At 45.4% G+C, this 72,089-nt stretch overlaps 1 protein-coding gene across 1 annotated transcript; it reads right to left on the reverse strand.

Annotated features, from left to right (window-relative positions):
* Positions 1-16,403: 16,403 nt before the first annotated feature.
* On the reverse strand, positions 16,404-36,872 carry LOC122929332 (arylacetamide deacetylase-like 4). Its single transcript, XM_044282864.1, has 4 exons — positions 36,686-36,872; positions 21,591-21,813; positions 17,476-17,539; positions 16,404-17,250 (listed from the first exon to the last, which is right to left on the reverse strand). The coding sequence occupies exons 1-4, from the start codon at positions 36,857-36,859 to the stop codon at positions 16,494-16,496; spliced, it is 1,218 nt and encodes a 405-aa protein (XP_044138799.1). The 5' UTR covers positions 36,860-36,872; the 3' UTR covers positions 16,404-16,493.
* Positions 36,873-72,089: the final 35,217 nt, after the last annotated feature.

Raw genomic sequence — 72,089 nt, forward strand, 5'->3', positions numbered from 1 at the left:
ATAAGCAGAAAACAGTCCACACAATGCTATTTTCACACCGCAATTACTACAGTTCACTTTGGCCCAGCAATTTTCAATAAAACAATTGGGGCATGTCACTTTAAGACAATTTTCAGCACACAGTTTTTAAATCCGCTATGGCGCAGGAATATTCGGATCCTGTTTGTGACGCCAATTTATGCAACACGCCAGACCTGCAGGGTAGGACGAAGTGAGGTCACGGTTATGGGCTATCGAGGGTACTCACTGTATTTGAAGAACCCTGGGCAGGTGCGTGGCAGTGAAGGAGAGGTTGACACGGTTCCTCTGGGGCACACTCTGTATATAGGGACCAGGCCTGATGGTGGATGAGGTGCCCTGGATGTTGCAGGTATTTTGTGTGCCTGGGGCAAGGTCCCTGTGGTACTCGTGACGCCAGTGCCTTTGGGCGGTGGCACGCCGGTTGGTGGTTGGAATGATGAAGGTACACAAGTATACAGTGAACCAAACGTAAACTTTACTGGACAATCCAACTTTGTACAGCAGGTGTAGTACAGTCTTTATATTACAGTTCCACAAGGGGGCTTATTCACAATATGGCAGGCAATATTCATGCAAGATACGCAGAGGGTGAACTTCACAAGCACTCAGCAGCAGGTTGTACCTTTCCTCAGAATTAATGTACAGTGTCCTTTCTAGAACTCCTGCTCCGGCTTAATCTCCCAAGGCCCGGATGCCTAAAAGGGTGGCTTAAATCCTTGGTTACTTTCTTCCTCAGGTATTAGATTCTTGCTCTACTTTATAAGGTCCTCTGCCCATCAGGGTCACTTAGCTTACCCTGAATCGCCTTCTTCTGTAAGGTGGATAACTGTGGGTTTCTCCCAGGAGGTTGGATCCTGCAACTGGGGTGTCTCTACTGAGCTAATCCTAGCCTCAGGAGCTTCAGGTGGACGAAGTGACTCCTCTAGTCCCCTGGAATGAACTAACACTTCCCTGTCTGGGCCTTCCTATATGTAACTAGGGCTCTCCAGCTCCCTCTAACGTCTGGGAGGCTAAACTACACCCTGACAGGCCTGACACCCAGATAATACAGGGAAAACAAGTACATGACATTTAATGCAATGCAACACATTAACCTGTGCAGCGCCCACCTTTACCTAGTGGGACACTACACTTGCTGAAATGCCCATCTGTGCCACTGGTTAGGACGTAAGGGAATCATTAATTTCTAACAATAATTTGTTTTCCTTAGTCCTAACAGTGGCACACAAATATCCGCCCCTTACTTATTTGTTGTTATACATTATTGTTGCTTATTTATACTTGTATCTATACAAGGGGACTTGGGGTGATCCCCCTCTTTATTGGAGGTGGGAGGGTCTAGTCAATTATTTAAGTGTCAATAAAATTTCCACCTGTCCTACCAGTCCATGGGGGGGCAGAATGCCCCATCTGTGCCACTGTTAGGACTAAGGGAAAACAAATTATAGTTAGTTAGAAATTAACGATTCTTTCACCAGTCCTCTGCACGGGTCACATGATGATGACATCACCACAGGTCATTCAGACTTCTGCTCCTCTGCTATTCCATGGCTTCCTGCACTGGTCACATGGCTAATGACCTCACCAAAGGTCCTTCACTTCTTACATTCTCTTTTCACACAGGTGGCTATACAACTGTAATTAGTGGGTGGGGCCTATCCTCCACTGCGGCCCCCTTCCCTCAGGGGCCCCAAAGCAGCTGTGTGGTCTGCCTCTATTGGAGGTACGCCTCTATTGGAGGTCCAATTCCCACTTCCCAAAGCAAGGCGCTAGGTCATAATTACTAAGTTTTGTCAAAGTCATATAAAGCTGGGAAAGCACTTTGTAGTGCAGGTCTGGTTTCAAGAAAAGATCAAAGTTGGTCATCTCCGGGCACGAGAGGTGTTGAAAGAGATCCCTAATAAATTATTTAAGCTGAGCATACTCTAACCAATGTCGCCCCTGTCTCCTATCCAAAGGAATTAAAGTATCCATGGGAGCAAACGTAGTCCCGTTAAGGACATCTCGGACCCTAGGATAAGATCGGCTAGACCAGTGTAAGAATCTGGAGGCATAATGTCCAGGGGCGAAAGATGGATTACCCATTAGAGGAGTCATGGGGCCAGGGTATTGAGACAGCCCCTATCTGTCCCAAATAGAGAAAGCGTGACATGTTAAAAAAGGCCACTCCTCCAATGGCGGTCTATCCTCCTGCGGAACCCATGGGGCTACCAAATAGTCGATTGGAGCTAGATCCTGGTCCATCTGGACCCACAAATTAACGTTAGAGCCTTTGGAACAATTAAGGATCCGCATGAGAACAGCCACCGAATAGTATAGTTTAAAATCTGGCAAACCCATGCCACCCCTATTTTTGGGTTTAGACAGTATACAAGCATTCAATCTGGGTTTACCCTTGCCCCATACAAATCTAGTTATTGCTCTATTAATGGTTATAAAAAACTTCCCTGGAATGCAAATGGGGACCGTTTGGAACAAGTACAATTGTGGCAGGATATCCATTTTAATCACGTTTATCCTACCGAACCACGAAAGGGATTTCAGAGAGTAATTTCCCAGCTCTGAGATTATTTTAGCTTGGAGAGGCAAATAGTTAAGCGGGTATAGGAGGTGGAGCCGGGATTTGCAATCCCAACTATGTAATGCTCGCTGTCTGCCATTTAAAAGTGAAATTGGACTGAATAAGTGACATTTCAGCGGCCGGCAGTGAGATATTTAACATTTCACTTTTATTCATATTAACCTTAAAATTACTCAGAGACCCGAATCGATGAAATTATTTTCTTGCAAAATAGATGGCAGGGTAATATGAGGGTTCAAAACATACAAGAGTAAGTCGTCCGCATAAAGAGCTAACCTGTGATGATGGGTCTAGTTCCGTAATGTCGGGATTGCTACGTAATGCAATGGCAAGGTTCTCCATTACAAGAACGTAGAGAAGGGGCGAAAGAGGGCACCCCTGGCGCGTGCCATTTACGAATATTAAAGGTGGAGGTGAGAATGCTATTTAGCAGAAAAATATTGTAAACTGGGATTTAATAAAACGTAACCTTTACTAGGTCATTTAAAATAATGTATCACACTGGGTGAGAGACGACATTGACAACACTAACAACAATAAACTCCTCCACTGTATCAATTCATATATTATTAATAAAAATGAAATGAAAAAAAGGGTGGATCTCACCTCGTCTGGGCGGGGACCATGGAGGACGGTCCTGGCGGTGATGTTAACTTTGGCCGCTGTGACCGGATGCTGATGTGGTAATTGGCACGGTATTAACTCCTGGCACACCCTATTATGGCTTTCCTGCCTGTCTAGGGGTCAAGGGGCTGTTCTTATAGCCTGCCTACCACAATGGAGCACCCGCCCCGACAGGGGCGACCCCACACCGAACCTTTCCCTCAGTATGGGTCTAAAGTTCTATCAAGCCCTAACTACAACGCCCTACATGCCATGTTTCTGTCTTTTCCAGACATCATCAGGGGACTTCACATGTATATTCCAGGGCAACTACAAATAGAAATTATGAACAAACACTAAATATAGGTCACAGATATCTGAGCGCCGCATGTATAGTAGCTTATCAGCAGACTCAGTTTACTTACTGGAGATCAAGGTGATTTTAGCCTCGTATCCTTGGACAAGATGATAGGTAACTCTTGTCCTCACTGTTACAGGGGAAGTGTCCCATGTCAGTCCATGTCTCACCACAAATGACAGTGATTTGGGTGAGCATTGAATGGTTGTTAGCCGCCTCCTAATATACCTCTACTCCCAGTATGTGTACGCCCCCCATGATTATTGATCTCACCTGTCCGAATCTCTCAGGATGCTTGTTATTCCATGTGGAACGCACGCCGCTCGCGTGCGTTCCACCGGACCGGAAGTCAATGTCACGTGATGCGGGCTAAACCGGAAGTGAGGTCAGGGCCTGAGTCAGAGCATTGCCAGTTGCATAGCAACTTCTAGGCTCATGACACTCGGCCCTGTTTCAAGGCAAATGATAGCTTGCCTGCTTTTTGTATATATGCACAATCGCATTGCGGATTTCAATTGGCAGGACAGCCACACACAGACCATCTTACTCCAAATACCGGCCAGTAACTGGGCCAGGGAGCCTGATCTATGTCAGCTGGAGTACATACTTTGGAATATTACAATTCAAGATAAGTCCACCATCGGATCCAATGCGCTCATCGTTTGGATGAGACAACATCGGGTCCGAGGGAGACTAAGTCAGGTGACCGCATTACATTAGCAAATTACCCTTATGAGTTTTCCGACCATGTCTACCATCACATCCCATGCGCTCATGATATGGGCACATGTGATACAAGGGGGGACACGTTCAGATCACATCCATCCTAATTCGCCTTTTATTGCGACTCAGATCACAAGAAGCAGCAATAATTCTGTTGTTCATTTAAACCGGATGGATGGACCGTTTTAAGATAGAAGATCCATTTGGCTTCACATTGCAGGATCCTCTTATCAAAATCACCCCGTCTTATTCCTGGCTTGATTTTTTCAATTCCAGAGAAGGAAAGACAGTCCAATCTGCCTTCGTGTTCAGTGTTCACGTGTCGTGCCACCGATGTGTCTCTGTCATTCCTTATGTCGCTCAAATGCTCTCCTATTCTTCTCCTCAACTCCCTACCAGTCTTCCCGACATATTCCTTTCCACATTCACATGTGATTTTGTAAACCAAACCCATGCTTCTGCAGTTAATAAAGTCCGTAATTGTATAGACTTTATCTGTATTATTGCTCCTAAATGACTTTGCTTTGGCCATAAAGGGGCACGCCACGCATCTTCCACATTTATAGTTGCCACTAAGGCCTCTCTCCAGCCAAGTCTTTTGCTGGGGCCCTGGTGTATAGTGGCTATGCACCAACATATCACGAATGCTTCTGCCACGTCTATATGTGATGCTGGGGTGCCCCTTTATGGCCTTGCAGACGTCAGGATCCATTAAAAGCACATGCCAGTGTTTAGATATAATATCTCTGATTCCAGAGGAACAGCCATTGTATGTGCTGATAAAACGGATCTCCCTGTTCTCACTGGAGCTACTGTGCATGGGGGTCTACTCGCGGCGCCAATAGAGACACTCTATCCTTATTCAGGGCGGTCTGGTACGCTGGTGTAAGTACACCTGCTGGGTATCCACGGTCTAAAAAACGAGTTTTCAAGTCCCCCGCTTGTTTCACGAACTCCGAGCGCTTCGAACAATTCCTTCTTAATCGCAGATATTGACCTCTCGGTATTCCCTTCCTGAGGGGGTATGGATGGCTACTTTCCCACCTCAGGAGGGAATTTGTTGAGGTCGGCTTGCGATATATGGATGTTTCCAGACACCCCTGATGGTTTATATTCACTCTGATGTCAAGGAAAGGGAGTTTAGATGGATCACATTCTGATGTGAAATGGAGGCCTATCTCGTTTTGGTTTAGTTGTTGAACCCAAGCCGAGAAGGTCTCCATACTCCCCTTCCAGATGACGAAAACATCATCTATGAAGCGCGCCCACTTTTGGACGCTCTGCAACTCGATCGCGGACTCGTCCCTGAATACAATAGTGTTTTCCCACCAGCCCAGGAACAAATTAGCATACGATGGGGCACAAGGGCTCCCCATCGCGGTGCCCCTGAGCTGGTGGAAAACACGCCCATTGAAGAGAAAATAATTTCTCTTCAATGAGAATTCCAATAATTCTAATACAAAGGCGCTGTGTGCCTGAAAGTGTCTCCCCCTTGACGACAGAAAGTATGACACTGCATGAAGGCCCCATTTATGTGGAATGGATGAGTAGAGTGCTTCAACGTCTACACTTCCCAATATGCAGCCCTCATCCAGCTGTATACCCTCTAACTGTCTAAGGAGGTCCCCGGTATCTTTTACATGGGATGATAAGGAAAGGACAAATGGTGCCAGGATCTTATCTATGTACACTCCTAGATTTTGACTCAGGCTATCAATGCCCGATACAATCGAGCGCCCTTTTAGAGGCTTATAGCCTTTGTGCACTTTCGGGAGACTGTAGAAAGTGGCAATTTGAGGATGTGCCGGGTACATAAATTCGAATTCTTCTTGACTGATAAGTTTGGCATATTTTGCCCTATCTAGTATGTTTTTTAACTCTTTTTTATATACAGCGGTCGGATCACTCTGTAGGATTTCGTAGCAGTCCCGTGGGGCTAATAAATTCTCACACATTTCCTCATAATTCTTTGTACTCAGGATGACTGTGTTCCCACCTTTGTCCGATGGCTTGATGACAATGCCCTTATTCTTAGACAAGTCATCAAGTGCACACAGTTCATCCCGAGTACAATTCTGAGGTGCTGAATACAAATGCGTGGTCTCTAGGTCCTTACTGACCAATTTAAGAAAAACGTCCACGCAGTTCGTTTCGCCTATGGGGGGTGCCCTTTTACTCTTATTTTTAAAAGGTGTGAAGGGGCCCTCACCCAAAACTGGTTCATTGGCTGCCGTCAGACTTTCTAATAGTTTTACATCAGATATCATATCCCGAGGGACTCCCATTTCTGCGCTTTGTTTCTTCTCGATATTGCAATAATGCTTATACCAGCGCAATTTGCGCACGAAGAGATGCAGGTCTACAGTAGTTTTGAATGGGTTATATTTGGGTGTTGGGACAAAGGAGAGTCCTTTCTCCAAGACCTTGATTTCTGTACTTGATAAAGTATGATCAGACAAATTAATTATTTTTGGGCCAGCGCTGTTGTCGCTCCCTGGGGTTGTTGTGGTGCTCGATTGCGTAGGGGGTATGTCGAGCTCTGATCTAAAAAACCTTGTCCGGCCTTATTGTAGTAACCCCCCCGGTTATTTTTCTTGCCCCGCCCTCGGCCTTTAGCTAAATTTTTCCGATTTCCTATATATTGTTCTTTCTCTGAACCTGACAAATCGTCTCAGTTGATGAGATGTCAGTGTCTCTTTCAGTTACTCTCCTTCTTTCAGTTATTTGTACATATACTTTATTTTCTTTGAAATCCGCTAAGTCTCGGGTAAACTGTTTTTGTTTACGTTCCTTAAGATGATATTGGAACTTATCCAAAGAGGTCTGGAGTTGTTTCTCCTTTGTCCCAAAATCTGTTTCCTGTGAAAAAGACTGTGTGATGGCTATCTGTTCTAGTAATTTAATCTCAAGTCCTGTCAAAGTCTCTCGTTCCTGATCAATTAGAAGTCTCATGAACCTTAATGAGCTACTGGTAGCCTCAGACTCCCATTTGCTCATCAAGAGGCATTTCTGCAACGAAGTCACAGGAGTGAGGATTAATACGTAAACCGCGCGGAACAATGTTATGCTCTAGGTAGTGTTCAAGACTTTGAACTTCCCACCACGAGACTATCTGTTCCTTATATACCTTTTCATGTTCTTTAAACGCGGCACCATATGATGGAATATATTTTCTCTGGCAGAATGCTCTATCAGAGAAAACTTCCTTGGCCTCAGTTAGCCAGCTATCGGAGTCGAAGCCTGTGCTCAGAAATCCTGCCATATCCGATATATGTACCAAATGAAGTGAAAATTAATTAGATATACCACCTCTACAGGTTTGTGTTCGTGGTATGTAATTACACCCAAATATAGCAGAAAAATATTGTAAACTGGGATTTAATAAAACGTAACCTTTACTAGGTCATTTAAAATAATGTATCACACTGGGTGAGAGACGACATTGACAACACTAACAACAATAAACTCCTCCACTGTATCAATTCATATGCTATTTACTTTCACTCTGGCGGATGGGCATGAGTAAAGGGCACTAACTTTGTCAACCAGGTTCGGGTCAAGTCCTATCTGACGCAATGCAGCTATCATGAAGCTCCACCGAACCCGATCAAAAGCCTTCTCGGCATCTATTGAGAGAAGACAAAAGGGTTTCCCAAGGCGTTTTGCTGCCGCGATAAGGTTAATGGTTCTATTAGTATTATCCCTAGTTTCCCTGCCAGGTATAAACCCCACTTGGTCCCTATGAGTGACCGTCGGGAGCACCGAATTAAGGCGGGAGGCCAATAATTTGGAATACATCTTAATATCACCATTGATAAGGGATATGGGATGATAATTACTACAGCAGGAAACATCTTTGTTAGGTTTCGGAATTAAGAGTATATGCGCTTCCAGCGCCTGTTTTGGAAAAGGATTCGACTGGGAGATACTATTAAAAACTTTAAGAAGGAAAGGAACAAGGAAGGTCAGCAAATGTTTTTCACCCCTTTAGGTTTGAGGTGATAATTCTGAGTTCAGAATCCGTGAAATCATTCTCAATGTCGGCCACCGTTTCCACAGGAATAGTGGGGAGGGCCATGTCCGTGATATATTGATCAATGCGACTATCCAGATCATTTGTTGCACTGCTATCTAACTGATCATTAATGTTATATAAAGACTCAAAATATTGTTTGAAGGCTTCCGCAATCCCTATGGGGTTATGAATCATGGTACCAGATGCATCTTTTATGCAGGGAATATAATTCAACTGTTGGCGGGGATGAATGAAGCGAGCTAGAGCTGTACCCGGTTTGCTGGAGTGTTCAAAAAGAAAACTCCTGAATTTATGTTGTCTGCGAGAAGCTTATTTAAGTAAGCCCAATGATTGTTCTCTAAGAGTAGTGAGCTCATTAAGGGTATGGACGTTTAACGTTTGCTTGTGAGACCTTTCCAGCTCAGATACCTTGGACCACAGACTCTTAATTTTAGCTGCCTTTTCCTTTTTGAGTCTGAATCCATGCTGTATCAAAACACCTCTCAAAACACACTTCAGTGCCTCCCACTGAATGGGAAGAGGCGAGGCATCCTAAGCGTGTATATTTAGAAACTCCTGTATGCTGGACGTGATGGCTGCCCGACAGACGCTATCTTTGAGCAAAGTGTCATTCAGGCGCCAGACCCATTCTTTAGCCATAAGGCCAGTTCTAGAGAAAGGAACATCGGGGAGTGGTCAGACCACGTCAAATTGCCTATGTGAGAGGATGGATTAAACGTCAACTCATGATAGGAGATAAAAAACTATTCTAGTATACTAAAGGTAGGTGTGTCAGGGAAAAGAATGTATAGTCCCTATCCTTAGGGTGTAGGATGCACCACACATCTACTAATTGCCTTGAGAAGAAGGAATGATGCACCCTGGAAAGTGTCGATTTTGGAACCCGTAAAACTCCTGATGAGGAGTTTAATGATAGCTCAAAGACCATGCTAAAGTCTCCACCCAATAGTATAATCCCTTCTGCAAACCTGTCCAACTTCGATAACATTTTCCTCAAGGATTTTCCTTGGCCCACGTTGGGAAGATAAAGGTTTCCAATGGTGTACACTCTCTCACAAATCCTCAGCTTCAGGAAAAAGAATCTCCCCAAGGGGTCCGCTTGATGGTCTAAAAGGGAATAGGAGAGAGATTTATGTATGGCGATAGAAACACCCCTGGACTTCGAATCAGGGTTAGTACTATGAGCCCAGTATCCCAAATGTTTGGTAGATAAAAATGGAACACGGCCCGTTCTAAAATGTGTTTCCTGGAGTAAAAGGATCTGCACCCTCTCTCCTAGAGCGTTTCTCAGGAGTGTTTAAGCCTCTGACATTAAACGAGGCTAATTTGATGCAAGGTGGAAGAGCCATGACCACCTCTGGACACCCAAGAAACAATATCGGGCCACGGATCTATGGAACAACAGAAAACACTCGTCTGCAAGATAGGACAATGGGAAAGGGAGGACACACAAGGAAGGGATAAGATAAGAAAGAGCTAGGGATAAACACACACTAAACCGTCACAATAATATCTGAGCAACTCTTTAACAAATTAGAGCAAGGCTGAGTGTGTTACAGGAAAAATTAGACCTAACAAGGGTCACACATGGGCGAAGTCCCACCACAGCCAAATGCCAATTTACTATCAATGAAAAATCACTAAACCACCAAAGGTTCAGCTAAATGGAAAGGACACCATGTACTAACATATTATAAATGAAAAACAGGTAACAAAATAGTACTGAGGAATAAAACCATAATCCCCTGGAGTGGAGGGGGGTCTGAGCCCATGATCAGTGCCAACAACTGAAAGTTACTTATGGGCAAGGACCTCCAACCAGAACAGGTCTGGAGAGAAAAACTCAGGAAACGTCACAATAAAAAGTGACATTACATATTCAGGTGAGATGATTGTCGTCACAACGTCTCTGTGAGTCCAACCGGTTTCTTTTGAACGGAGGACCTGTTGGTAGTGGAGGAATACACTGCCAATCCGGCAAGCGAAGAGAAGGTCAAGCGCTTTGAGGAAGGGGTCCAAATCCACAGGATCTCACAGTTCAAAGCGTCGGTCATTTCTCCGGACAACAAGTTGAAAAGGGGATATCATGAGCTCGCAGAAGATCCAGAAATGGTTTGAGGGCCCTCCTCTAGGCCAGCGTGGCTCGAGAGAGATCTTGCAATAATAGTAGTGAAGCCCCATCAAAATAAATGGAGGTTAGGTTTTGAGCTTTCCTCATTATTTCTTCTTTCACTGAGTAATAGTGGAGGCGACAGATCACATCCCTCGGCCTAGAGGGGTCTTGACTAATTCGTGCCAGAGTCCTGTGAGCCCTATTAATTTCCAAACGGTCCGATACTGGGACTTCAAAGATGGAGCTGAATATGCCCTGTAGGGTTGGAATCAAGTCCTCTGTTTTAGTCGCCTCTTGAAGGCCTATAATTCTGATATTATCTCTTCAAATCCTATTTTTTAAATCATCATGCATTTTGTATAGTTGGCAAATATGACGATCTCTGATAGTCCCTTGTGCAACCAGTTCCTCCACTTTCCCAGCCATGCGGTCTTGCATGGATGCTACCTCCTCCACCCTTTCCTCAATAGCTTGTATATTTGCAGTAACTGCTGACAGTTCCTGTTTATAGGAGTTTTACAAGCGTTCCATAATTTTCTCCATTTCTTGTCTGGTAGGAAGAAGTTTTACGTGCTCTTTCCAGTCCCATTGTTCCTCACCAGGGGTAGTAGGATGAGCCCCCGTGCGGCTTGGGGACGCAGTAGCACCCAGCTGCGTGGCCGACTCTGGGCCATGCGGTGGCGATGAATGCGCGGTTTGGCAGTTAGGTTTAGGGCCCATTGTTGCAGAAGCTGGGGTCATAAAAGTGAGACAGGCGAGTCCCTTGGAATGTCCACAAAAGCTGAGGCCACAGAGCCTCCTTGTACTGGAGAAGAACTCGTAGGGTGGTGCGTGCCAGGAACATAAAGCTGTGCGTCAATATTGAGTTGTAAAGCGTCACTTTGTCGATCACGCACCATAAAGTAGCTACATAGGCCCCTGTGTGAACCGGGCTTTCCTTTAGCAGGCGTATTACTTTTAGAACTTTTCCTGGTGCCCACCATGTGGGCTATTTAAATGTAGGCTGTGGGCTAGGAATCGCCCCCTTGTGTGCCCCCACCTCTGATGCTTCAGCCCCTCATAACAGACAGCAGAGGCCTGGCTACCAGGAGTCGGCTGTCCTCAGGGCAGGCCTGTAATGTAAGCAGGGCCGGCTGCTGGGACCTGTAGTGCGCCGACAGTTGTGGCCTCAGGCCAAGAAACCCTGAGGCCTTGAGGTAAGCAGGGAGGAGGCCCTCCGTAACTCACCCATCTCCTCAATGCAGAAGACTGCTGACTACTCCAAAGACCCGTGCAGAGCGGGAGCTGCTAATGCGCACCAGCGCCGTCAGAAGGATTCCGCCTGTGAAGTAGGCCGCACTGGCCGATGCCGACCTGGCGCACGTACTGAGACCCGGGCAGGACTCCAAATGCTCCTCAGGACCCCCGGCAGCGGAGCAGAGCAGAATCGCCTATGTGGGCACGGCGGGTCGGGATGGAAAGTCCTTCAAAGGTCCGGCACAGACGAAGCAGAGCGGATCTGCGGCCTCACTCCTCGGCTTCCGGTCACGCCCCCCGTCTTATCACAAATTAGGCGCATTCTCCAGCAGTCCGTGTACTTTGATTGAAATCTACTTCAGGTTGTAGCTGGAGTAGGTTTCTATTGTCATTTACACCAGAAAACTGGCATAAATGATAGTGACTGTGCCCACATCATTCCCGTTCCCCTTTTTTATAAACTGGCAAGTGCAGTTACTTGCACCTAAATTGTAGGTCTGCACCTTCTTTCACTATTTTCTGGTGTAGGGGTCGTAGTAAATCTGCCCCACCCCCTTTATGTGTCGAGAACATAAGTCAGGAGAACATAAAGCATTGAGGATTATTGAGAAAATTATCACTGCAATACACTTGGATGGGACAGGGTTTAGAGTCACCATGGCATGGCGAGCATCTCCTCTCCTGGACAATACTTTGTGCCTCTTCTAAAATGTACGGGAGACATCCTGGAAGAACAGGCAAGCCTCATGGGCACCCACCTCCCCTTGCTACTACAGCCCCAGCATAATTGTTGTCTGTGGGCGGGGCAGACTGGGAACTTAAAGTGGCCCTGGAAAAAATACTAGAATTGGCCCCGTTTTGTATTTGCGTCCAAATTGATGGAATGCAGGGCCAGCAATACCTTATTGTGGCACATTATACCACCCTAACAGAGCCAAATACCACAGTCCATAACAAAATACTGCTGCCAGCAGCACAAAATACATACCCAAAAACTTCCACTGGCCAGCCGCAAGGAAGACACAGGCGACCCCTTGGGCATCAGCCCACTGGGAAATTTCCCTGTAAGGTCTATGGCCAATCCACCCCTGTCTGTGGGGATACTCAAGAGTGAAGAAGAACATATTGAGTGCGGAAAGCAAAGCCTTTAACTCACTTTAAAGCGGACCTTTCACCGCTCCTGACATGCCTGTTTTAATAGCTTCATGCATTCCCCATGTAGTAACAATTCAGGAACATCTATTCTTATGACTCTATATTGTGCTATTCCTTTATTATTTCTACTAGAAGTTATGACTGAATTGCTAGCAGAGAAAGGGTACAGATGGGTGGTAACCTGTTGAGGGTGTACCTGCACAGACTCACTCTATCCAATCAGTGCTACCATTGTCAGACTGTGCAAGTACACCCCCCCCCCTACCCCGCCCCAACTGGTAACACCTCCTTGTACTCTTACTGCAGACTGCTGGCAATTCATTCATAACTTCTAGTAGAAATAATAAAGGAATGGTACAACATAGAGTCATAAGAATAGATGCTCCAGAATTGTTATTAGATGGAAGTGCATGACGCTATTGAAATAGGCATGTCAGGACTCAGGAGTGGTGACAGGTTCTCTTTAAGTATATGGTCTGATGAACATTAACTCTATGAGGACATAGTCCTTTAGTCCATATTAATGGATAACCTGCAGTAATCAAATTCAAAAGTAAAAAAAAAGTATCAAATGAACTGGATTATCATGTAGTCAAAGAAAGCATATAAATCTAATGTGTAAGGTTAAAAAAGAAAGCACAACATAAAACGTCAACACAAAATCCACTGCAACACAAAATCCTAGAAATTTGGACTGTTCCAGGCCAAAAATGGGTAGGGCTTAAGTAAGCCTTGCCCATAAGTGGGTGGGACCTGTGGATTTGGTGGGCAGTCCCAGGTGGAGTTATATGGCGCAAATTTATCAGTTGGTAAGTGTGCTTTTGTCTAAGGGTTCATGCACACAAACGTATTTTCATTCCGTGTCCGTTCTGTTTTTTGTGGATCGTATGCGGAACCATTCATTTCAATGGGTCTGAAAAAAAAAAACTGAAGTTACTCTGTGTGCATTCTGTTTCCGTATGTCCCTATTTCCGTTCCGCAAAAAAAATAGAACATGTCCTATTATTGTCCGCATTATGGACAAGGATAGTACTGTTCTATTAGGGGCCAGCTGTTCTGTTTTCCGCAAAATATGGAATGCACACGGACATCATCTGTATTTTTTGCAGATACGTTTTTTGCGGACCACAAAATACAAATGGTCGTGTGCAAGAGCCCTAACAGAAAAACTGTCTTCCTCATAAAACCAAAGTGCAGCTTTCAGTCCTTATAATACTCCTGAAAAATAAAATCTGCACTGTGATGGGTCGCCACGAGGGCAACAAAGACATTTTTTTTCAGTTAATTTTCATGAATAACTCCTTTTATTTTTTAATCAAAGGAATTTCCTAACTGAGATAAACAGCAGATTATCAGATGCAAAGTTTGAGATTTTTGCAGCACTTTTTTCCCCTCAAGAAATCTGATTAATAATAGATGATGAGGCATAACTAGATGGAGTGCAGAAGTTGGAGATGCACACAGTCCCTGGAGCCTGAGGGGCCCAAAAGGATTATGAGAACAGCACTGAATATGTGACACCTGGGGCCCCTGGTTGACAGAATTTTGGTGCAAAATTTGGCATCTCAAGCCACACCCCTATTTACATAAAGCCATGCCCATATCCTGCAAAGTCATGGCTCCTTGCGTGAGGTGGTGGAGATTAAAGGGGTTATCCCATTATTAAAGTAAAAAATGAAAATCCTACTGTATACATTGTACATTGTATATTTTTTTGCCTTTGTGCTTTCAGCCATGGTAACGCGCACCTGCGCACTGGATGTGCTGACTGACCCACAATTTTTCTTTGCAGTTTGTATTGGAGTTGTGGCTGACTCTGTTGGTCGTGCACTCCTGATTAACTTGTCTGCCCTATAGGCTGATTTTATAGAAGTATAGCTATAAAGCTGTAGCCTACTCTCCCTGTATGTATTGGTAGCCATGTATTGGCACCAGGTAAGGTGGAATACAGAGTGGGCTCAGCATGCTAGTGTAACCTGCATTCCTTGAACAAAATGGAGGCCGGTACCAAAGAGGCATTATATAGTGTGGGTTTGGCATGCATGAGGAGCCTGCATCCCCTCAATATGATGGAGGCCATTTTGGCACCATAAGAGGCATAATATAATGTGGGCTCGGCGTGCACGTGGAACCTGCATTCCCTGAATGTAATGGAGGCCAGTATAGCACTAGTTAATGTGGTATTTAGTGTTAGGTTCCTGTCTTACTGAGATCGCTTTGACGTTTGGCAGACGGGCTCAAATAATTTTGTACAAAATGATTTGCCAAGCATCTCAAATTTATTAGCGTAGCATTTGCACCAGAATACTTTCTATTATTTTGCCATTATTGCACTTTATTTGGTTTGCAGAGTGCTGTTGTATTGTATATTTTTTTGCCTATGTGCTTTCAGCCATGGCAACGCGCACCTGCGCACTAGATGTGCTGACTGACCCCCAATTTTTCTTTGCAGATCATATACTGTAGTACAGGGAAACCTCTTTCTCACAAAGCTAGAATCTGCCCTGTACCTCACATGAATCCAGAGATCTCCCCATTCATTGCTCTTCTAAATATGTTTCAAGCTGGTAGATCAGGGGATGTGTCCGTTCCCAGGGGACATGTCCCATCTGCTGCAGTCAGTGGCAGTTGAAGGAAGGAACTGAACATGTGGGCTCACCTCACTGAGGTGGACAACGAAACTAGAAAAAGAGCAAACATCAGGTGGCGATATACTGACCGGTTTCATTGAATAAATCAGTGTCTATACTAATGGAGTCATTTATTAAGACTGGTATTTTAGATCTCGGTCTTAAATACCCCTTGTGCTGGCGCATGATGCACCCAAGTTATGTAAAGGCACCGGCTCCCTTGCTGGCAAACATTTAGATAATTTTCTACACCTAAAACAGGTGTAGAAAATGATACACGAGTCCCCCTTTTTTAGGCCTAGCGCGAGCGGGGAAAAATCCCCTTTGCGACCGAATCTGCGACAGATATATGCCCCAAAAATACATACAATTATAAAGTATTCAGGTCCAGATGCTGATTTAAAAACTATAGAATATTTTTCATGGGACAACACCTTTAATCATTTTGTAAATATGTATAAAACTAGATGGACCATATATGCAGCAAATTTTGGTGCAATGGTAATGAGGTCCACAGTGTTTAGCATAGAGGGCAGCTGCACGGTCTAACTGCTAAATGGTACTGTTACATTGCTATTGATAAACTACTCTTTGCTTCAGGAAACCCAGTGCCAGCCGCCATGTGATGAAAGCACGTCAGCCACTCAGTACATGGGTAGAAGGAGCTTCATTATATATCTGCCTAAGTATAGTTGCCAACTGTCCCTAATTTTCAGAGATAGTCCCAGCAAATTCAGGCTGTCCTGTGCCTGGAATGTGTGGGGCTAATTTAAGCCCTACCCATAAGTAAGAATTCCTGAGTGGGTCTGGGGCGTTCCTGGAGGTGGGACTTACATGCCCCAAATTTACCAACTACAACGTTGATAAGTATGTCCAAGTATTGAGACGTTGTGGCCAGCAATTCATTTCCCTGCAGTGGCTGCAATGTAGTAAATAGACTCATAACATAAAGCTGAAATTTGTCATTTAATACAGAAAACATAGGATCTTGTGTTAACAAAAAAAATTTTTTCACATTTTTCAACCCACACAAGGTTTCAAAGGTTTTTAATATAGTTAATTACATTATCCACAGCCAGCTTTCCACACACTACCTCAGGCTGATGAAAGAAGCTGACCACTCCGTGGAAGCCATCTTTAACATGATGCCATGTAACCGTGACTCCATTGTCCTCCAGCCGTTTCTTGTAGAGTATCCCATCATCACGGAGAATATCAAACTCACATGTTAGTATGTAGGCTTTTGGTAGTTGCCGGATAATGTCATCATCGGAGAACAATGGAGAACATGTAAGGTCAACAGCTTTCTTAACTTTCTCATAAACGTCTTTATTGAAGGGTGCCATGATATATGGTTTGTACCCTTTGACCTTAAACTCCTCAGAACTCAACCATTTGCTTATCTTTTGCCTTATTTCAGGAGGAACATGGCTGCCCTTTAAAATATCTTTTGATAAAGAGAGATCACCACCTATATACATCATTAAATTGTATAAAGAAAAATCTAGGAGCAACAAAGGCACCATTTTGTTTTGCTGGTAGGAGGGTAAATTGAAGTCAGCCCTTTGGACCACTGGGTATATCAGCACCTGGGCAAGAGGCCTTGGGATATCTGATCTACCCACAAGTGCTTGACAAACCCCAGCTGCGAGATTTCCCCCAGCACTGTCACCACATATTATAACAGAGGATGGATCTACTCCATGTTCTTGTGCTGTCTTCAGAAAGTGAACTGTAGCTAGGAGACAGTCCTCCAATGCGGCTGGGCATCTGTGTTCTGGTGCCAGGCGGTACCTGAAGGTAATAGAAGAAATTTGTCTTTGAATTTTTGGCAACCAGTCAAATTCCAACTTTCATTTTCATTAGTAATCAGATTAATTGCTATGGACAACTTCTTTTATCCACACTAGCTGTCAAATTGTCAAAGTACTGAAAAGTTAACTCATGAAAATTACACACAACATATGGTCACTATAATCAATTAAATAAGGAAATGTTAGCGGAATGATGCCACCTTACCCAACAGAGATGACTACTGCTCCAGAATTCTTTGTTAGATATGTGCAGAAAATGTCATAGCTGTCTAAAACCAAATATACAAGATATTAGTACCTGGGATCAATGTCCACCAGTGTCAAAAAGTCTTCCTATGTTAAGAAATGTAAAAAGCAAAGAGAAAGATTTTAAAAGTGCTCTCTCATCCATTAGATGCTTCTGATATTAATTGGAACATATGACCAATTATAGCTAGAGATGACATTTTGAAAAATTTGATTTGGACAATTTTCCAAACTTCGTCAAGAATTTGTTACAAATTAATTTGTCGCAAATTGTGATAAATCTGATTCGCCCAGGCCACCCTCTGCCTAATCATATTCATTCCACTTGGTCCAATCTCAGTGTGAAGGCTTGGAACTTGAACTGAAAGGAGATTGCAGGGAGAGTATAGGGGAAGTGTATCGCTGTGTGTGTTACGTTCTAGTGCACCCACATTCATACTTTATAATCCGTTCTGTAAGTATGCAACATGCCAGTCCGCAGGGGTAGAACACGCGAGATTCACGGTGGGCCGAAGTGTGCAAACAGTTCATCGATTGCTCACGGTTTAGCAGACGCCTCCCTGGGCCAGCAGTGGAGTTTAGGGGAGAACAGCACTGGATTCTCCGGGGCACACTCTATTACAGGGGACACCGGCTAGGTAGTGATCAAGGTGCCCTTGATGGTGAATTGATTTCTGAGTGCTTGTGCAGTTGGGCCCCTAACTTCGGTACTGTCGTGACGCCAGCACCTTGATGGTGCAAAGTGTTGAGAATGGTAGTGGTATGAAGTTAGAAGAACGAGGCAGGTTTAAATCCAATTGAGAACTTTACTATGACCAGGTTCTTGATAACAGTTTACATCCAGTAATAAAGCAGTCTCTGATACACATGCAAGTTGGATGTGATTAATCCCATTAACAGGCTGTGCTGGTAGTAATGTGTCAGGCTAGGGTAGTTAGTTATGTACTCACTGATATTCAGCTCTTTGCTTGGCTTCAGTCTCAGTTGAGGTAGTTCAAGTCCTATTCTTCTACACACAAGCAATGCAACAGAAATCATATCTGTCCTTAGAATAAGGCCTCATGCACACGACCGTTGTTGTGTTCCGTTCCGCAAAATGGGGTTCCGTTGTTCCGTGATCCGTTTCCGTTTTTGTTTCCGTGTGTCTTCCTTTATTTTTGGAGGATCACCAGACATAAAGGAAAGTAAAAAAAAATCTAAGACAGGTTTGTCATGCAAATGATAGGAAAAAAACGGACGTGGACGCGGATGACAATCTTGTGTGCCTCCGTGTTTTTTAGCAGTCCTATTGACTTGAATGGGTCCGCAAACCGTTTTCCGTGAAATTATAGGACAGGTTATATTTTTTATGACGGACTGGAACCACGGATCACGGACGCGGATGACAAACGGTGCATTAGCCAAGTTTTCAACGGACCCATTGAAAGTCAATGGGTCCGCAGAAAATCACGAAAAATGGAACAACGGACACGGAATAAAACAACGGTCGCGTGCATGAGGCCTAACGTTGAGGCTGCCGGAAGCTAATAAGTCCTTCACCTACACTGCTGCCCATAATTATTCATACCCCTGACAAATTTTGGCTTAAAATTACTTTTATTCAACCAGCAAGTAATTTTTTGACGGCAAATGACATAGGTGTCTCCCAAAAGATAATAAGACGATGTACAAGAGGCATTATTGTGTGGGAAAAAAAACATTTCTCAGCTTTTATTTATATTTGAGCAAAAAGTGTCCAGTCCAAAATTATTCATACCCTTCTCAATAATTAATAGAAAAGCCTTTATTGTCTATTACAGCAATCAAACGCTTCCTATAATTGCAGACCAGCTTTTTGCATGTTTCCACAGGTATTTTTGCCCATTCATCTTTAGCAATGAGCTCCGAATCTTTCAGTTTGGAGGGTCTTCTTGCCATCACCCTGATCTTTAGCTCCCTTCACAGATTGTCAATTGGATTCAAGTCTGGACTCTGGCTGGGCCACTCCAAAACGTTAATGTTGTTGTCTGCTAACCATTTCTTCACAACGTTTGCTGTGTGTTTTGGGTCATTGTCATGATGAAATGTCTACTGGTGCCCTAGGCCAAGTTTCTCTGCAGACTGCCTGATGTTGTCGTTGAGAATCCTCATGCATTGCTCTTTTTTCATGGTGCCGTTTACTGTGATTAGGTTCCCTGGTCCATTGGCTGAAAAACACCCCCAAAGCATTAGGTTCCCACCACCATGTTTGACATGGTGTTCTTTGGGTTTAAGGCTTCTCCTTTTTCAAACCAAATGAAGGAAACATCATTGTGACCAAACAATTCAATTTTTGTTTCATCTGACCATAACACAGAAGACCAGAAGTCTTCTTCTTTGTCCAGATGAGCTTTTGCAAAGGCCAAGCGAGCTTTTGTTTGCCTTATTACTTGCTGATTGAATAAAAGTAACTTTAAGTCAAAATTTGCCAGGGGTATGAATAATTATGGACAGCATTGTAGATACAAAGGCGCCTAGAGCCTAGAATAATGGCTTTGTCCTTCCTTTGTCTTTATCCACTGATAAATTTGACCAAGATTCATGCTACTCCTGAGGAGTGGATGGTAGAATAGAGACTTTTCGTCTGCCTGACTTCCTGGCTTGGTACTGAGATCCAACAATGGCTCCTCTGGGCCGTGAAGCCCAAGAGAGCTTGAGAGGAGAGGAGACCTCTCCTACCTCCTCCAAACTCCTGTACTCAACCACTAAATCTTCCCAACTCCCTAACTAGGCCTGCACTGTCCTATATATACTGTGGTGCTACCCACATCTAGTGGTGGAATGTATGTAATGCACCTGACAGCCTGGTAAAAAGGGATTTTACATAATAATACAATACAGCATGATATTACAGATAACAACAACAAGCTTTTGCAGTGCTCACGTAAGCTTAGTGGGACATTGCAAGTACCACATAATCCGCTCTGTAGGTACTGTGCCATCAGTATTACAAGCAGTTGTAATTTATCACTGGCTACATCACTGTGCAGGGCACCAAGATTCATAGCTAATCCCTTCTGTTAGCTGTCGAATTATTGTGCGCAAGTATTACAGGTCAATAAAAGCATCAGGTCTAATTTATCACCATGGACATAACTGTGCAGTGCACCAAGATTCAGGTTGTCAGCAGAAGTGGTAGTAACAGTGTGCACCAAGATTATTACAGCACTATTATTATGGGGGGCACTAATTTTTCTTCAGGATAGTATTTGGGGGTAGAGAAAAGTGAGGAAGCTAAGATGTCTGTGTTTCACACTCTGCAGAATCGAGGTGTGGCTGAGAGAAGTTATCAGGACCGAATGGAGAAGATGATGACAGAGAAGATCTACATGAGAGGAGACGTCACCTGGGAGGCACTGGATGTTAAAGGTACGTGCTGCTGTATAGCTGTTCAGCAAGTACAGTAAAATGTCTTCAGTGCTAGTGTTTGCAGGTGGAGGGGTTTGGGGGGGGCGATTGGTTGACTTAGAGAATTGGGCAATATTCATTGGGGCTTGGGCCCTGGATCTTTTGAGACCCTAGCAACGCCCCTGGTTACCACAAAGAGCAAGGAAATTCTGATTAGTTGCGAATTCTAAGAAGTTAGATTAGATCTGATAAAATATGTCTATGGGAACAATGGATAGGATAGGTCAGGTGGAAATCTAACCTGTATGACTTATGTAAAGATTTAATATATTCATACTTACCAATATGTAAATAGGAAAATTTGGGACACCAAAGGAAGAGAATACCCTGAACTTATCTATGGGGACTCATTCACCGTGCATATGCTAAAAGAATGCATACACAGGGCCAGTATGCATGTGCATACCCTTTTTCACTATATAGCAAATTGTAGTTTGCTGTGGTTCATTATAAAGAAATATACAGTAAAAACATATGATAGGTTCTAATGGGCACCCTATGCCACAGCATCATCTGATCCTATGAATTTCAGTGGGCAACAATCTAATGTGTATTATAGCCTAATAACTGTCTCCTGATATCCTGGCATTTGTTAGGAAAAATAAGCTTTCTATTGGATCCATCATTAAACCACAAGGTTTGGCTTACCAATACTTCCATACATGAAACCTCCCCCATGAAAGAACATGACTCCTTTTCTGCCACCAACTGAAGGATCTCGGGGCAGGTAGATTCTCACCGGTACTCCGTGAAATTGTAAGTCTTTCTTGAAGACCTTTGGATCATCCTTCAGTTTAGGCTTGGAGACGTTTTGCAGAAAACGAAAAAGCTGCACAATGTTCGATACTCCAAGTTTATCAAGGATACCCCCCTATAGTTTGAGGGAAGGAACAAAAAAATTTAGAAAAAATACCTTAATGAGACTGTCTATATTGCAAATCTCCTAACACAGCAAATTAATGACAGGGAGCCACCACAGTTAGAGGTTGTCTAGAATCAGGAGAAAAAACGAATGACAGAGGGGATCCAATAAAGAATTGATCATTACTTACTTGGCATCACATGAACAACACATGATTGCTGCAGCCAATCACTGGCCACTTTGGTGCACTGCTAGGGCCAGTGATTGGCTGAAGCAGTCATGTGTTGTCGACATAACACCTCTGCAGTCAGAGAAAAAAGATTCCAGTTGGGAAAACCAGAGAAGTGACAAGGGATGTGCCAGGTAAGTAATGATCACATCTTTATTGTAGGCAGATTTCCTTGATTGTCTGGTGTCCTCCTGAAATCAGACAACCCCTCTAAATGTTCAGTTCCCCTGCAGCAATGACTCTGCACCCATTAACAGCAGTTGACATTCATCATGTCATCAACACTCCGCCACAGCAGACTGTACTAATGTAAGGTGCCGAGGAAACACCCCAAAATACTACTGGCACTGTCTTTAGTATTATGCCTGGGTGAACTGTGTCATGTGCTTATTTTGCCCTTATGTCCCGAGCAGAAACCGGTTGTTGCTGCTTAGTAATAATGTATGCACTATGCCTTTAAGGCCTCATGCACACGGCTGTTGAGCGGGCGTTCTGTGCATTGGGGACCGCAATTGGGAAACATCCGTGCAGCGGGCCGGACCCATTCAACTTGAATGGGTCCGTGGTCAGTCCAACATGTCATATTTTTTTGCGGTGCGGAACAACGGAAACAAACACCACAGAAGCACTCTGTAGTGCTTCCGGTGTTCCATTCCGTGACTCCGTTCCGTGAATGGGTGAATGGGTCCGCATCCGTGATGTGGGGTGCACACGGCCGGCAGTTGTGGAGCCGACCTGCCTGTTTTGCATATGTTCCATTATGTATACTAGTTAAATGTGTATATTGCCTTATGTAAAGAGTAGTTCTTGTGCCTTTTCAGATATGATGCCGAGGTAAGATACAGCATCAGATGCCATGGTTTGTGGGGATTAGCCTATTGTAGCACGAGATTGAGTAGGTGAAGGGCGCTGCACCCCTCACATGGGTCAGTGGCAAATAAAAAAAAGGGTAGACCTTCCCACATTGAGTTTGGAAAGATTTGTTGGGTGGTAGTCCATATAATTGTATCACCCCTGTAATAAGATGGGGACCCCCATCCCGCCTCTATCTGGACCACCTGACTGTTTATAGCAGAGACATCTAGGAGAAGTTGTTTATAATACATAATGATACCGTGTTTAACAGTTGGGAGGGATGGGGGGTGTCTGGGGTCGTGACGGGGCCATGACCCAGCCCCAGCAAATATACTAACATTTACGCCTGGAAACAACTGTAAAGGTTGGCATTTTCCCAGACCTATCACTTAGTGACATCACCGACACACTGTACTATTCTAGAACCTCAGCTTCTTACTGGGACATGGGACTTAAAATTACACAAAGAGCATATGTTTCACCGTTACAGAATTTCCTCATGGGGAAAATCCCAGCCTCTTCCTGTTCCAAATGCGCACAACTGAATGCAGATCTGTACCATTGCTTTTGACGATATCTCTTAATAAAACAATTCTGGAAGAGGGCTGAATTTTTTGCTCTCCCTCATTTAGTCAACTTTGTCCCCTCACACCTTCCTGGGCGATATTTGGTCACCTGGCCTCTGAATTTACCTGTGAACTCCAAAGGCAAACAAAACTATTATTTATTCTCTCCAGTGTGGCTCGTAAGATCATCTTTCAGGAATTATTTTCACCCCAGGCCCCACCCTTTTGGCTATTCTTACAAAAACTTGCCCACCTATTCCGAAGGGATGGGAATCCTTTATTGAGATTCTACCCTCCCGAACCAGGACACAGTTGTATACCTGTTTCCAGTACACAAACTAGTACCTGACCCCAACAATAGCGGTGATGCCACTAATTTGCCTTCAGTTTCTCAACAACAGGACTGGACATTTCTAATTAGTGGTCTTTATAGGACCGTCTGTGCGCACTTTGCTTACTAGTTTCCCCTACTGTTTCCCCCCCCCCCCTTTTCTTCTTTCTCCCCCCAACATACCCTCTTCTTATGTTATTTCTATTAATATGGTTTCCAAGCTGACTGGCATCGTCTGATTTGTTGCCTATTCAGCATCCTGACTTGGAATAATACAATATCTTATATTATTATGGAATTGTACTATTTGGCTACTTTCACATCAGCAGCAGCCTTCTCCGGCAAGCCTCAGCCCCTGACGAAGCCTAAGGCGAAACCCGGGTCGGGCGCGTTTTTATGAAATGCTTTTTACTCCTTGAATTTTGTAAGTACAATAAATTGTATACTTACTTTACCACTTGGGTATTGCGCCATGTGCTTCTTTTCTTTGTGAAGGTATTGGTGCTATGTATTGAAAGTTTCAGTTGGTGGCAAGACGCTGCAGGAGAGGTCCATAGGAGTGGAATGTGAACAACCATCTGTTGGATCGAGTGACGAGGCTGCACTGTGTCTTAAACTGCTGATATCAGCGCGGTCCCTTAAATTGCTTGTGGATTTGACTGTTTTAAGGAGATTGAACCTACTCCTGGATAAGGGTTCCGCTGCCTATTTGTGACTGTACACCAAGCTTTTTCCCTTTGCTATTCTCCGGCAGGCTGTTCAGCTGGGTGAACAGCCTGCCGGATCCGTGTTGCCACTAGTGCACGTGTGCCGCCGGAAGTCGACTCCGGCCCCATTCACTATAATGGGAGCGGACCAGAGGTCCGGCCACAGCATGGCAAACATGCCGAGAGGCGGCCAGAATAAAACTACAACGTGTCGTAGTTTTATTCCGGCCGCCTCTCTGCATGTTTGGCCTGCACCCATTATAGTGAATGGGGCCGGAGCAGACTTCTAGCTGCACGCGTGCACTAGCGGCAGCACGGATCCGGCAAGCTATTCACCCACAGGAACAGCCTGCCGGAAAAGGTGCTAATCAATATCTACTTGCAGTGATGGATGAACATCGGCCGGGACGTTTCGCGAACGTGATCAAATGTTCGCGAACCGCAAGTTCGCGGCGGGCCCCATTTACTTTAATGGCAGGCGAACCTGAAAAAGGTTCAGGTCATTATTGCAGCCACCAAATACAAGAAGTGGATAAATAGTCCCACAACATGGACAGTGACATACCAGAGGGTGATCAATGGCAAGAATTCCCCCCAAAAATGTGTATTTTAATCAGGGGCCATTTTTATGCATCTTAAAGGGAAACTGTCAAAAATGTGGCCTGCTGGAGACTAGAAAAATGTTATTTTACACCACGGGAGTACAGGCCCCAAACATTAGGCATTCACCGGACAGAAATCAAATGATTATGTGGCTAGAGGTAGATTACACGGTCAATGGATATCAATTTTACTGCAGGCCAGTACAAATACAGGTCAAATACATATGTTTAAAAGAACTAAAAATATTAAATTGTATTAAAAAAAGACTAATGAAATCCCCCCTCTTGAAAAAAAAACTAATGATAAAATAGTTGGTCGTCACAGGTGTTGAATTCCTCCGAGACCCAAAACATTAGGCATTCAACGGACAGAAAAGGCCTTTTATGCCGCTGTATTTACCTAAGACAGGGACCAATATTTGTTCTGGGTGGTGGCGGATATTTGTGGACTGTCATGAGAAAATTCAATGAAACGTGGTCGTCACAAGTGGTGAATTCCTCCGAGATCCGTACCTCATTCTTTTTTAGTCCACACTGTCGTGAGGTAGGCAAATACACTTATCGGTCACGATCCCCCCTGCTGCTCTGAACGTCCTTTCGGACAGGACCCTGGACGAGGGGCAAGCCAAGAGTTTCATGGAAAATTGTGTCAGCTCTGGCCACTGGTCAAGCCTGCAAACCCAGTAGTCCAGGGGTTCCTCGCTTCTCAGAGCATCCACATCGGCAGTTAACCTGATGTAGTCGGACACCTGTCGGTCTAAGCGTTTCGTGAGGCTGGATTCAGAGGGCGGGTGTCAATGGGTTGGGTGCAAGAATGATCTCATATCCGAAGTGACCAACACATCTTCAAACCACCCTCTTCTTGCATGCTCTGCTGGATTGGTACCTGCAACTGTTTCTCTGTGAGTGGAAATTTCTCTGCCAGCGCCTGCAAAAGTAGAATGCAGCATTTCTCGAAGCAAGGCCTGGAAGTGCTGCATTCTGACAGCCCTCTGTGATGCTGTTAACATGTCCGCCATTTTGTACGTTGCCACCCAGTACTGGTCCTTGCCCTTTATGCTTTTTATACGGGGGTCCCTCTTCAAACACTGAAGCATGAAGGCCCCCATTTGCACTAAACTGGAAGCTGTGGAGTGGCCTGGCTCCTGCTCATCGGCCAGGAGAATGTCATCCTCTGTCTCCTCCCCTCATCCACGGACAATTCATTCAGCATTGCAACTTCCTCATCTTCCAGCTACTGCTCCTCGACGGCTTGATCAATGACATGACGCAATGCACACTCCAGAAAGAAGGCATAAGGTACGATGTCACTGATGGTGCCCTGGCTGCGACTGACCAGTTTGGTGATTTCATCAAATGGCCGCAGAAGTCTGCATGCATCGCGCATGAGCAGCCACTGGCGCAGTGAAAAAAAAAACAGCTCCCAGAACCTGTCCTGCCGCAGAGTTCGTACAGGTAGTCGTTGGAGCAGTCTATCAAGCATATACAAGGTGGAGTTCCATCTCTTCGGGCACAAATCAGACGTCTGATGGGCAGGTGGTGTCATCGTTGAACGTAAGCAAGGCAAGCCATGGCCGTGTAAGATCTTCTAAAATGGCCAGAGATTTTCCTGGCCTGCCGCAAGACGTCCTGGACCCCAGGGTATTTGGCAACAAATCGCTGTACGACTAAGTTCAGGACGTGTGCCATGCACGGCACGTGTGTCATTTTGCCCTGTTTCAGTGCGCTCAGCAGATTGGCACTGTTGTCGCAAACCACTTTACCAACTGTCAAATTGAGCAGGGTTAGCCACTGATCGGCCTGTGACTGCAAAGCTGAAAGGAGTGCAGGACTGGTGTGGCTCTTGGCTTTCCAAGCACAACAGCCACAGCACAGCATGTAAACTTCTCACCTGGCACATCGAATAGGTTCTCGGGAGCTTAGGGGGCACAGCGGAAAAGGCGGTAGCAGTGGAAAAGGAGGAGCCAGCCAAGGAAGAGACGGAGGATAGAGTAGGAGGAGGAGAAGAAGAGGCAGGCCTGCATGCAATCCGTGGCAGTAACACCAAGTCCACACGGGTGCCACGGGTTGCAAGCTTGATGGCAGTAAGAAGGTTCACCCAGTGGGCAGTAAAAGTTATGTGGTCAAATGTATCTTGGCACTGACACTGTGTGCCAGAGATACATTTACTTGCCGCTGAACGTGGCCATATAGCTCCAGGATCCCCTTCCATTGTGGTGTGCCAATGACCACAAATTTTCTAAAGGCCTCCGAGTCCACCAGTTTATATGGCAGTAGTTAGTGGGCTAGCAGATCCGACCAGCCAGCAGTCAGCCGTCGGGCAAGAGGATTATCCGGCCTCATCATATTTTTTCGTTCTAACATTTGGGCCATGGAAGCCTGCCTTTTGCCAGATGAATGCGACAACAACAAAGGTGAGTGTTGGGCTTACCACAACTTATGTGTTGACAGCACAGGCTGCAGATGGCAACACTATTGTCAGCAGCGGACACGTTAAAAAAAGCCCACACTGCAGAGCCATGTGCCGGCGTCCTGGGAGTGCCAGATGTGACCGTGCATGGTGGATTACTCGTTCCAGATACATTAGCAGTCTGCTTTTTGCCTCCTGTACACTGTAAGTTCTGCCTGCTTCTCCTCCTTATCTGCTGCTCCGTCTCTCCCTATGAACTCCCCTCCTCTTCCTATCTTGTGGGCACACACGTGACGTCAGTCGACACGTCATCATCGTCACCTTCACCACCACTGACATTAGAGATCTAGGAGTAGGCAGCAACAGCAGGGATCATCCTCCTTGGGCTGATCTGGGTACTGTCGTCAGACTGCTGGGTGGCGACCGTTGATACCTCCTCTTCCTGATCCAATGCCAAGAATGGCTGTGCATCGGTAGCCATCCTTTCCTTCATGAACCAGGTAGTTTCGGTGAATGGCTTAACCACCTCTCGAATTTCATACTGTGTAAGAGACTTTTCAATAAAATCTTTCCATTTGTGGAAAAATCTTTTCGTGGAATTTTCTTTATTCCTTTCCGTGTCCAATCTGTCCATATACATAAGCACCTTCATTGTACCTATAACCTCCTCTAGGGAAGGTAATTGTGGCTGCAGCCACTTTCTCAGCACACACTTCTTAGCTGCCAGAAGCATGACATGTGGCCCTTTAATGCCTACTACAGTATATTGGAGGACTCCGCCTCTTGATCTTTGGGTACAAAGTGAAACACACACTGTAATGGCGCATCCTGAACCTCCACCTCCCAAGTGTTTTTAATAAAGTCACATATGTCAGTCCAGTAGCGTCTCAAAAGACTACACCCCCAAAGTCCATGCAATAGATCAGCTTTCTGAAGGCCACACTTAGGGCAGCTCCTCAGATAGTGTGCTGGTGCATTAGTGTATGAGAGATCAAATGCATAAGTTGCTTTATGTATTATTTTAGATTGGATTTCTCTCCAAGATTCACTAGCTATAGCACTCCTGACTTTATCCATGCCTTCTCTGATTTGAAGTGTGGCGCCATCATCCCCCAATGTTGTCTCCCAGCTTTTAAAAACTGTTTTTGCCTCTCCATCCAAAGAAACATCCCTGAGCTTTCCATATGCCCCTGAGAGTGTATTATTTCTGTCTGCTGAGCTCATCAAACTATTGAAGCGGACTATATCCTTCTTGTCTCCCAAGACTCTGGACTGGGATTCGCAGAAAGCCCTCACTTGTAGGTATTGAAGATACTGCTTGGAAGACATGTGGAATTTATCCTGCAACTGTCCCCAAGATAACAGCTTCAACCCCGTATCATCCAATATATCCCCAAGAATATGAATACCTTTCTGCTTCCACTCCCTAAAGAGCGCATTGCACTTGCCCTGTTGGAATGCCGGGAGGGTCCACAGAGGTATATGTGGGAAGTTTGTAGATTTTTCTAACATGTTTCCACGCCATTATGGTGTCCTTAAACAAAGCTGTACCTTTTGCGGTCTCGGGTAACATGGCCAGCGCCATTTTATGCGGATCATTAATGAGGTGATAGATGAACTGGTTGAAGCTGAAAGTAAGGAGACGGTGACTCCATTTCTGCAAGCCACAAATAGATTCATCAGCGAGTTAGAGAAGAGGAGGGACAATGCAGAAGTCCCAAGCTTCAATGAGAAAGACCCCCAACCAGGAAAGCAACTGGCCGACTTAAAGCAACAGTATCACACTATGCAGGAGAAGTTCCAGGAAACGGACAGAATAATTGAGGAACAGATTAAAGAGCTGAGTACCAAAAGGAAAAACTCAAGTGACAGTCAGCCAAAACTAGAGCCAGTTCCGCTTACTCGGAGACTACACCATGGTAGCTTGCCAGAGGTGACAATCAGAAAAGATTTCAAGATCACAGGCCAGATTGGAGAAAAAGAGCAGAAGGATAAGCTGTCCTACACCAAGCTAATGCACCAAATCGACCTGGGACAACAGAAAGGGTATCCCGAGACTGAGATCGTTGAAGCAGTGGTCAAAGCTATTAGCCCTGGTCTAAGCCTCAGAAGTATGCTGGAAATGAAAAATGGACTGACTCTAGTGCAACTGAGACGAATCTTGAAAAGTCACTAGAAGGAGGAGAATGCCTCCGAACTGTACCAGCAACTCCTCAATATTTCTCAGAAAAGTGATGAGACTCAGCAAAATTTCCTGTTCAGAGCGATTGAATTGAAAGATCGGTTGCTATTTGTCTCCCAAGGAGAAGGCTCTGATGAAAATTTCTGGACTGAGCTGATACAGAAGAAATTTCTAAGATCAGTGGGTACTGGACTGAGAAATGACCACATGAAATTCCAATTAAAGCAGTATTTAGATGATCTTTCCATTCCAGATGAGGTGCTCATAGATAAAACGAATGAATCCTCTAATATGGAGCTGGAAAGAGAACAGAAACTAAATAAATCTCAGCACAGCAGTTCAACAAAAGGGAAAGAATGTCAGTCTAATGCCTTACAGTGTCCTCAAGAACCAAGTGTCCTGACAACGACTGCCAACACAAAATCTTGGTCCCCACCACAGGCAGATAGCCCAACGATTCAACCACTGTCTAAGAGCAACTCTGAACTGGAAAAACGGATACTACAGATGCAAAAAGAGATGCTAGAGATGAAGACACTTCTCCAAGGTTCGAGAACCCAAAGAGACCGTGAATTCCGAGCAGGCCCGTCGCTAACACACAGGCAAAACAAGCAATTGCTTGGGGCCCCGAGCTGGCCCGGGGCCCCAAGCAGAGCCGGTGCTTGTTTTGCCTGAGCGGCTGAGGCTGAGCGCTTGCCGCTCTAAAGAATCCTGCCTGCTGTGTCTGCTCTGCCTCTATGCTGCAGTTAATGTAGCGTGGCCGAGCTCTGTTCGGTCCGTGGTACAGGAGCTTTTGTTTCCTGTACCCGGCCGGACTGACAGGAAGTGCTCACTTAGTGTGCACTTCCTTTCAGTCCGGCCGGGTACAGGAAACAAATGCTCCTATACCGCGGACTGAACAGAGCTCGGCCACGCTACACTAGAGGTGACAAGGGAGGGGGTGAGGAAATGAGAGAGAGTGACAAAGGAGGGAGGGGGGAGACCGTGACAAAGGAGGGAGCGGGTTCGATAGTGACAAAAGGAGGGAGGGGGGAGAAGAGAGTGACAAGGGAGGGGGAGAAGAGAGTGACAAGGGGGGGAATAATGAGAGTGACAAGGGAGGGGGGGGAATAATGAGAGTGACAAGGGAGGGGGAGGAATAATGAGAGTGACAAGGGAGGGGGGGAATAATGAGAGTGACAAGGGAGGGGGGAATAATGAGAGTGACAAGGGAGGGGGGAATAATGAGAGTGACAAGGGAGGGGGGAATAATGAGAGTGACAAGGGAGGGGGGAATAATGAGAGTGACAAGGGAGGGGGGAATAATGAGAGTGACAAGGGAGGGGGGAATAATGAGAGTGACAAGGGAGGGGGGAATAATGAGAGTGACAAGGGAGGGGGGAATAATGAGAGTGACAAGGGAGGGGGGAATAATGAGAGTGACAAGGGAGGGGGGAATAATGAGAGTGACAAGGGAGGGGGGAATAATGAGAGTGACAAGGGAGGGGGGGGAATAATGAGAGTGACAAGGGAGGGGGGAATAATGAGAGTGACAAGGGAGGGGGGGGATAATGAGAGTGACAAGGGAGGGGGGGGATAATGAGAGTGACAAGGGAGGGGGGAATAATGAGAGTGAAAAGGGACGGGGGAATAATGAGAGTGACAAGGGAGGGGGGGAAATGAGAGTGACAAGGGAGGGGGGGGAAATGAGAGTGACAAGGGAGGGGGGGGATAATGAGAGTGACAAGGGAGGGGGGGATAATGAGAGTGACAAGGGAGGGGGGGGGGATAATGAGAGTGACAAGGGAGGGGGGGGAATGAGAGTGACAAGGGAGGGGGGGAATGAGAGTGACAAGGGAGGGGGGGGGGATAATGAGAGTGACAAGGGAGGGGGGGATAATGAGAGTGACAAGGGAGGGGGGGGGGATAATGAGAGTGACAAGGGAGGGGGGGGGATAATGAGAGTGACAAGGGAGTCCGCAGAGCCAGACCAAGAGCCAGACTGCAGCCAGAGACCAGATCATCTTATTGTCCTGGTGGTAAGTAGACAATGCAATATGTTTATTATGTAATTGTTTAGTTATTAATACTACATTGGAAACTAATTTACCTCACATTTAGGGTCCATTTACACATGCGTGTGTGTTTTGCGGATCCACAAAACACAGACAGCGGCAATGTGCGTTCCGCATTTTGCGGACTGCACGTTGCCAGCACTAAGAATATGCCTATTGCGGACAAGAATAGGACATGTTCTATTTTTTTCAGGATCGGAATTGCGGATCCGGGTCCGCAATTCCGGATCGGGGCCGCACGTCGTGCGGCCCCATAGAAATGTATGGGTCCGCAATTCCGTTCCACAAAAAGAGACAGCTACAAGAAGCTGGATTAACCCTAAGGGAAACATAGCAGTTCTTTTAATTTAAAAGCTCAGAAAGGGGTGGGGTGGGCGTCAATTTTTATCTTGCCTAGGGCGGCAAAAAGTGTGGGTGAACTTAAACTGTATGGCTATACTGTGGGGGCCTCCATGTCTATTTTGCTTGGGGCCCCCAAATTCCTTCAAACGGCCCTGATTCCGAGGGCCTTAGGTAACAGTGGGTACGAGCAATGGATGTTGTCAATCCTGTAAAAGGACCGGTCAGAGAAGTGCCTGCGATCATTGCTTCAAATGTGGATGATACTACCAAACACCCAGACCAAACCAGTTAAACCGGAGAGGGTTACTGTCAAGGGACTGACAGTAACCTGTTCTAGAACCAACCCTATGTCCCAAAGTGCAACTCTTGTCGGTAGCAAACCAGCAAGCTCCAAAAACACCAACAGTGCCATGGATAGTAGGGGAAATCTGCTATAACCAGAGATCCCTCCAGATGGCTGATCAAGTACCGACTCACGTGGACGGTGTTACCATGAGACAAAACAGCAAGTTACTGAGTCTCGTTGGAAAAAGATGCCTTGTGAACTGAGAAATAGACAATACTCCTGTCCAAGCCCTATGGGACACCAGCTCTCAGGTGAGCATCATCAATGAGAACTGGAGACAGTGTGTTCTGCCACATACAGTGCTCCGATCTTTGGAAGAATTGCTGGGAAAGCCACCAATGAGACTGACATTTCTTACTCCGGGTGGATTGAAGTAGTTTTTCAACTAACAGCGGGAAGCAATAACACAAAACAGCTAGTAGTGCCACTTGTGGTATCAGCAGATGAGAAAGTCGCAGAGACACCAATCATTAGGTACAATGTCATAGAAGAACTCTTCAAAGAGACAGCTGAAAAAGGAAGGAGAACCATTGCAGGGTTCGTGGACCTACTAGGAGCAACCTTGGAATTGCAGAAATCCTTGTGAGTCAACTACAGGCCAGCCTGAAAGAAAGTGGTGGTACTGCACTTAAGACTGGTAGCAAGAGCCGAAGAATTCCAGCAAACACTTTGACATATCCAGATGTGGGGTCACGCCAAACCAGCTTTGCAAGATCAGATGGTCTTGTTTATACCTATTGAGACTCATACTGTGCCAGAAGGACTGTATATCGGGGAGACATTAGTGTCACTCCAAAAGGAACAGTTTTCCAAACTATCCATCCCGGTTTGGAACACCACCCAGCGAGACGTTATCTTACCAAGTCAGACTAGGATTGGGTGCCTCGAGCCCATTAAGACAACATACCCAGCTTAGGTGAAACCAATAGAATCAGTGTTACCACTCCTCCAGTGACTCATAGTCTGCAGTCATCCAGATCAGGGCAGGAAGGTCGAGTGGACAATTTAAACATGAGTCGGTCACCAGTAAGCTCTACTTATTGAGAACACTGGGATCCACCTGTACCTATAGAACACCTGCTGGAGGAAAATCAATGGATAGTCAAAGCAATGCTAAGGGAGGAATGCCACGCTTTTGCTAAAGATGATTCTGATGTCGGATGCATCCCTTCTCTACAATTGAAACTGCACCTCAATGACAATACACCGGTTAGAAGAACTTACATGTCCGTGCCAAGTCCACTACACCAGGAGGTGAAAGAATATCTACAGGATCTGTTGAACCGCGGATGGATTGTAGAGTCAAAACTGGGAATAGATGTCACAGGTAGGACAGTTCCTCAAGTAATTTACAGTTTTACAAATTAACCTTGGCTTCCTATGGTTATTGGAAGATGAGTAAGAGAATAGGTTCTCATACTAAAGTCTGCTTATGTCAGGGACAACATCAAATTTTGTGGGGAAGAGTGTAAGGTATGTCAAAAACTAGGCACCCCATAAAAAAATAAAAAAATAAATAATATAGATAACCTTTCCAGCTTCAACAATCACAGGAGACTGGCTGGAATAATTAGAAAAGACAAATTCGCGACATTTCTTTAAATAACCAGTAGATGGCAGCAGAGTGTTTAAAGCCTGAATACAAGACAGTTCCTAATAACATAGGAACTTTAAAATACAGATCTCTAGTTCCTAGGGGACAGGATAGACTGTTACCATCCTGCATATACAAACTAAAAAGACAGGGTGGCATTAGCAGGAGGTGCTCAAACCCACATGCAGTCGCGCATATATACAGGGGAGCAAATCCTGCACTTGTGGCCCGTTGCTAATGGCGATCCCCAGCAAAATGCATACGGTGGAGGTGTATAAACTCCAATTTAAATGTGCCTGTTTTCCATCTACAGGCCACATTTAGGTGCACCTGTGAGGCCTGGGCCATATCAGCCAGTCTTGAGTGGGACTCGCAGACTCCTCCCTCCTCCCATTGCAAGCATGGTTACCATTGCTGGAGGTAACTGGTGAGCTGTTTGTGAGTCGGCCTCATGCTCCTGTAATTTGCCCACTGGCTCCTGGTATTGCCCATACGGCTCAGGTAGGAGAGTGTTAGGTCCCGGGCTACTTGAGAAACCTTGGCGTGGTGCCCGGGCTTAGACATGTTCTACACCGTAGGACATGTTGACTAATCTCTCAATTTTAAAATCAGTTTGAGGGTTTAGTGAGACTGCAGAGTGCACCTGTCTTTGCTATTGTTTTGTCATATTGTTACCATCCTGCCTCTTATACTCAAGGTCATGTCATTTTTGTCTTGCAGAAAATGTTCAATAAAAACACTGCTCTCAGCAGGATGCCAGGCCGGGATACCACGGACCGCTCACTTCCGTGTTCCACGGTCGTGTGCATTCGGCCTGACTCTGTGACAAAAGTCCCTATAGAAGAGCAGTATTTGTGGCAGAAGGTATATCACACCCCTGCTTCAATCAGGTTTTTTGGTCAGGGGGACAACTGGTATATCACACCAGTAGAAATTATTTGTTCCAATAGCGTTTGTCCCTATCGATAGCTGAGGTAACGCAGCAAAACCGCAAACAAATGCTGCACTACCCAAATGCACTATATAGAACGTATATTAATGGTATATAACACTCCTGTTTCAATAATTTTTCTGAGGGGGACAACTAGTATATCACACCAATTTAAATTATTTGTTCCAATAGCGTTTGTCACTCTGTCATGTGTCAAAGTTCTTCACAATGTAAAAGAATATGGCACCGGCGGACATCGCCATATGTTCACCCATTCGGTGAACCGCGAATGAGCAAAGTTCTCCGTGAAACGACCGCCAGGTGAACTGCAAAGCCATCTCTATCTACTTGGTCGCGTCTGTGCTTTTTTTACTGGACAATTTATTTTCACTGTTGTGAACGTATTTTCATTCTGTGTCCGTTCCGTTTTTTCCATTCTTTTCAATGGGTCCGCAAAAAAGGTACTCCGTGTGCATTCTGTTTCTGTATTTCCGTTCCGCAAAAAAATAGAACATGTCTTATTATTGTCCGCATTACGGACAAGGATAGGTCTGTTCTATTAGGGGCCAACTGTTCCGAAAAATTCAGAATTCATACGGACGTCATTAGTATTTTTTGAGGACCACAAAATACATACGGTCGTGTTCAGGGCAGCCAAAAAAGCCAGAAAACTGTCTTAAAACAACAGTACAGAAAAGCAGTGTTTGTAAGATGTTTTATAATTTTCCAGTGGACAGAATGTAACATCAACACAAAAAAAAGCATTTTTGTAAAAGCAAAAACAGTGTGAAACCACCCTAAAAATTATAGAAAAGGATTTTGCAATCTGTGTTCACATTTCTTACATTTTCCTGTTCTATCACAGGAACAGAACAAAGAAAATGACTGGAGTGCCTGCTCCATCATTTGACGGACACAAATGGCACTCGACGGACTCCATTGACTATAACGGAGTTCATCATGGTGTCAGGGTGGCCTCCATACATAGATGCAAACACAGCGTATAAAATACATTTCTCTACCTGCCAGGGATGTCCAACCCACGGCCCTTCAGCTTTTGCAAAACTACAATTCCTAGCATGCCCAGACAGCCTAGCTGGGCATGGTGGGAGTTGTAGTTTTACAACTGCTGGAGAGCCGCAGGTTGAGCATCCCTGGTCTACCACATTGAGGTACTGCACAACTGTGGCTTTTATGTGCAAATTTCAATGGTGCAACTTTGAATTTCTCTACTGAAGGTTATTGGGCAAATTGTGACAAAATCACATCAAACATTTTCCCTGGAAATTTCTGGGATTTAAACAACATTGTGCAAAAGGAATTTGATTTTAAAAAAAGAGCAGCAAAAGCACAGCAAAACAATTGCCTAGCAGCAGGACGGATCCGACAGGCTGTTCACCCTGTCGGATCCATCCTGCCGCTATTTCGCCGCTCCGTCCCCATTGACTATAATGGGGACGGGGGCGGAGCTCCGGTGCAGCACGGAAGTGCATGGCCCAAAGGCCGCTGGACTAAAAGTACTGAATGTCCGACTTTCTAGTCCGACGGCCTCTCACTGCGAACTGCCGTGCAGCGCCGGAGCTCCGCCCCACGTCCCCATTATAGTCAATGGGGACGGAGCGGCGGCACGGCGAAATAGCGGCAGGACGGATCCGACAGGGTGAACAGCCTGTCGGATCCGTCCTGCCACTAGTGTGAAAGAAATCATCTCAGATTCAGGACATAGACTCACCAGGATGAACACACCAGTGGAAAGTATATGAAAGTTTCTAAGTAATGAAGGATTTGCAATCCCTGGTGGGATCTCTGCTTTTGAGGATTCATACCAAGTTACCACTGAAAATATCAGCAGACAAAACACAAGAAAAAGGGTGATCACACCCAGCAGAGCAACTATTCCAAGCATCCTTGCAGCTTGTGTTGACTGTGTTCACTGTGAAGCTTTGTACTTCCTGGATCCTGTGACATCATGAGACTAGCAAGGAGTTGTTAGCAGGAGATCCTCCCTCTGGAGTCAATCAAGCCTGTTCAGTCTAGAGTAGACAGGAATGGAGGAATCACTGATGTACCCTGAGCATGACAATAAATCCATGTGATTCTTGGGGAACGGCCACATACTCAGGTTTCCTGATGCAGTTTTAGAAGCCAAAATCAGGAGTGAATCATAAAAAGAGGAAAATGATAAAGGACAGATACAACTTCTTTTTTTTAATTCACTCCTGGTTTTGGCTTCCAAAACTGCATGCAGAAGCCTGGCCGTGTCATCACACCCTTAAAGAGGACTAGCGATTAAGAAAACTTCAAATCGGCTGCTTCATTGAATTTAACAAAGAAATTTGCTTTCTGATGAATAACTTTGTCATAAAGCGCAGTTCTTTGTGAATAGCGGACGTAATGACGGCAATTGCGCCAACCCCGTCACTGAACCCCTCATATGCCACATTCATCACTGATTGCAGCATCTGAGATAAAAAATGAGGGCTTTCAGGGGTTAATCAGTGAACAATATAAAAAATAATACCCCACGGCCATCTTCATTAAAGAACACGATGGCCAGCGTGGTGACGTCATACGTCACTGTGCACAAGATTTTGTGCGGGATCTTCAATCAAGATGGCCGAGGTGGCCTCTTCGCGCTCAAATGGATGAGGTGACTATGATTTATTTTTTTCAGGGAAAATTGATTCGTTACCACGAAGCACGAGGAAATTCGGCTTGCCAGGAATCTAATTTTCCCTGAAATTCGGATCGAAGTCCACTTCGGATACTTCAGTTCGCTCATCACTAATGAGGACGTGTAATCTCTCCTGACATGTCTGCTTCAGTAACTACCGTACTTTTCGCCCCCATAAGGCGCACTGGCCCATAAGACGCACCTAGGTTTTAGAGGAGGAGAATAAGAAAAAAAATATTTTACATTACACCTCCGGTAAGACCACCAATCAGACCCCCATTATTAATCAGACCTTAGCTCACAGCCCCAATCAGATCCCCAATGTTAATAAGACCTTAGAGAAGAGCCCAATATAAAGAAGACCCCCAATCAGACCTCAGATGAGACGCCCATGCTTCATATCAGTCCTCCATGCCTCATATCAGCCTCCAGCCATATGTGATCAGCCTCCAGCCATATGTTAATCAGCCCCCAGCCATATGTTAATCAGCCCCCAGTCATATATAATTCAGCCCCCAGCCATAATACAGTCCCCAGCCATAGTGCAGCCCCCAACCATAATGCAGCAGACCCCAGCTTCAGATCACAAAATAAATAAAGTACTTACCGCTCCTGGTCGCCGCCACTCCTCACCTCCCACGATATTCTTCCTTCTCCTCTGTCGGCTGTGCTGTGAACTGGCGCGCACAGCGTGAGGTCATAGAGCGCCCTCACTCTGTGCGCAGCCTTCACAGCCGAGGACCAGGAAGCAGTGAGTACAGAGCCTTCACCACTTTCTGGTCCTCCGGTACTATGAACGCTTCCATAATGGAAGCGCTCAATAGTATTCGCCCCATAAGACGCACTTTAGGGGGGAGGGTGCATCTTATGAGGTGAAAAATACGGTACTTGTATTGCTGGGAATGTGTGGCTGATCCACACGAGGTTTAGCCCTATTGACATTCGGTCAGGTTAATCGTCTCTGTTTAGCCTCATGCTCATTACCAAATGTATTTTGCGGCCCACAAAATGCAGGTGACATCCATATTGCATCTTTTTTTTTGAGCAGACCCATTGGCTTCAAAGGGTCTGTGGTCCGCATTTTGCCGCCAAGAATAGGAAATGTTCTATCTTTTTGCAGAAATGACATAAGGGTGTGGAAAGCTCATGGATGATCTGTCTGCTTTCCACATCCGTTTGTCCATTCCACAAAAGACAGAACATGTACTATTCCAGACTATGGACCCCTGTTACATCCAGTGACCTCTCCTCTGATGTAGACTTTCCTCAGCATCTTCATTCGGAGATAGGACCGTCATGATAACGTCTCAGCAGCGTCTCATCTCTGTAGAGTTTCACCGAAATTTTTGGGGATTTCTCACTTTACTATCATCCTAAGATAACAGACCGCCCCTCCCCCGTAGTGCCCATAACTATAATGCCCTCTGTATATTTATAATATATACTGGCCCCTCTATATTATTATTATTTCCTCCTCTGTATTATTATTATTAATATTATATTGGCCCCCTCTGTAGTATTATAGTACTAATTATGCCCCCCTTCAGCCCCTCCAGCATACAGTCCCATGTAAGATACAACCTTCCCCTGCCTTCAGCCCCTCCAACATACAGTCCCATGTAAGACACATCACTCTCCTGCCTTCTGCCCCTCCAGCATACAGTTGTAACATCCCAGATTTATGTTACAAAACTTTTATTACCCCGCTACAACCTGTTAAGGGCATTCACATTGTCATCTTGTGTAATTTCCTCACAATTGTGCATTGAAAGCCTTGTACATATATATTGCTGTAATTTTCATGTTCACCAGCAGGTGGCAGCAATGTGTTAACAGGGACTTAAGCTGGAGCTGGAATAGTACATTCCAGTTCAGCCCCCCCTGTTGTGAGCAGAAATGGGCTGCGCCCATATCCTGCCTCATGGGTGGGGAAGAAAGTTAGTGTTAGTGTGCCAGCCACCCCGGCTAGGGGAAGGTTGTGCGTGTAGAAGCTCCCAGATTTAGGGATCCAAAGCCAGGATCTTGTCTCGGTTGAGACAATTGATCATCATCCCCAGCCTAAGCCTTGCAGCCTTAGCTGGAAGAAAGCAAACAGCCACCTCCAGTATTCCAGGAAGAAGCATACCCTGTGAGCACAACTGTGAGTACTGTCCAGAGACTAGGAGAAGCCAGATTCCTCCTCAGCTAGTCAGTCCCCAAGACAGCAGAATATAGTCAGTGCAGAAGATAAATTCCTGCCACATTACAGAGCCACAAGCAGGCGACTTATCCTGCAAAGATCTCTAGGCACATGATTGCAGAAGATATATATTCCTGCCACACATTGCCAATACCTGCTGGGACTTCAGACTAATGCTGTATCTCACTTGGATTAACGCTGCAACAAGTAAAGACCAGTTTAAACTTTACCAAAGGTCTCGATCTCATTTACTGCTACTAAATTCCTCAATTACTCCTATTGGCAACACACTCATTTTCTTGCAAGTGAGCCAGGATCCAAGAGTCCAGCCGTACGGAGGTAGGAGACACCGTTAACACTATTGCCATTACCACACAGAGACATTACACCACTCTGGCATTCCTAACCTGGTACGTGAGTTATTACATCTTAAACGGCCCTGCAACAGTACCCTGCGCACGCTTCAATTGGCGTCACAAACAAAACTCTAAACTATCACCTACACCTGACCCAGCCATTGCATATTATAGGCATCAGAGTGCATTTTCCCAATCCGGCTTACTGCACAGTCTCATGTAAAATACATCAATCCCCGCCTTCTGCCCCTCCAAAATACAGTCCTATGTAAATAATATCACACTCCCTCTCTTTGCCGTCTGCCTTCAGCCCCTTCAGCATACAGTCCCATGTAAGATACATCACACCCCTGCCTTCCAGCCCTTCTTGCACAGCCCCATGTAAAATGCATCACTCCCCCTGCCTTCAGCCCCTCCAGCATACAGTCCAATGTAAAATACATCACTCCCCCTGCCCTCAGTTCCTCCAGAATAGAGTCCCATGTAAGATACAACCCCCCGATTCAGCCCCTCCAGCATACAGTCCCATGTAAGACACATTACTTCCCTGCCTTAGCCCCTCCAGCATACAGTCCCATGTAAAATAATATCACCCCCCTGCCTTCAGCCTCTCCAGCATACAGTCCCATGTAAATAATATCACTCCCACTACCCTCTCTTCAGACCCCTCTAACATACAGTCTCCAGTACAAAGATGATTCCTTCTCCCTTCAGCTCACATATTTACCTACAAACTCTGCTCCTGCTCTGTAGAATCTCCCGCACATCTTTAGGCCCCGCCCCCTGGATGACGAGACTCTGCCTTTTACCCTGACATCATACCTCCCAGGATCAACTACATTCTATTAAACCTACAAGTACCTCTCTGTCCAATCTAGACAACTACATTCTAGACACTACGCTCGCTCTACTGCCTCATAGGCTTCAGGCCACTAGCCTTAAACCTATGAGGAAGAACAGAGGGGACGGGAGCCTTAGGCTCCCATGACCCTCATTGAAGTGTTTGCTAGAGATGTCGCGAACATAAAATTTTCCGTTCGAGAAACGGCAAACGGGAATTTCTGCAAATGTTTGCGAACGGGTGAACCGGGCGAACCGCCATTGACTTCAATTTGCAGGCAAATTTTAAAATCCACAGGGACTCTTTCTAGTCACAGTAGTGATGGAAAAGTTGTTTCAAAGGGACTAACACCGGGACTGTGGCATGCCGGAGGGGGATCCAAGGCAAAACTCCCATGGAAAATTACATAGTTGACGCAGAGTTGGATTTTAATCCATAAAGGGCATAAATCACCTAACAATCCTACAGTTTTTTGAACAATGTGGTTTAAAACATCCAGTGTGTGTATACGATCAGGTATGATGATGTATCGATCAGGTAGTGTAAGGGTTACGCCCGCTTCACAGACATTGACAGACCAAACTCCCCTTTTAATGCACCGCAAACAGTCCATTTGCCCAACCGCAAACTTCCCATTTGCACAAGGTTGGATACCAAGCTAGCCATGTCCCGTTGATGTCATTGAAGTTTCTTCCACCACCCAGGCACGTACAACACCAAGGGTCCCCGAAAGGTGAATTGAATTGATTTTTCGAACAGGGAGATGGTTAAAAAAACGCTGGCTCCTTCCCCTTTGTTTGAATCCACGGTCACTGCGTCTGCGCAGTGCAATCTACTGTCACACCCGATATGAGTGGTATTTATGTAGTACTATTCTCATCAGTTTAATCCCTGTTACATCCCATATCAGGGATTGCCTTTTGTGAAAAAAAATTTAGGCCGGGTATCTTCGACTGCCTTCACATTGACAGACCAAACTCTGATACACCAAACTGAATTGATTTTAGGAACCGGGAGATGGAAAAAGCAGCTTGGTCGGTCCTCTTACTCCCAAGTTGGGGCACTGCGCGTGCACGGAGCAATGTGCTGTGACACAATATATGACTGGTGTCTTAACCAGTTCTATTCCTATCAGTTTAATCCCTGATACATCCCCTATCCAGGGACGTGTGTTGAATTGATTAATAATTGTCGAATTAACGACATCCTGAAATAATTTTGTTCTGAGCTCTGTACTTGCTTTGTATTGGAATTGATGGGGATTTTTTAAATTGTCTGCATTATTTCTAATAAACTATTAAGAGACTGTATTATGATTTTTTTATTTTATGTATTAAAAACCCATACAACTTAAAAAAGAAAAGAAAAATAATGTTTTTTCTATGAAAAATCGGCAAATGCACCGTTTGGCAGCCGCATCCGTGATCCGTTTTTCCTGGCCGTGAAAAAAATATGACCTGTCCTATTTTTTTCACGGCCAACGGTTCACGGACCCATTCAAGTCAATGGGTCAGTGAAAAAACACGGATGCACACAAGATTGTCTTCCGCGTCCGTGATCCGTGTCCGTTTTTTCCTATCATTTCAATGGCAAACTTGACTTAGATTTTTTTTTAATTTTTCATGTCTGTGGATCCTCCAAAAATCAAGGAAGACCCACGGACGAAAAAACGGTCACGGATCACGGACCTACGGACCCCGTTTTTGCAGACCTTAAAAAAAAAATGGTCGTGTGTATGAGGCCTTAGTCTGATCATAATGAAGCAACGGCCTTATCATCTGGGGTGTGGCAACATTGCCAACACACTCATAGAGGTGATGATCGCTTCATTGTGATACGCAAGACCCTTCACCACAACAAGGTACCGATCACGAAGGGGAATTGACACATGTATGTGCCCTTTTTTTTGTTTTGTTTTTGCAGCCACAGTGCAGCACTAGAGGCCTGAAAAATTTGGTATTGTTGCAGCGGCCGGAAAAATTTATGTTTTCCAGGCAGAAAGGTGACTAAAACATTGCGGCTTGAACCCTAGTTGATGGCGGAGAATTCACGAAAGTCATCCGGTATGCAGACATTAAATACAGCAGCGGGGGGACCATTTTGAGGCCAAGGCATGTCATCAGGCCTTTTGTTAGTCAAACGTATCCCCCACTATCAGTCCCTTCAAGATCTATGCCTCGTTCATCTTAATGAAGGTGAGGTAATCAACACTTTTTTGACCGAGGCGACTTCTTTTGTCCATGACAATGCCTCCTGCTGCATTGAAGGTCCTTTCTGACAGGACACTTGAAGCGGGGCAGGCCAGAAGTTCTATCGCAAACTGGGATAGTTCAGGCCACAGGTCAAGCCTGCACACCCAGTAGTCAAGGGGTTCATCACTCCTCAGAGTGTTGATATCTGCAGTTAAGGCAAGGTAGTCTACTACCTGTCGGTCGAGTCTTTCTCTAAGGCTGGATCCCGAAGGGCTGTGGCGATGTGTAGGACTGAAAAAGCTCCGCATGTCCTCCATCAACAACACATCTGTAAAGCGTCCTGTCCTTGCCGCCGTGGTCGTGGTAGGAGGAGGATTACTTTCACCTCTTTCTCTGTTAGATTCCCGTTTTGCTGTGACATCCCCCTTATAAGCTGTGTAAAGCATATTTTTTAGTTTGGTTTTGAACTGCGGCATGCTTTCTGACTTTCGGTAATTTGGTAACATTTCCCCCACTTTCTGCTTATACCGGGGGTCTAGTAGCGTGGCCACCCAGTACAGGTCGTTCTCCTTCATCCTTTTCTATACAAGGGTCCCTCAACAGACATGACAGCATGAAAGACCCCATTTGCACATGGTTGGATGCCGAGCTACTCATTTCCCGTTCCTCGTCCTTACTGATGTCATTGACGGTCTGTTCTTCCCCCCAGCCACGTACAACATCACGGGTCCCAGATAGGTGACAACAATGAGCACCCAGGGATGCCTGCTGTAGTTGGTCTTCCTCCTCCTCAAAGCCACATTCCTCCTCTGACTCCTCTTCCTCATACTCCTCTTCCAGTGTTGCCGCAGGTCAGGCAGCAATGATGACAAGGCTGTTTCTGGTGGTGATGGTGACCACAACTCTTCCTCTTCACGCTCATCTACAGCCTGATCCAGCACTCTTCGAGGGGCACGCTCCAGGAAGAAAACAAATGGGATGAGGTCGCTAATGGTGCCTTTCGGTGCGACTGACTAGGTTTGTCACCTCCTCAAAAGGACGCATGAGCCTACAGGCATTGCGCATGAGTATCCAGTAACGTGGCAAAAAAATTCCCAGCTCCGCAGAGGCTGTCCTAGCACCCCGGTCATACAAATACTCGTTGATGGCTTTTTCTTGTTGGAGCAGGCGGTCGAAAATTAGGAGTGTTGAATTCCAACGTGTCGGGCTGTCGCAAATCAAGCGCCTCACTGGCATGTTGTTTCGGCACTGAATGTCTGAAAAGTGCGCCATGGCCGTGTAGGAACGCCTGAAATGGCCACACACCTTCCTGGCCTGCTTGAGGACATCCTGTAAGCCTGGGTACTTAGGCACAAAGCGTTGTACGATGAGATTCCATGCACGGCACATGTGACAACTTGCCCAAATTCAATGCCGCCAACAAATTGCTTCCATTGTCACACACCACTTTGCCGATCTCCAGTTGGTGCGGGGTCAGACACTGAGCCACCTGTGCGTTCAGGGCGGACAGGAGTGCTGGTCCAGTGTGGCTCTCTGCTATAAGGCAAGTCAACCCCAAGACAGCTAGGGGGATTCAGTTGATGTGCAGCCAGACACCGCAGCAGAAGAGGACTCAGCCGAGGAGGTTATCGAAGAGGATGGAGTAGAGGAGTTGGCAGTAGGCCTGCCTGCAAGTCGTGGCGGTGTCACCAACTCTGTTGCAGAGCCACGCATTCCATGCTTGGCAGCCGTCAGCAGGTTGACCCAATGCGCAGTGTACGTGATCTACCTGCCCTGACCGTGCTTTGCAGACCAGGTATCAGTGGTCAGATGGACCCTTGCCCCAACACTGTATGCCAGAGATGCCATGACTTCCTGTTCAATCACTGAGTAGAGGTTTGGAATTGCCTTTTTCGAGAAAAAAAATTTGTCCGGGTACTTTCCACTGTGGTGTCCCAATAGTGACAAATTTTTTGAAGGCCTCAGACTCCACCAGCTGGTATGGTAAAAGCTGGCGGGTTAAGAGTTCTGTCAAGCCAGCTGTCAGACGCCGGGCAAGGGGGTGACTCTGTGACATTGGCTTCTTACGCTCAAACATTTCCTTTACAGACACCTGACTGTGGGCAGATGAGATGGAACTGCTGAAGGTGAGAGGCCGAGTGTCGGATGGTTGAGAGGGGGCAAGGAGGACAGCAGTGGTTGACGTGGCTGAAGATGCTGGACCAGGATGAGGATGGTGGCTTTGAGTTTGTGTGCTGCTTGTACTCATGTGTTGATCCCATTGGCGTTTGTGATGTGAGATCATGTGCCTTTGCAAAGCAGTTGTACCGAGGTGGGTGTTGGACTTGTAGGAACGCCTGAAATGGCCACACACCTTCCTGGCCTGCTTGAGGACGTCCTGTAAGCCTGGGTACTTAGGCACAAAGCGTTGTACGATGAGATTCAACACATGTGCCATGCACGGCACATGTGACAACTTGCCCAAATTCAATGCCACCAACAAATTGCTTCCATTGTCACACACCACTTTGCCGATCTCCAGTTGGTGCGGGGTCAGCCACTGATCCACCTGTGCGTTCAGGGCGGACAGGAGTGCTGGTCCAGTGTGGCTCTCTGCTATAAGGCAAGTCAACCCCAAGACAGCGTGACACTGTCGTATCCGGGATGTGGAATAGCCCCTGGGGAGCTGGGGGGATTCAGTTGATGTGCAGCCAGACGCCGCAGCAGAAGAGGACTCAGCCGAAGAGGTTATCGAAGAGGATGGAGTAGAAGAGGTGGCAGTAGGCCTGCCTGCAAGTCGTGGCGGTGTCACCAACTCCGCTGCAGAGCCACGCATTCCATGCTTGGCAGCCGTCAGCAGGTAGAACCAATGCGCAGTGTACGTGATCTACCTGCCCTGACCGTGCTATGCAGACCAGGTATCAGTGGTCAGATGGACCCTTGCCCCAACACTGTATACCAGAGATGCTATGACTTCCTGTTCAATCACTGAGTATAAGTTTAGGATTGCCTTTTTCGAGAAAAAAAAATTGTCCAGGTACCTTCCACTGTGGTGTCCCAAAAGCTACAAATTTTTTGAAGGCCTCAGACTCCACCAGCTGGTATGGTAAAAAATGTCGGGCTAAGAGTTCTGTCAAGCCAGCTGTCAGACGCCGGGCAAGGGGGTGACTCTGTGACATTGGCTTCTTACGCTCAAACATTTCCTTTACAGACACCTGACTGTGGGCAGATGAGATGGAACTGCTGAAGGTGAGAGGCCGAGTGTCGGGTGGTTGAGAGGGGGCAAGGAGGACAGCAGTGGTTGACATGGCTGAAGATGCTGGACCAGGAGGAGGATGGTGGCTTTGAGTTTGTGTGCTGCTTGTACTCATGTGTTGATCCCATTGGCGTTTGTGATATGAGATCATGTGCCTTCGCAAAGCAGTTGTACCGAGGTGGGTGTTGGACTTCCCACGACTCATTTTTTTTGGCACAGGTTGGCAGACACACAAAAAAAAATGCCACACTGCTGAGCTTTGCAATGACGGCATTCTGGTGGTGGCAACAGCATGCGTTGATTGGCGTGTTGTCTGGCTGACCCCGGGTGCTGATACATGCTGTCTGACTGTGCCACTAGCTCCTTGCGACGACCTCCCCCTGCTTCCAACTCGTCTCCTCCTTCTCTCTGTCTCCCCTTCAGAACTTCCCCCTCTTCATCTTCTCTTCGAGCAGGCACACCCACGTGGCATCCACGGACACATCGTCATCATCAACCGCTTCACTTGTAATCACTCATAATCATCACACTGTACATCCATGTGTGTAATGCTGCCTGACTGAGACATATCCCTGTTATCTACATCCTCTGGCAATAATGGTTGTGCATCACTAATTTCATCCAACTGATGTGTAAATAACTCCTCTAAGGCATCAAGTGAAGCGGCTGTGGTGGCTGTGGTGGTAGTGGTGGTGGTGGGCGGGAGAGTGGTAACTTGAGAGCAGGTGCCCAAAGCTGAGGTGGAGGAGGATGGTGCGTCAAGGTTCTTAACGGAAGCTGTTGAAGATTGGGCGTCCTGTGTAAGCCAGTCAACTATTTTCTCTGAATTTTTGGAGTTCAGGGTACGTGGCCTCTGAACACTGGGCATTATTCCAGGGCCAGTGGAAATTACAGCACCACGACGGCTCCTGCGGGGTGGCCTGCCTCTGCCTGTCATTTTTTTTTTGATAAGTGGTACTATGCGTGCAAGGTACTGTGCCACCCTATATAAGTGGTGGGCAGTGGGCACAGTACAGTCTGTGTGGGCCTGACACACACTGGCTTGCAACTGAGATTATATCACAGAGAAATAATATAAATTGAACTATTTTTATCTGCAAGGTATTGTCTGTGACACCCTGTATGGATGGTGTGCACACAGTACTGTCTGTGGGCCACACAGTCACTCACTGGCTTGCAAATGCGATTATATCACAGATAAATAATATAAATAATTTTTTTTTTATCTACAAGGTATTGTCTGTCACACCCTGTATGAATGGTGTGCACACAGTACTGTCTGACTGAGCCTGCAGCCTCTCACACACGGGCAGGCAACTGCAATGTGTACATATATATATATATATTTATATATATATATATATATATATATATATATATATGTAAAAAGCAGACTGATGTACCAGCCCTAAAAAGGGCTTTTTGGGGTGAAGTCAGGACGCTGTCCTTACAGCAGATGAGTCTGTGGACACAGAACACTGCCCTAGCTAACGCTTTCCCTATTGAATCAGCAGCAGCTACACTCTCCCTCCTCTCACTAAGAATGCAGCTTCATTAATCTAAAATGGATGCTGTCCAGGAGGTGGGAGGGTCTGGAAGAAGGGTCTGCTGCTGATTGGCTGGAATGTGTCTGCTGACTGTGAGGTACAGGGTCAAAGTTTGCTCAATGATGATGTATAGGGGGCGGTCCGGACATCGCATATGTTCGCCCACCGCGGCGAACGCGAACAAGCTATGTTCGTCGGGAACTGTTCGCCGGCGAATAGTTTGGGACATCACTACTTGTAGACTTTCTGTCTAAGGCCTCAAGCACAAAACTGTTATTTGGGTCTGCATGGATGTGGATCCATTCACTTCAACAGGGCGTCAAAAGATGTGGACAGCACTCAGTTTTTTGCAAATCTGACCAGTGTCACTTTATGTGGTGATAACTTTAAACTGCTTTGATTTATCCAAGCCATTCTTGTTTGGCTGTTAACCCTTGCCTTGTTACTGGAAAAAAAACGTTTAAAATGGAAAATTTGCCCAAAAATAGCTGTTTTGGCACAGTTTTTATTTTATTTTTTCGACGTATTCATCTGAGGGGTTAGGTCATGTTTTTTTTTTTATAGAGCAGATTCTTACAGACGGGGCGATACCTAATATGTCAACTTTATTTTTTGTTATTTAGGTTTTACACTATATTATCCTTTTATAAACAAAAAAATACATTTTAGTATCTCCATAGTCTAAGAGTCATATTTTTTTTTGTTTTTAGCCGATTATCTTAGGTAGGGGCTTATTTTTTGCAGGATGAGAGGTCGGTTTTATTGGCAATGGGGGCATCTGACTTTTTGATCACTTTCTATTACACTTTTTGTGATGTAAGGTGACAAAAAAAAACACCTTTTTTTTGCACCGTTTTTATTAAATTTTTTTGACTGTGTTCATCTGATGGGTTAGGTCATAGGGTATTTTTATAGAGCAGATTCTTACGAATGCGGCAATACCTAATAATTTTTTATTTATTTTAGTTTTGCTAAATAATATTATTATTTTATTTTTTTTTTGTTTTTTGCACCGTTTTTATTAAATTTTTTTGACTGTGTTCATCTGATGGGTTAGGTCATAGGGTATTTTTATAGAGCAGATTCTTACGAATGCGGCAATACCTAATAATTTTTTATTTATTTTAGTTTTGCTAAATAATATTTTTTTTTTTTTTTTTTTTTGTTTTAGTGTCTCAAGTCTGAGAACCATAGTTTTTTTCCGATTGTCAGTGGCTAAATGGAATTAAAATTGGGGAAGGGGATTATAAATTTAGTACTCCATGGAAGAGTGGTACTCCTTGAAGCAACCGTCAATGCATAGGCCCGGATGATCGGGGCACGTGTCACACTGAGTGGTGGTGTCCTTCCGTATCCCATATGTGTGACACACTCTGCACTTTTTTGGGGACTGTCCCTTCTTTCCAGTATGGGGGACCACACCTGGAAAGTGTTGGCCAGGGACGATCCGTGCGCCTCCAGTTCCTGAGGTACTCCGGCCTGCTCTTTCCGAGTCAGAAAAAATCAGGGCCTTGAGGACTGCCTCATAGAACTGAAGGAATGTCCCTGTGTTGCCAGCGCTCCGGGACAGCACAAAAGAGTTGTACAAGGCAACTTTTACCAAGTAGACCGCAACTTTTTTATACCATATCCGGGTTTTGCGCATGGCATTATATGGCTTGAGGACTTGATCAGAGATCCACTCCTCCCATATACCGATTGTAGTCGACGATACAATCGGGCTTGAGGACCGTTGCCGTGGTACCTCGTGCAGGGACAGGGGTGATGTTGTTAATGTGAATTGTAGACAGTACAAGGACTTACCTCTTGTCCTTTCTCAGCCTGGTGGCGTCTCCGCAGCTTTGGGGGCTCCACATCATCGCTAGATGATGAGGAGGACGTGGATGACAAAAGGAAAGTGGGGTCATCCTCATCCTCACTGGGGCTCTCGGAGTCAGAGGCAAGCAGGGCGTATGCCTCATCGGCCGAGAACGTCTGGCGGGCCATAGCGGATTGTGTGTGTGTGCGTGCGAGAATAACTTTATTCAGTGTGCATGTGTGTGGGGGATAGGTGTTCACGGACTTTGCCCTTCACCTAACCGAGAAAAAAAAACTACGAAGCTGATCAGCGGTGGGGTGGGCGATGCACTAACAGTGGCCGGATGCTAAGAGTGCTGGCCACAGTCAGCGCATGCAAATAAATAAATAAAAAACACTTGTGCCCCCCAAAAAATGTGTGTGTGGGCGGGAAAGCTGCAGCACCCCTGGGGGTTCTAGGGTCACACAGCTGAGTGCTGTGGACCCCAGACACCCAATCTGGGTGCTAAACTGCAATTAAAAAAACTATTTTTTTCCCCTAACTCTCCCTCACTATTCATGCCTAATCTACATCTCCCTACCTCTCCCAAAATGATTTGAGCAGGCACCATGTTCTTTGCATCTTGTATCTTTGAGTACCTCAATGAAAATAAGCAAATAACGCCATATCAGCATGGCTTCATTAGGGATTGGTCATGTCAAACTAATTTAAACAGTTTCTATGAGGAGGTAAGTTCTAGACTTGACAGCGGTGAATCAATGGATGTCGTATATCTGGACTTCTCCAAATCATTTGACACTGTACTGTATAAAAGGTTAGTATATAAAATGAAAATGCTTGGACTGGGAGAAAATTCTGTATGTGGGTAAGTAACTGGCTCAGTAATAGAAAACAGAGGGTGGTTATTAACGGTACACACTCAGATTGGGTCACTGTCACTAGTGGAGTACATCCAGGGGTCAGTACTGGACCCTATCCTCTTCAATATACAGTCGTGGCCAAAAGTTTTGAGAATTACATAAATATTGGAAATTGGAAAAGTTGCTGCTTAAGTTTTTATAAAAGCAATTTGCATATACTCTAGAATGTTATGAAGAGTGATCAGATGAATTGCATAGTCCTTCTTTGCCATGAAAATTAACGTAATCCCCCAAAAAACTTTCCACTGCATTTCATTGCTGTCATTAAAGGACCTGCTGAGATCATTTCAGTAATCGTCTTCTTAACTCAGGTGAGAATGTTGACGAGCACAAGGCTGGAGATTATTATATCAGGCTGATTGGGTTAAAATGGCAGACTTAACCTGTTAAAAGGAGGGCGATGCTTGAAATCATTGTTCTTCCATTGTTAACCATGGTGACCTGCAAAGAAACGCGTGCAGCCATCATTGCGTTGCATAAAAATCGCTTCACAGGCAAGGATATTGTGACTACTAAGATTGCACCTCAATCCAAAATTTATAGGATCATCAAGAACTTCAAGGAAAGAGGTTCAATTCTTGTTAAGAAGGCTTTAGGGTGTCCAAGAAAGTCCAGCAAGTGCCAGGGTCGTCTCCTAAAGAGGATTCAGCTGCGGGATTGTAGTGCCACCAGTGCAAAGCTTGCTCAGGAATGGCAGCAGGCAGGTGTGAGCGCATCTGCACGCACAGTGGTGCGAAGACTTTTGGAAGATGGCCTGGTGTCAAGAAGGGCAGCAAAGAAGCCACTTCTCTCCAAAAAAACATCAGGGACAGATTGATCTTCTGCAGAAAATATGGTGAATGGACTGCTGAGGACTGGGGCAAAGTCATATTCTCTGATCAAGCCTCTTTCCGATTGTTTGGGGCATCAGGAAAAAGGCTTGTCCGGAGAAGAAAAGGTGAGCGCTACCATCAGTCCTGTGTCATGCCAACAGTAAAGCATCCTGAGACCATTCATGTGTGGGGTTGCTTCTCGACCAAGGGAGTGGGCTCACTCACAATTTTGCCCAAAAACACAGCCATGAATAAAGAATGGTACCAAAACACCCTCCAACAGCAACTTCTTCCAACAATCCAACAACAGTTTGGTGAAGAACAATGCATTTTCCAGCACGATGGAGCACCGTGCCATAAGGCAAAAGTGATAACTAAGTGGCTCGGGGACTAAAAAGGTTGACATTTTGGGTCCATGGCCAGGAAACTCCCCAGATCTTAATCCCATTGAGAACTTGTGGTCAATCCTCAAGAGGCGGGTGGACAAACAAAAAACCACTAATTCTGACAAACTCCAAGAAGTGATTATGAAAGAATGGGTTGCTATCAGTCAGGAATTGGCCCAGAAGTTGATTGAGAGCATGCCCAGTCGAACTGCAGAGGTCCTGAAAAAGAAGGGCCAACACTTCAAATACTGACTCTTTGCATAAATGTCATGTAATTGTCTATAAAAGCCTTTGAAACGTATGAAGTATGTGTAATTATATTTCACTACATCACAGAAACAACTGAAACAAAGATCTAAAAGCAGTTTAGCAGCAAACTTTGTGAAAACTAATATTTGTGTCATTCTCAAAACTTTTGGCCACAACTGTACACTCACCTAAAGAATTATTAGGAACACCAATACTGGACCCCCTTTTGCCTTCAGAACTGCCTTAATTCTACGTGGCATTGATTCAACATGGTCACCCCAGAGGAGCGAGTTATAGAAGTAGATTTCTCACCTCTAGGCTGAATCTTGTAGGCTTTAAACCTGTACTGTACAGGGTTAAAGCCTACAAGATTCAGTCTAGAGGTGAGAAATCTACTTCTATAAGGCTACTTACACACTAGCGTTCGATCGGATCCGTTCTGAACGGATCCGCTCATATTAATGCAGACGGTGGCTCCGTTCAGAACGGATCCGTTTGCATTACCATGAACAAAAAAAAAAATGTTTTTTTTTTTTTTGTTCATGATAGTGCAAACGGATCCGTTTTGACTTTACATTGAAAGTCAATGGGGGACGGATCCGTTTGAAAATTGAGCCATACTGTGTCAACTTCAAACGGATCCGTCCCCATTGACTTACATTGTAAGTCTGGACGGATCCGTTTGCCTCCGCACGGCCAGGCGGACACCCGAACGCTGCAAGCTGCATTCAGGTGTCCGCCTGCTGAGCGGAGCGGAGGACAAACGCTGCCAGACTGATGCATTCTGAGCGGATCCGCATCCACTCAGAATGCATTAGGGCTGGACGGATCCGTTCGGTGCCGCTTGTGAGAGCCTTCAAACGGAACTCACAAGTGGAGCCCCGAACGCAAGTGTGAAAGTAGCCTAACTCGCTCCTCTGGGGTGACCTGTGACAAGCTGCAAACAGCTAGTATTCAAGGGGATTAGTATATTTTATTCAAGTCAAAGGATAGCAAACGGCCATACTCAAAGGCTTCCCAGGCACCTTTGCAATTAGGTGTAAGACACAGCTTCCGGCATCCACACCTCCAGTTTAAATCCTGAGGGCAGTTAGGCCAACTGTCAGAAAACACTGGAAATAGAGGTTCAAGGATTCTGAAAACCACCTTTAATTCAGGTTAGAATAAGGCGAGAGTTAATACCAGTCTAAGACTATTATACTTCAAAAGCCTAGTCTGAAGCAGTAGCTTTCATATATATATATAAAAGACAAAGAGTCTGTTTTACCTGAGGACTTACAATACCCTACCCCCGTATGCATCAGAGACTGTATTTCATATCTGGATGTACTAGAGACTTTTTTGTACTTGGATGTAACCATTACTAGGAGCAACGTTCAGTAAAAGTTATAAGCTGGATTGCACCATCCTTGTCTCAGTCTCCAATTCCTCAGTTAACACTACAGTAAATGGTTGTACCACCACAAAAGGTACTGGCATCACGACTACAAGGGACCTTGCCATAGGCACATTAATACAGACCATCAAGGGCACCTCAAACCACCATCTGGCCTGTGTCCCTTACACCAGAGTGTGCCCCAGAGAATTCCTGTGCCATTCTCCTCATCACTTGTGCGAGCCTGCCCAGGGACAACATAACCGTGACTAACCAGAACTGTATTTACCTCGGCCCCCCTAATGCTCACACCGTGACCTCACATATAATTCCCCTGTCGGTCTGGCTCACTGCAATGATATTACAGGCTATAGCTACTAGAGATGGGTCGTTGATCCAGGGAGTTATTCTGATTGGCTGATTGAAGTTGGGAAAGAATTGGCTTCTACCTCACAGGGTTTTAAAAAAATGTTTTGCCTTCCTCGGGATCAACTTGCAGGATAACAGGCCAAACTAGATGGACAGATGTCTTTTTTCAGCCTTAAAACTATGTTACTATGTTTTAGTATTTTTTTTTTTATTTTTTTATTTATTTAGGGAGGCCCCAAAACATTGGAAAATGGCAAACAGTATGAACAATGGAGTATAATAATGGCTGGGTGCAGCCGGTATACTTCTCTACTCTGCCAAAGGTACGGATAAGTCCTGTGGGATCCATGCCTGATTCATTTTAACAGTCTATGTTGGCTGTGGACAGGTGCATGCACCTGTCCCTGATCACACCCCCTGCCGTGCTAAACACACATTCGGACAATATACTTGCTGCAGGGCAGGCCTGCATCTCCAAGGCCTAAAGGGCAAGCTCAGGCCATGTGTCCAATTTGGAAACCCAGAATTTAGATGGGGCAGACCCATCAGTCAGTACATGCAGTTGTGTGGACACGTACTGTTCCACCATGTTGCTGAAATGCTGCCTCCTGCTAAGACGGTCCGTATCAGATGGTGGTGCTGGATGTTATGGCGTACTGACAAAGGTTTTCCAAATTTGGGCCATACTAACCCTCCTTTCTGAGTTGGTGGCAGTGCCTCAGCTGTGTTGGCGACTTCCTCCTCCACCATGTGCTTCCACTGTCAGATGGGAACACCATCAGTAGTGCGCCTAACAGCATGCACTTGTATTCACACATCTTTCTACCACGCTTCAGTGACGGAAATAATGACGGCACATTGTCCTTGTAGCGGGCATCCAGCCGGGTGACCACCCAGTAATCAGCACTGGTAACAATCAGGCCAACTCATTGCGCAGGCACTGTGTGCTTATGTGTGCCAGGCTGCCCAGAGGTAATGACAAGCTTTCCTCGGTAGGAGGTGTATTGTCTGTGTCCCCTGTGTCCCCCAGCCACGCTCCAGTGATGCCTGTGAGCTCCTTTGGGTGCCACCCTGTTGTGAACACGGTTTCTCCTCATCATCATCAATCAGGATCCTCATCCTCTAAAACTGTTCCCTGGCTGGACAGTTGTGTACCTGGCCTCTGTTGGTGCAGGAACACGTATGGACAACTGGCCTGATAACCGTGTGAATGATCCCTGTTCTTACTCCTCTTCCTCCTGTGCCACCACCTCATCCATCATCGCCTAAAACATTTTTACAAGGAGGCATAGAAGTGGGATAGTAACGCTGATGACAGCGTCATCAGCACTGGTCATGTTGGTGGAGTACTCAAAACAGCGCAACACAGCACACACGTCCCGCAAGGAGGCCCAATCATTGGTGGTGAAGTGGTGCTGTTCCCCACATCGACTCACCTGTGCGTGCTGCAGCTGAAACTCCACTATCGTCTGCTGTTGCTCACACAGTCTCTCCAGCATGTACAAGGTGGCGTTCCACCTCGTGGATACATCATGTGCAGCACAGGCAGGCGAGCAGCAGCAGGGTGAGAATGACGAAAGCGCACACAAACGGCCCCCACTTTCTGCAGCAGCTCTGACAACTCGGAGTAATTTGTCAGGAACCTCTGCACCACCAAATTCAGCACATGTTCCAGGCAAGGGATGTGCGTCAAACCGGCTAGGTCCAGAGCTGCTACGAGATGTTGCCCGTTATCGCACACCACCAGGCAAGGCTTGAGGCTCAGCAGCACCAACCATTCATCGATCTGTTCTTCGATGCCCGTCCACAGCTCCTGTGCGGTGTGGGTTTTTTCCCCCAAACAGAGTTTTAGAACAATATACAATGCAACAGCACTCTGCAAACTAAATAAAGTAAAATAATGCCAAAATAATAGAAAGTATTCTGGTGCTAATGCTATGCTAATAAATTTGAGATGCTTGGCAAATCATTTTTGAACAAAATTATTTGGGCCCGTCTGCCAAACGTCAACGCAATCTCAGTAAGACGGGAACCTAGCACTAAATACCGCATTAACTGGTGCTATACTGTCCTCCATTACATTCAGGGAATGCAGGTTCCACATGCACTCCGAGCCCACATAATATTATGTCTCTTAAAGTAAAATAACAGAAATAAAGTGGCCTAAATGGGAGGAAATGCTCAAAAACCCCAAACACTGTGGCGTGTGTATAACCGGGGGAGCAATTCCTCCGCATGTGAGCTGTTGCTAACGGCAATTCCCAGCAAAAATGCATACAATGGAGGATGTCGGCAGCGGACCACATGCACCACAATGGCATCCTACACAAGATGGGATAATGTGTGGATACAAATATAAAAATACATAAATCACAGCGAAAGGTGCAGCACAATGATATGCAACTGACAACACTGGCGAACCCCTCAAGCTGATATTAAGAACTGAGACTTTAGCCAATGTATTCCTGTCAGGAACACATCAGAGCCCTTTTGTACCACCGTCAAGGTATCTCAGCGTGGCATGGGTTCCTACCACTAGACTGCCTACGGTGTGTGAGCACGGTCTGAGAGGTGCTAAGATACAACTTACAGCCAAGCTCCCACATACTTCCATAGTGGAATCACTCAGGTAGTGGGAGACATTATATACATATCATTGTGGTGCACCTTTCGCAGTGATTTATGTATGCCTCTTATGGTGCCAAAATGGCCTCCATTATATTCGAGGGATGCAGGCTCCACATGCATGCTGAACCCACACTATATGATACCTCTTTGGTGCCAGCCTCCATTATGTTCAAGGAATGAGGTTCCACTAGCATGCTGAGTCCCCTCTGTATTCCACCTTTCCTGGTGCCAAATGGCCTCCAATACATGCAGGGAGAGTAGGCTACAGCTTTATAGCTATACTAATTAAAATCAGCCTATAGGGCAGACAGGTTGATCAGGAGTGCATGACCAACAGAGTCAGCCACACCTCCAATACAAAGAAAAATTGAGTTTCAGAACAGCCTGCTGTTGTTTCCCCTTGCTGCGCTGAAATTGGTGGCGCAGGTGTTACGCTGACATGATGAGGAAGCAGTAGAGGAGGAGATGGAGTAAGAGGAGGAGGCAAAAAGAAACATCCAGCAATCCTCAGTGATCGTTGAACAGCTGCCAAAATGCTTCCCTCAGGCCCAGCCGCTACTACATTTACACAGTAGGAAGTTAACCCCTTCACGTCTGCAATCTGTATATATACGTGATAGCTGCACATGCCCCGTGCAGCTACCACGTATATAAACGTTCTGGCAGCTCTTTAATCCAAGCGCTGCAAAGCGCTTGGATTAAAGCTTCTGCCCATGCCCTGTATGCTGTCACGGACAGCATACAGTGCAGTAATGCCGGCAAGGGACCAATCAGAGTGGTCCCTTGCCGGCAATCGATCCGATTGGTTAGTCTGTGCAGACTAACCAATCGGATCGCGGCAGTGAAAAAATGCCAGTTTCAGGCTCTGATCTGCGCTCTGCAGATCAGAGCCTGAAATCGGTAATGTGTCCTGAAGCCCCCGATTTGTGCCCCCTTTTTGAAGCCCCTGATCTGTGCCCCCTTCTTGAAGCCCCCGATCTGTGCCCACTTCTTGTTCTTGTCCTTCTTATCCTGCCCCCAATGCGGTCCGCCCCCTCCTGCCCTGATCTGTGCCCCCTTCTTGTCCTTTTCCTTCTTCTTATCCTGCCCCCAATGCGGTCCGCCCCCTCCTGCCCCGATCTGTAATTTGTAAAATGATGCCCCCCCTCCCCCGTTTCCAGCGCTGCCCCCGATGCGGTCCCCCTTCTGTGTGTGATAGCGGCGGCTCCATTCCTGATCCGCTGCCATCAGCAGCGTGTGTCAGCTCTATGCTGACACTGCTGTAACCCCATAGATGCCGCAGTAGCGGCATCCATGGGGTTAATAGAGGGAGGGGGCTCCCTCTCTCACCCATCAGGGCTGCTGCGATCGCAGCGCCCGATGGTTGCCATGGCAAACCAGACGCTTTGCAAAGGCGTCCGGTTGCCATGGCATAGGCGTCCGGTGCTGCCACCTACAGGGCATCTGATTGTATTATACTTTGCAATGCAAGAGCATTGCAAAGTATAGTACAACCATCAGCCCCACTGGATCTTCAAGATCCAAGAGGGAACTGATAAAAAAAAAAGTGAAAATAATAAAAGTAAAAATAAATAAATAAAAATGTAAAAAATAAATTTCACATATTAGGTGTCACTGCGTCTGTAACGACCATCTCTATAAATATATCACATCATAAACCCTGTCAAATAAACACAATAAAAAATAAAAACGGTGTAAAAAATAAGCCATTTTTGTCACCTTGCATCACAAAAAGTGCAACACCAAGCGATCAAAAAAGGCGTATATACCCCAAAATAGTACCAATCAAACCGTTACCTCATTCCGCAAAAAATGAGCCCATATTTAAGACAATCGCCCAAAAAATAAAAAAGCTATGGCTCTCAGACTATGGAGACACTAAAACATCATTTTTTTTGTTTCAGAAATGCTATTATTGTGTAAAACTTAAATAAATAAGAAAAAGTATACATATTGGGTATTGCCACGTCCGTAAGGATCTGCTCTATAAAACTGTCACATGACCTAACCCCTCAGATGAACGCTGTAAAAAAAACAAAAAAAAAGTTCCAAAACAGCCAATTTTTTGGCCACCTTGCCCCATAAAGTGTAATAATGAATGATCAAAAAATCCTATGTACCCAAAAATGGTACCAATAAAAACCTCAACTCTTTCTGCAAAAAACGAGCCCCTGCACAAGACGATCGGTAGAAAAATAAAAAACATATGGCGTTCAGAAAACCAATCCAGCAAAATCTGCCTTCCAAAAACCATACGGTGTTCCTTTCCTTCTGCGCCCTGCCGTGCACCCTTACATCAGTTTACGACCACATGTGGGGTGTTTCTGTAAACCTCAGAATCAGAGTAATAAATATTGAGTTTTGTTTGGCTGTTAACCCTTAATGTGTTAAAGAAAAAAATGCTAAAGAAAAAAATTTAAGAAAAAATGCTAAAAAAGTGAAATTTAGAAATCTCCATTTTTCTTTAATTCTTGTGGAACACCTAAAGGGTTAATAACGTTTGTAAAATTGGTTTTAAGTAACTTGAGGGGTGTAGTTTCTACAATGGGGTCATTTATGGGGGGTTTCCACTATGTAAGCCGCACAAAGTGACTTCAGACCTGAACTAGTCCTTAAAAAGTGGGTTTTGGAAATTTTCTTAAAAATTTTAAGAATTGCTTCTAAACTTCTAAGCCTTGTAACGTCCTAAAAAAATAAAATAACATTTCCAAAATGATGCCAACATAAAGTAGACATATGGGGAATGTTATGTAATAAATATTTTATGAGGTATCACTTTCTGTTTTAGAAGCAGAGAAATTGAAATTTAGAAAATTGCAAATGTTTTAAATTTTTGGGTAAATTTGGGATTTTTTCATAAATAAAGGTGATATATATTGACTCAAATTTATGACTGTCATGAAGTACAATGTGTCACGAGAAAACAATCTCAGAATGGCTTGGATAAGTAAAAGTGTTCCAAAGCTATTACCACTTAAAGTGACGCATGTCAGATTTGTAAGTTTTGACCTGGACACTGGGGCATCAATGACCTTTGGTCATGAAAGGGTTAAGGAGCTATAACGTCCCTGCCCATTCTTACTGGTCCACATATCAGTAGTTATGTGGACCTTGCCAATGTTGGTATTGCTCAGCGCACACCTGATTTTGTCCGCCACTTGTTTGTGAGGGGGGGGGGGGGGGGGTGGCAGCTGGGAACCACTTACTGTGGGATAGCCACCACCATAAGGTTTTTACAAGTGTCCTTCTCCACCAGACGGAATTTCAGAATTTCAAAGGCCAGGAACTTTTAAATGCTGGCATTCAGGACCAGGGCTTACGGGCGTGTAGGGGGGTACTTCCTCTTTCTCTCCAGTGTTTGGGGGATGGACAGCTTAACGCTTCCATGGGATGGTGTGGAGACGCTCGGTGACGCTGCAGGTGGTGTTGCTGTCACATCCTGTCTTTGCGGGGAGCTAGGTGGCCCTGTTTCTCGAGAGGGGGAGGAAGAGGCCAAGACAGCAGAAGAAGAGGGAGCAGGAGGAGCCTCAGATCTTTCGTGGTTTTTCAGGTGTCTGCTGCACTGCAGCTCGTGCTTTGCATTTAGATGCCGGATCATGCAAGTGGTGCTCAGGTTTAGAACATTTATGCCTAGCTTCAGGCTCTGACTGCACAGCATGCAAACCACTCATGTCTCGTCTTCAGCACATTGCCTGAAGAACTGCCACACCAGAGCACTCCTTTGAACTGGCTTTGGTGTACCCAGTCCCTTGCCACAGTGGGCAGTAGCCTGTGTACTGGATAGTGACCAGTTGCTGTGGTTTTGCACCCTGCTCCCTCTTTTGCAGTGCGTCTGGTGCTGCGTGACCACTACCTCATCCTCCAAACTGCACATGTCATTTGGATGACCTTGATTCCATGTGGGGTCTAGGTAACAGATAGGGTGATCTGTCACAAACACAAATAGTGTGTTGTCTTTCTGGTGCCCAAGTTTGGGCTGGTGGCTATGGTCCAATGACAAAGTTAGCGGTAGGTGGTGGGTCCTTAAAAATTAATTCAGGTATGTAAGTCGCAATGTCAAGGCAAGGACCTCAAATGTAGTATTTCCTGAAATACTACCTGTACAACAAGCCACACCAGAAAGGCAGTGGGATATATGGGAGGTAAACAAGTAGCTCAGGAACTGGTGTAGGAAGAACAGGTTTGGGTTCCTCGTGAACTGGGCCAACTTCTCTATCAGCTATGAAATTTATGGTAGGGATTGGCTGCACCTCAATGGTGCAGCTGTTTGGGGGGAGTAGATGGCTGGAAGGTTGAAGGAGTGTGTAAACTAGGGACCACAATAGAGGGTAATTAAGTTTTAGGTGGGGAGGATTGTGAAAATAGTGACCTGGGGCGAGGTAATTGAACTGAGTGCGGAATGGAAAAAGAGAACAGAACAGTTCATAAGGAAAGGTGTAGCGTAAAAAATATCCAACAACCTCTTAATTGTTGGCAAACTAATGCTAGAAGACTGACCAATAAAACTGGGGAACTGGAATTAGTGATGTGTGAGGAGGACTATGACATAGTGGGAATAACTGAGACATGGCTGGATGATAGCTATGACTGGGTGGTTAATGTACAGGGTTACAGTCTGTTTAGAAAGCATCGCCAAAACCGGAGAGGGGGAGGGGTCTGCCTTTATGTAAAGTTCTGTCTGAAGCCCACACTCTTGGGAGATGAACATATGGAGTCACTGTGGGTATAAATACATGGTGGGGAAAACAATAATAAAATCTGATACCTGTTTGTTATAAGCTACTTAATATAACACAGTCCATAGAAAATCTACTACTCAAGACTCATTCACACGTCAGTGTTTTAGGCCTCATGCACACGACCGTTGTTTCATTCCGTGTCCATTGTTCAGTTTTTCCTGATTTTCAGCGGACCCATTGACTTTCAATGGGTCCGTTGAAAACTCGGCTAATGCATCGTTTGCCATCCGCATCCGTGATCCGTGGTTCTAGTCCGTCAAAAAAATATGACCTGTCCTATTTTTTTCACGGTCAACGGTTCGCAGACCCATTCAAATCAATGGGTCCGCGAAAATCGCGGATGCACAACCGTTTGTCATCCGCGTCCGTTTTATTAATCTTTACCATGGCAAAACTGTCTGCCAGATTTGAGCCCAATAAAAAAAATATAATAATTACAATACAGGAAGGAAGCTTCAGGTCATAGGTTATCTGATAGCTGTTTGCTAGTGACCTGTGGTAATAGTGTTTGTGTGGTGATTTGAGGAGAATTTTCCAATTTGAGTTTAAAATGCCTAGATGGAATGTGGAAAAATTAATAACTCTGGTTCAGTAGAGGCCAGAGTTATGGGACAGCAGGCTCAATATCTATCAAGACCGAGTCCGCAAGGAGGTGTCATGGGAGAAAGTGGCCCGTTCCATGAGGCGTTTAGAATGGCAAAAAGCCGATGCCAGAGGCCGGGCTGATTTAGGTAAGTGCCAGCAATGTCATTGCACTGTCCTGGCCCCTGTCTTATCACTATTGAACTAGCTATTAATTCCATGATGTCTTAATAACTGCATACGACCGCGCAACACGGAGGTGAGCGTTCCGCTGTATCCCAGCCTGGCATCCTCTTTTGTTGCTATGATGCGGTGTGCTTTGTGTCGACGCTGAAGTACAGTCAGACACTGGTATAGATCATACGAGTGTATTACTGGTACTGCAGTGGCGGCATCTAAGCTGCACGGCTGTCATAGCAACCAATGATGGCGTGAACTCCTGTTCTCAACAGGATGCTAGGCCGTGATACCGCGGAACGCTCAGCTCCGTGTTCATAAACTGTATATTTTAATGGCCTGCCTTACTTTATATAGGCCTATATATGGATTTTGCAAAACAATCGTAAAAAAAATATATACCATACTCCTACCATTGGGTGTATTTTAAATGCCTGGCCTTAGCTATGATATTGAAAACTGTAGTAATGGATACTATGCATGTGCACCTGCTAGTTGGTGGCACTTGTTCTAGTTGTAATTGAGCATACAATAGTTGGTACTTAACACATATTGTTTAAAATATTAAGATACCAATGGCTAGCACGATTAATCACTGGCTTCATGAACGTATTTCATTAGTATACCCACACCGGCACTACTGTAGCATGTGGTGTCTATTCGTGCATTTTTGGATATTTATCTTCAGGGGGCTGCTTGATTTTGGAGAAATGTCTGCTTTGCTCTTAGTCCTTTTTTTTTGCATATTTATTTAATACATTTATAAGATTTTAATTGTTTAATTTCTAAATAGTCAAGCAGACGAAGACCCGGTGGAACAGTTGCCGGGATCAATTCCGCCGGGAGCTGAACGAAAGAGGACATAGTGGCGATGGCGGAGCACACAGAAGGCCAAATATAAACACGGCCCAATTAGATTTTATTAAACCGGTCATGGATTTGAGGCCATAAGTATGTTTATGATGGTGTTTGACTATTGATGACCTATCTCATCTGTGTAGGTCATATTGTTCTTTTTTAAAGGCAAAGTCATCACCGGACAACAACGCTGTTCAGCAGTATGAAGAGTCAACACGAGCACATCGCACATGCCCTGCCCTCTGCCGTCTCTCTTCCTCCTGTGTGCCACTTTATGTTACATCTATTCACAGATATACACTCATCATACAGCTGATTGTCATATACACTCACCTAAAGAATTATTAGGAACACCATACTAATAAGGTGTTGGACCCCCTTTTGCCTTCAGAACTGCCTTAATTCTACATGGCATTGATTCAACAAGGTGCTGATAGCATTCTTTAGAAATATTAGCCCATATTGATAGGATAGCATCTTGCAGTTGATGGAAATTTGAGGGATGCACATCCAGGGCACAAAGCTCCCGTTCCACCACATCCCAAAGATGCTCTATTGGGTTGAGATCTGGTATCTGTGGGGGACATTTTAGTACAGTGAACTAATTGTCATGTTCAAGAAACCAATTTGAAATGATTCGAGCTTTGTGACATGGTGCATTATCCTGCTGGAAGTAGCCATCAGAGGATGGGTACATGGTGGTCATGAAGGGATGGACATGGTCAGAAACAATGCTCAGGTAGCCCGTGGCATTTAAACGATGGCCAATTGGCACTAAGGAGCCTAAAGTGTGCCCAGAAAACATCCCCCACACCATTACACCACCACCACCAGCCTGCACAGTGGTAACAAGGCATGATGGATACATGTTCTCATTCTGTTTACTCCAAATTCGGACTCTACCATTTGAATGTCTCAACAGAAATCGAGACTCATCAGACCAGGCAACATTTTTCCAGTCTTCAACAGTCCAATTTTGGTGAGCTCGTGCAAATTGTAGCCTCTTTTTCCTATTTGTAGTGGAGATGAGTGGTACCCGGTGGGGTCTTCTGCTGTTGTAGCCCACCTTTCTTTCCCATTCTGACATTCAGTTTGGAGTTCAGGAGATTGTCTTGACCAGGACCACAACCCTACATGCATTGAAGCAACTGCCATGTGATTGGTTGACTAGATAATCGCATTAATGAGAAATAGAACAGGTGTTCCTAATAATTCTTTAGGTCAGTGTATTTTGCCAGGTGTTTGTCCATCGCTAATATGAGAATGTGTACCTATCCTTTGTATATGTTCAAAATATGATAATGCTCATCCAAGGCCTTAGCAGTCATAGGTGCCTGAATAGTGTTCCCATTTAGGTATTGTTCTCTGTGTTCCTATGTTTGTGTACATACATGCTAATATTTCCTTTACCATTATTGACAAGTTGTATTTCAAGTCAAAAAATTGATTTTATTCGGTTAAAATAAAATGCACAATACTTTGTACTATTACATTGAGGAATGATGCACCAACTGCGTTCCTGGAGTAGAATTAGAAATTCAACTTCCACCATGGCCTTATGATGCATTATAAATGTTCTAGGTGTGGTATTTTTGTGGGTTTATTTGACAAAAACGAGGGTGACAGTGTACAAACAGGTCCAATGCAGATGCACAGAATTTCAGCACTTGGTTAGGCCTCTCTCACACTTGCATTGTCCGGATCCGGCGTGTACTCCACTTGCCGGAATTACACGCCGGATCCGGAAAAACGCAAGTGTACTGAAAGCATTTGAAGACGGATCCATCTTCAAAATGCTTTCAGTGTTACTATGGCAGCCAGGACGTTATTAAAGTCCTGGTTGCCATAGTAGGAGCGGGGAGCCGGGGAGCGGTATACTTACAGTCCGTGCGGCTCCCGGGGCACTCCAGAGTGACGTCAGAGCGCCCCATGCGCATGGATGACGTGCCATGCGATCACGTGATCCATGCGCTTGGGGCGCCCTGACGTCACTCTGGAGCGCCCCGGGAGCCGCACGGACGGTAAGTATACTGCTCCCCCTCTCCCCGCTACACTTTACCATGGCTGCCAGGACTTAAGCGTCCCGGCAGCCATGGTAACTACTCTAAAAAAGCTAAACGTTGGATCCGGCAATGCGCCGAAACGACGTTTAGCTTGAGGCCAGATCCAGATCAATGCCTTTCAATGGGCATTCATTCCGGATCCGGCCTTGCGGCAAGTCTTCAGGATTTTTGTCCGGAGCAAAAAGCGCAGCATGCTGCGGTATTTTCTCCGGCCAAAAAACTTTCCGTTCCGATCCTGAACTGAAGACATCCTGATGCATCCTGAACGGATTTCACTCCATTCAGAATGCATTAGGATAAAACTGATCAGGATTCTTCCGGCATAGAGCCCCGACGACGAAACTCTATGCTGGAAGACAAGAACGCAAGTGTGAAAGAGCCCTTAGATCCTAGAATGTGTCCACCTGTTTTTGGCCAGTACATCCCCAAACTACTATCATTGCTCTGAAAATTAGTTTCCAAATTTGTGTTGATGCTCCCAATAAGAATCCTCTGTGAATTTGTGTTTATGGTTGTGTTAAATTATCATCTCACGAGGATCTTCTAGGCAGAATCAACAACTATAGCACAACCCATAATTTTTTGGGGGGATAAACCTTATGTAAAACCGTGCTAAAATTTGGAAGCCCGCAGCAATCCGAACCCAATCGTCCGCCTTGGGCTGCGGCATCACCGTCTCTCGGAGTTGGTGCCAGATGACACGGCAAGTGTGACGTACAATCCGAGAGATCGTCGAGGTTCCTAAAAGAAACTCAAAATGCAGGGATGCAAATGAGTTCCCTGTTGCAAGGAATCTGTTGAAAAAAAATAAAGAAAGAAAATCAGACAGCAGCAAATCAAAGGGAACATCAGATACATGAAACACGTATAATGTTGTACACAAGATATGATTTTAAACACCCTATGTCCATTGTGGACTTATCCAAAATAAAAAATTTGGGTGTATGAGCAAAACACTACCAGCTATTGGGGTGTGGGCAGTGCTACCACAACTAAGTTACAACAGCTGTCTTTAGCCCCTTTGAAATGCTGTAAGTTATTGCCGACTTAAAAATTATGTGAACATTATGCATGATTAGAACGTTAGATGAAAATCTCAGGGTTTCGGCACCACCACAATCACACAAAATAGGTTACAGACCGGTATATAGGCTTCAAGCAGGGTGGTGCACGCAGCTAGGGATCCTGACTGAGGGTCCCAAGTCTTCAAGACACTCCAATAATCTGCTGCACTCGCCAATAGTTTGTGAACAATGGTGATTTAGTCACTTACACAGCCAGGATACAGGCTGCTGTAACCTGGCTGCCTGACTGAAAAAAAATCACCATTTTGTCACAGACTACTGGCGTACGGCATACATATTAGGACATCGTCAGACATCATCCACAACTCCATCCTCCGTCAGGCAAAACTCCATCAGCCCTCAGACATCAGACAAAACTCCGTCCTCCGTCAGGCAAAACTCCATCAGACATCAGACAAAACTCCGTCCTCCGTCAGACAAAACTCCATCAGACCTCAGACATCAGACAAAACTCCGTCCTCCGTCAGACAAAACTCCATCAGACCTCAGACATCAGACAAAACTCCGTCCTCCGTCACCCAAAACTCCATCAGACCTCAGACATCAGACAAAACTCCGTCCTCCGTCAGACAAAACTCCATCAGCCCTCAGACATCAGACAAAACTCCGTCCTCCGTCAGACAAAACTCCATCAGACCTCAGACATCAGACAAAACTCCGTCCTCCGTCAGACAAAACTCCATCAGACCTCAGACATCAGACAAAACTCCGTCCTCCGTCACCCAAAACTCCATCAGACCTCAGACATCAGACAAAACTCCGTCCTCCATCAGGCAAAACTCCATCAGACATCAGACATCAGACATCAGACAAAACTCCGTCCTCCGTCAGGCAAAACTCCATCAGACCTCAGACTTCAGCTAAAACTCTGTCCTCCCTCAGACATCAGACAAAACTCCGTCCTCCCTAACTCAAAATACGCCCTACTACACACACTCTTCACCTGACGGAGCTGCTAGCTGCTGGAGAGGCAAAGGACCTGTGATGACATCATGACCATGTGACGAGTCACATGTGTGGGAGGGGTCAGATGTGCACAGCAGCTGGTAGAGTGTACAGAACAGTAGCCATCAAATAGAGCTCTGTACTAGAGATGTGTGTGTAACCTGCATGTAGCAGAGCTGTGTACTGTGTTACAGAGATGTGTGTGTAACCTGCATGTAGCAGAGCTGTGTACTGTGTAGCAGATCTGTATGTATAACCTGCAGGTAGCAGATCTGTATGTGTAACCTGCAGGTAGCAGAGCTGTGTACTGTGTTATAGAGATGTATGTGTAACCTGCATGTAGCAGAGCTGTGTACTGTGTTACAGAGATGTATGTGTAACCTGAATGTAGCAGAGCTGTGTACTGTGTTATAGAGATGTATGTGTAACCTGCATGTAGCAGAGCTGTGTACTGTGTTACAGAGATGTATGTGTAACCTGAATGTAGCAGAGCTGTGTACTGTGTTACAGAGATGTATGTGTAACCTGCAGGTAGCAGATCTGTGTACTGTGTTACAGAGATGTATGTGTAACCTGCATGTAGCAGAGCTGTGTACTGTGTTACAGAGATGTATGTGTAACCTGCATGTAGCAGAGCTGTGTACTGTGTTACAGAGATGTACGTGTAACCTGCAGGTAGCAGAGCTGTGTACTGTGTAGCAGATCTGTATGTGTAACCTGCATGTAGCAGAGCTGTGTACTGTGTAGCAGAGCTGTATGTGTAACCTGCATGTAGCAGAGCTGTGAACTGTGTAGCAGAGCTGTATGTGTAACCTGCATGTAGCAGTGCTGTGTACTGTGTATCAGAGCTGTATGTGTAACCTGCATGTAGCAGAGCTGTGTACTGTGTTACAGAGATGTATCTGCAACCTGCAGGTAGCAGAGCTGTGTACTGTGTAGCAGATCTGTATGTGTAACCTGCATGTAGCAGAGCTGTGTACTGTGTTACAGGGATGTATGTGCAACCTGCAGGTAGCAGTGTTGTGTACTGTGTAGCAGAGATGTGTACTGTGTTACAGAGATGTGTGTGTAGCCTGCATGTAGCAGAGCTGTGTACTGTGTATATAGAGCAGTGTGTGTAACAGCATGTAGCAGAGCTGTGTACTGTGTTACAGAGATGTGTGTGTAACCTGCATGTAGAAGTGCTGTGTACTGTGTAGCAGAGCTGTATGTGTAACCTGCATGTAGCAGAGCTGTGTACTGTGTTACAGAGATGTATGTGTAACCTGCACGTAGCAGAGCTGTGTACTGTGTTAAAGAGCTGTATGTGTAACCTGCATGTAGCAGGCTGCGTACTGTGTTACAGAGCTGTATGTGTAACCTGCATGTAGCAGAGCTGTGTACTGTGTATATAGAGCAGTGTGTGTAACAGCATGTAGCAGAGCTGTGTACTGTGTTACAGAGATGTGTGTGTAACCTGCATGTAGAAGTGCTGTGTACTGTGTAGCAGAGCTGTATGTGTAACCTGCATGTAGCAGAGCTGTGTACTGTGTTACAGGGATGTATGTGCAACCTGCAGGTAGCAGAGCTGTGTACTGTGTATATAGAGCAGTTTGTCTAACCGCATGTAGCAGAGCTGTGTACTGTGTTACAGAGATGTGTGTGTAACCTGGGAACTATAAAAAAGTGTAAAAAAAAAACATAAATATTCAGATCACCCCCCTTTTCCCAAAATTAAAATAAAAGACACATCATGGGTTTCGCAATGTGTAAAAACGCCCATTGTATAAAAATATATTCCCCATACGGCAAACAGTCCAAATGTCCGATTCGCCGTTTTTGGTCACTTCATTTGCTACAAAAATGTAAATAAAAAGTGATCAAAAAGTCTTAAACACCCCAGAATGGTATTAGTAAAAAGTTTAGATTGCCCCGCAAAAAATGAGCCCCCATCCAGCTCTGTACACATAATTACAAAAAAGTTATGGGGCTCAAAATATGGCGACAAAAAAAATCGGATATTTTTATTTTTTTAACACTATTAAAACGCAAGAAAAACTATACATATAAGGTATTGCCGGATTCGATCTGACCTGTAGAATAAAAGTAACCAGTCAGTTTTATCGCACATCGAATGTCGTAAATAGAAATCACGTAAAACTGTGGTGGAATTGCTTTTTTTTTTCAACAGGAAGAATGGGCAGTTTTACCATCTGAGAAAATAAAGACCCTCATCCATAACTACCACAAAAGACTTCAAGCTGTCATTGATGCTAAAGGGGGCAATACATGGTATTAATAACTGGGGTGTGTAAACTTCTGACCAGGGTCATTTGGGGAGTTTGTGTTGTGATTATGATTTATAAAGAGTAAACACCGTTGTTTGACATAAATGGCTTCAGCCGACCACTAACCATGAGCGAGAGAGAAGTGTCTGTGGTATCAATCATATTCTCTGAACAATGGTTAAAGGGGTATTCTCATCTTAATGATCACTGGTAAATCTGTTAATGATTTGACAGTGATAATTTTTCTAAATACATTTTATTACCCAATTCCCATCCTTTTTTAGAAAATAAGTCCCCTCTTACCTGATCGTTGTCTTTGGTCTCCCCTGGTTACGGCCACCTCTCCTGTCGAATCCAGCCGGGCCACGCTTGCGCAGAAGACGGAAAATTCTCTCCCGGCTGGGCCGCGCAATGTCCTGAACGCGCATGCCGCTGCGCATGCGCCATGATGACTTCTTCCTGGCCAGTATAGTACAGAGCCGCGAATGCGCACGCCGACTCTGTACTATACAGGCCAGGAATAAGTCACCATGGCACATGCGCGGCGCTGTGCGCGTTCAGGACATTGCGCGGCCCGGCCGGGAGAGAATCTTCAGTCTTCTGCGCAAGCGCGGCCCGGCCGGGAGAAGAATACAGGAAGTGAACGTCACGCTCAAGGAAGGTAAGTATGAAAAAGGGAAGATGAGAATACCCCTTTAAGAAATCATAAATTCTGCAAGGGTATGTAAACTTATCAGCACAACTGTAAGTAGCTGTGTGATATAAATCTGTGGAATATGGGAAGCACAAGAGGATGTGCACCTTAAATCCCATCTTTGTAAGGCCTCTTGCACATGGTCGCTGTGTGCCTGTAGTTGTATTGTGGACCACATACGGCGGTTCCGCAATACACAGGGCACCAGCCGTGTGCATCCCGCATCCGTGATGTCGACCCATTCACTTGAACGGAACAGAAACACGGATCGGATCCCCACAGAAGCACTACAGAGTGCTTCCGTGGTGTTTCTGGCCGTGCCTCCGCACAGCAAAAAAGTAGAACATATTCACGGACCTATTCAAGTTGAATGGGTCTGGATCTGTCCCGGCTGCTGCACGCACGTTGCCCGTGCATTGGGGACTGCAAATTGCTGTCCCCAATGCACGGAATGGACCAACAACGTTCATGTGCAAGAGGCCTAACACTTGTGATCTGTGTGAAGCGGCATATATGCATTCATGTTGCATGTATTTATTAATTAGGGTTACCAATTCTGAGTAACTTGGAGTGACAGGAGATTTACAGAATCAGATTTTTTTTTTTTTGTCGTCATATTTTGAGCTCTATAACTTTTTTGTAATTATGTGTACGGCGCTGGGTGGGGGCTCATTTTTTGCGGGGCAATCTGAACTTTTCACTGATACCATTCTGGGGTGTTTAAGACTTTTTGATCGCTTTTTATTTACATTTTTGTAGCAAATGAAGCGACCAAAAACGGCGAATCGGACATTTGGACTCTTTTTTTTCTTCTGTTTTGCCGTTTGCCGTATGGGGAATATATTTTTATACAATGGGTGTTTTTACACATTGCGACACCCATGATGTGTATTTTTTTATTTTTTTTTTATTTTCATTTTGGGAAAAGGGGGGTGATCTGAATTTTTTTGTTTTATTTTACACTTTTTTATAGTTCCCAGGTTACACACACATCTCTGTTACACAGTAAAAAGCTCTGCTACATGCGGTTACACACACATCTCTGTAACACAGTACACAGCACTGCTACATGCAGGTTGCACATACATCCCTGTAACACAGTACACAGCCTGCTACATGCAGGTTACACATACAGCTCCGCTACACAGGACACAGCTCTGATACATGCAGATTACACATACAGCTCTGCTACACAGTACACAGCTCTGCTACATTCAGGTTACAAATACAGCTCTGCTACACAGTACACAGCACTGCTACATGCAGGTTACACATACAGCTCTGCTACACAGTACACAGCTCTGCTACATGCAGGTTACACATACAGCTCTGCTACACAGTACACAGCTCTGCTACATGCAGATTACACATACAGCACTGCTACACAGTACACAGCTCTGCTACATGCAGGTTACACATACAGCTCTGCTTCACAGTACACAGGTCTGCTACATGCAGGTTACACATACAGATCTGCTACACAGTACACAGCTCTGCTACCTGCAGGTTACACATACATCTCTGTAACACAGTACACAGCTCTGCTACATGCAGGTTACACATACAGCTCTGCTACACAGTACACAGCACTGCTACATGCAGGTTACACATACAGCACTGCTACACAGTACACAGCACTGCTACATGCAGGTTACACATACAGCACTGCTACACAGTACACAGCTCTGCTACATGCAGGTTACACATACAGCTCTGCTACACAGTACACAGCTCTGCTACATGCAGGTTACACATACAGATCTGCTACACAGTACACAGCTCTGCTACCTGCAGGTTACACATACAGATCTGCTACACAGTACACAGCTCTGCTACCTGCAGGTTACACATACATCTCTGTAACACAGTACACAGCTCTGCTACATGCAGGTTACACATACAGATCTACTACACAGTACACAGCTCTGCTACCTGCAGGTTACACATACAGATCTGCTACACAGTACACAGCTCTGCTACCTGCAGGTTATACATACAGATCTGCTACCTGCAGGTTACACATACATCTCTATAACACAGTACACCACTCTGCTACATGCAGGTTACACATACATCTCTGTAACACAGTACACAGCTCTGCTACCTGCAGGTTACACATACATCTCTGTAACACAGTACACAGCTCTGCTACATGCAGGTTACAC

This window comes from Bufo gargarizans, chromosome 2 (genome assembly GCF_014858855.1).
Source record: "Bufo gargarizans isolate SCDJY-AF-19 chromosome 2, ASM1485885v1, whole genome shotgun sequence".
NCBI lineage: Eukaryota > Metazoa > Chordata > Amphibia > Anura > Bufonidae > Bufo > Bufo gargarizans.

What these genes read in the sequence shown, in the direction of transcription:
- LOC122929332 (XM_044282864.1), bottom strand. Translation starts at nt 36,859, where the DNA reads ATGCTTGGAATAGTTGCTCTGCTGGGTGTGATCACCCTTTTTCTTGTG. An exon ending in TTTCATGTATGGAAGTATTG is followed by an intron (nt 17,540 to 21,590) that starts GTAAGCCAAACC and finishes ATTTGGTTTTAG; the next exon opens with ACAGCTATGACATTTTCTGC. An exon ending in GCAGTAGTCATCTCTGTTGG is followed by an intron (nt 17,251 to 17,475) that starts GTAAGGTGGCAT and finishes TATTACCTTCAG; the next exon opens with GTACCGCCTGGCACCAGAAC.